The following is a 71,843-nucleotide window of genomic DNA, read 5'->3' on the forward strand; positions in this document are numbered from 1 at the left end:
TGATCAGAAAGGAGTGGCGTTGCCATGTTTGGTATGTTTAGAATAGTTGTGATAAATCCTACTTAGTGGTGTAGCTGGATTTCACATTACTATTTTAGAAGTGCCACTTTTAGAAGTGGACATTTCTCTGTGCTTATAACGCTTTTTGCTTTGCAGCCTATCTCCAATACATATCTGGGCTAGTGACAGTTACATTTTGTGCATACTCTCTAGGCAACCACAACACAGGAGGTGCTGGATGTGACAGGGGAAGGCTAGTTAAAACGGCGTCCAAAAGGGCGTGGTACTGCCCAAGAGAGGCCTTGTTGACACCCAAAGTACGTGACAAATCAGAGAGGATAGCTTGCGTCACTACTTTCTCGCCGGTGTCACACAAAATCAGGAAACCTATCCTAAAACATTGGCCCATAATTAATGCTGGCTCCATTAATCTAGAAAGTCCCCTATTTGCTTTCCGCAAGAGTAAAAATCTCAAGGACCACTTGGTGAGAGTGGCCCTACCGGCTCCCACACCCAGATTTACCAGTGAGTCCAATTGGAATTTGCCACCGCTACTGGGACATAAAAAATGCGGGGGTTGTAATGTGTGTGGGTATGCTATTGAGACACGCAATTTCAGTCACAATGATGTCACTGTTGAATTGAAATCTTTTTCCAATTGTAATACCAACAATGTTATCTACACAATATTGTGCCCTTGCCCCAAAATGTATGTAGGTCAGACGACTCAGAAAGCAAAAACAAGAATCTGCCAACATAGGAGTCGTATTAGGTGCAGGACTCCCAATGCACCATTGGTCGAACATTTCACTGAAAAGAATCACACCGAGGACGACATTTGTTGGACAATCCTAAAAGTTGTCAAATTGCCACAAAGGGGTGGTAACCTGGCCCAACTCCTGAATCGGGAGGAACTAAAAAGCATAATCCAATTTGACACCATACGGACCGGCCTGAACAGGAGTGAGGACTGTACTACCTTGCTCTAATCTGCAACCCTCAAATGAACTTGACCGCACCTGAATGAACATTTTGGGTTACCGATGTGCCCTGGCTCCACTCTCTGGGCAGACATCAGAAACTGTTCACTTATCACTGCCATAATTCTCCCAATATGTGAATGTATGATCGGCCCTCCATGTGAACCTTAAGTTGGTTATTGAAGGTCACTAATAGTTGTACTTCACCTGCGCCGTATTTTAATGCACAATTCCCGTTTTTAAGACCCAATCACCTCCATCATTTACCATTCTAAGATGGCCCCCACAGTTGCATGCTCATGCTCCACCCACTCCCGTAGACACGAGACCTTGCTTGTGGTCACATGACTGCCGCTTTCAGAGCTTATCCACAGAGCTGCGCTCCTTTCACTAGGCTCACCGGCTGGCAAGACTGCATCGTCGCCATCACGCCCCCTCACTGCTGTGTATCCTGACACTGTTCAAACACATCGGTAAGCTATACCATGTTCCGAATGTGGTTCCACGAACTTTACCTTCCATTCACCCCATTTCCTCTAACCTCCACCCCTCCTTTTTACTAGTGTATCTTCCATCATACGAAGACCGCCAACTGCCTTGAAGGATTTCGCTAACAAGCGACCTGTGTTCCTCAACTCGATGCTTACTGGGCAATTCCCTGGTAAGTCCTACGTTACCGGCGCCGTCGCGAATTAATGCACGCATTTCCCAGCAACGCTATTGAGTGATATAAATCCGATTTTTCATTCTCAGCGTAAGCCTTTAACTTCAGCCCCAGCGACCTCACTTGGTCCTGGCACTAATCTCAGTACGGCTAGCCTTCTCAATCGAGGTAAGCCTTACAATACCTGCTGGAATCCACCATACTTGCCCTTAGCTCGCACGCCCTCACATCCATGTCCTTTAATTTTGATACCGCTCACAGCTATGCATGAACAGATGCCCCATACGCACAAATGTTCTCAAGGACATAATAATTCGGTGTTAGTCCCGTTAAGCACTCACGCGGCTCACGCCCCACGGACCGAATCACGCGCAGTTCTTTACAAAACACTTCTCGCGTTTTTAACTCACCTGTGCACCTGCACCTGAAGAATTCACTGCGGTTCCGATTACTGTAAATGTGTGCATATTCTTCAAAATGCTGACTTCTCAGGATTTGATTTCTGAAAAACTTTATTGTTCTTTTTCCTCCCTGTTCCTCCCACAAACAGGCGTAATAATTTCCTCAGGCAAATCAATTGTTTTTACAGTCCTGATGATGATCCTTAACTATTTGAGCAATGGATCAAAACGCCGGCTCTTTTAAGTGGACATACATGTAACCATTGTGTATCAATTTGCATGCTCCACTCTGGAGAACACTGCTTACACTGATTTAAAAGTGTCCAGTTTGCTCTTTTTCCTTGCCTGTGAATTTTTCTGCTCTTATTCTTGCTTCTATTTTCTGTCTCTCTCACTAGTTTGGTACAGGATTGTGCCTGACTACAAGCAACTATTTTTTGTATTCCATTTATTGTTTTGATTGTAACAAAATAAAAATCCTGGTCCGGCTGGACAGGTTAAATATATAGTCCCTATTGGGTTCTATATCAAAAATTGTTTATATCTCTAATTAAGCTCAGGACCTCTGTTCACGTCAAATAAAAAAAAAAATAAAAAAAAAGGATGTGACGGGATGCATCTGCATTCATCTCCATACTGATAGATTTCCTGGGCTGGGAAAGGCAGAGGTGGTACACACTTACATTTGAATAGGTTGTTTCCTGCCCTCACACAAAGGGCTGATATACTCCCTACTGATTGCCCGGACCCATGGCTGGGCTGAAAGGGACTGTTGTGCACTTATGAGGGCTCTTTTGAAGTCACCCCCTAAATCAAAGGCATTTTTGAGTATAAGTACTGGGACTCTGACCACATCTCATTAGACACTGTGTGGGACTTGTAACCAGATGTTTCTGGCTCCACGTGTGCACATTACCAGAGGACTTTTGTGCTGCCAGGAGAAACCGGCTTATAACTGTCTGCTTCGCTGTGTTGGCCTGCTGAGTGCTGGGCTGCAGGAGGAACTACCACTTTGCAACCTGCTTTACTAAGCTAGCCTACAGCCTGATACAACTATTTGTGGCCCTAAGTGTTCTCCAAGGGCTTGTAAGGTTGCCCCTGTTTCGCAAACTCAGCTCCATCAAAGATTGCCCCTAAGCAGCTCTGCCGTGGGGCTCTATCCTCGGTGAGTCTGGCAGCAGTGTACTCTAATGAGGAGCTGTGATTGATTGTGCCTTGCTTCATGACCAGTTTGTGGTGAGTGCTTCATTGTTTACCCCAGGGACCAATGTGTGGCTTGTAATTTGAGCCGCAAAAGTAGTGTGGGACAAAGTTCCAGCATTTCCCCAGGGACCGGTGCAGCTCTTCTTCACTTGCGCTCCGGGACACACACTTCAACTCTAGGCTGCTCACCCTCTGTGAGCCTGGGTTATAGGCGCACCGCTGCTTGCTGCTGTAGAGACACGTGGCCTCAGAGGAAGCCCCCCATCCAGCATGGTCTTCCTTGCCCCCTATCCTAGGGTTGTCATAGCAACCGGAGGGTTGCCGGAGGCCAGCACGTCAGCCGAGGCCTGTGACACCTATTCAGCGCAGAGGAGTTCTCTGCGTAGCCCCCTCTGAAGTGACGCCACTGAGGACAGCCCAGTGAGGCCAACATCACCGCTCCAGCTGGAGAAAAAACTCTGTATCCTGGACCAATGGCACAAGGCCGTCATCCCGTGGTGCTGGCACTGAAAGGAACTGTGCTTCTGCAGCTGCACCGCAAACTCACAGGCAGCTGGTTTTAAGAGCCAAAAGCAAGGGACCAAGTGAGGTCTCTCACGTGTCCATCAAACATGACTTCTCCTGTGGACTGACCTTAGGGAGCATTGTTCTCTATCCTAGCCGTAAGATCCCGAAGGGACTGTGTATGCCCTACACTGGGGAAGTTGTTGCCGTTGGCATAACTTGGCAGTACCGTGTATGGTATGATAGAAGGGACACTTTGTTTGGTGCCTGAATTTATTTTTTATTTATTTATTTTGAAAGTTTTATATAGCGCAAACAAGATCTTTGCAGATATCAGAGCGCTTTACAGACGAAAGGAACAACGTGTGAGTAAATAGCAATTGGGTGGGGAAGGTACATGTGGGAGCATAGTCAGCCAGATACATCAATAATGATACAAGTACAAATAATTGATAGCGTAAACACTCAGGCAGGTCATCAACACGAGTCATACAAAATGCAAAAAAGATCAGTAAAACTGAATGGTACAACGTCTGTAAATATCACCCCCAGTAATATTTCAAGTGTATTTAGCCATGAGGATAGCTTTTACTTCTTTCTTAAAAAGTATGGTAGAGGAGATGAGCCTGATTTCAGGGGGGAGTGAGTTCCAGATCCTGGGTGCCATTCCAGAGAAGGAGCGTTTATACGTTTTTTCTTGCGGAATCTTTGGGGCTTTAGCAGGAGATTGTTTGTGCCTCTAGTGATTCTAGAGCCTCCGGAAATCGACAGCTTTTGGGCGAGGTATCCGGGTGAGCTCAGGTGGACAGCCTTGTGCGTGATGCAGGCGATTTTCAGATGAATTCTGGCTTCAAAAGGTAGCCAGTTCAGGGCTCTCAGGTCAGGGGAAATGTGTGAGTGTTTTCTTGATCCGGTGATGAGTCTCGCTGCAGCGTTTAGAGAAGCTCTTATGGGTGCCGGGGTAGTTAGGGGGAGACCGCAGAGGGCGATGCTGCCGTAATCTATTCGAGGGATGACTAGAGCTTGTACCGCAGTTTGGAAATCTTTGGCTGGAAGGAAGGGTTTGAGTTTCCTTAAGGTATTGATCTGGTAGTTCGCCCCTTTAGTTGCTTTGTTGATGTGTTCCTGCATGTTGAGGTTGGTGTCAAGTGTTATGCCTAGAGATTTTGCTGAGTCTACAATGGTGGGATGAACATTGAGTGCGGTTAAGTGTTTAAGCCAGATTTGAGTGGTAGTGATCTTCGCAGGAGGTGATATCAAGAGGAACTCTGTTTTAAGAGCATTGAGCTTGAGATGATTAGCGGCCAACCATGATTGGGTGCTTCTGATCGTTGAATTCAAGAGCATAATGTCTTTGGGTGATTGTACTTTGAGATAAAGTTGGGTGTCATCGGCATACATGTGGAATTGAACATTGGATGCTTGTAGCAAGGTGGTGAGAGGTTCCATAACTAGGTTAAACAAAGTTGGGGATAGGGAGGATCCTTGTGGGACGCCTAGCGATACCGGTATTGGAGAAGACATCAAGTTGTTACTCTTGAATTTCTGCGTTCTGTTGTGTAGAAAGGACGTGAACCACTTGAGCACAGTTCCAGATATACCCATTCTTGTGTTTAATAGATCGAGTAAGTTCTCATGTTTGACGGTGTCGAATGCAGAGGAGAGATCCAGAAGGATAAGGAGGCAGGTATCGTTTTGATCTAGGATTTGGAGGGCGTCGTCAATTATGTGTATCATAGCAGTTTCTGTACTGTGGTCCGCTCTGAAGCCTGATTGATGAGGGTTGAGTAGATCAAACTGATTAATGTGATTAGTCAATTGGGTTTGTGCGCATTTTTCCAGTAATTTGGCAAGAGTCGGAATATTGGTAATGGGACGGTAATTATTTAGATCAGAGGGGTCGGCTGTAGGTTTCTTTAGTAGAGGTGTGACTTGTCCAACTTTGAAGGAGTCGGGAATGGTCCCTTGTTGAAGAGTGCTGTTGATAATTTATGTCCAAAGTGGGAGGAGCGACGGGGTAAGGTCTTTGACAGCGTTGGCAGGAAGGGGGTCCGAGAGGTGATTGGCTGGTTTCACGGTGCTGAGCAGTCTACCAATTTCTTCTTCCGAGTAGGTGGCAAAGGATGACCATGTAGCATTGTTTTTTGGCTCAGCGGGTGCTGTGCAGAGGGGTTTGGGGTAGAGACTTACGTCAATGAGGAGATCGTTCTTTATGTTGTCTGTTTTTTGGATAAAGAAAGAAGCGAAGTCTTCACAGGAGGGTGCTTCGCCCAGAGTACTGAGTGGTTGGGGTTGTTCCTTGGATTGTGTTCTGATTAGCTCAAACAGCTTTCTCGGACGATTTTTGGCTTGGTCAAGCTGACGGCTGAAGAAATCTGATTTTGTGCGTTTTATTTTCCTGAAGTAGGCATTTCTCTTTTTCTTCAGAGTTTTTAAGTGCAGTGCGGAGGGAGCTGATCTCCAGGTGCGCTCTGCCATTCGCATGGCCCGTCTATCGTCATTGAGACTCCCGTTGTACCAAGGATTGGACATTTTTGTGGATGCTCTTTTTAGCTGCATAGGTGCAGCTTCATTAACTAAAGAGGTCATAGCGTTGAGATAGTGATCCGTCAAGGATTGGACATCCGCAACGCCAGTGGGAAGGAGTAATATATTGCAGCTGTTGGGGGGTAGAGAGTTTGGGTTGAGTTTTTTCAGGTCTCTTTTCCAGACTTTGGGCTTGAAGGATTGAACCGGGTTAAATTTGACTTTTTCGTTGATGAAGAACGTGACAATGTGATGATCTGACCAGTCACAGGGTTTGATAGATTTGAGTTGGATAGAGTCTTCTTTGGAGATGATAAGGTCGATGATAGAGCCTTTCTCGTGGGTTGGGCTGTTGCATATTTGGGTGAGGTCAAGGGCGTCGAGGAAGTTTTTAAGACTATTTACCACCGCGTCATTATGATCGTTCCAGTGGAGGTTGAAGTCACCAAGGTATATTTGTGTGAGTTGTCGCCCGGAATTGGTTGTGATCAAATCCATAATTTGTTGCGTGAAGGTAAAGTTGTCCCCTGGTGGATGGTAAATGCCGTGGAGAGAGCATATCGGTTTGCCCTCACTGATAATATCAAGGCAAATGTATTCACAGGAGGTTGGGGAGGGTAGGGAGGGAGAGGTTACTTTCATGACAGAGAGGTTACTCCTGTGTATACATGCGATTCCCCCACCTTTTTGACCAACCCTGTCTAATCTGGTGATGTGGTAGTTGGGGGGAACCAGCATGTCCAATATGGGTGTAGAAGATTCAGTTAGCCAGGTTTCAGTCATGATGATGAGGTCGATGTCCAGTGATAAGATGAGATCAGCGATTGCAGAGGAGTGCCTAGAGGCCGATCTGCAGTTGAGGAGGGTGCATTTGAGACGTGGTGTGTCGAGGGTGGAAGGGGGTTCGAGAGAGAGGGGGACTTTTCTCAGGTTACTAAGGATAGAGATTCTGTTGTTTTGCGTGGGGGGTCTAAGGGGATTTGGATGAATCGTTGGAATGGCGCGGAGGGTGGAGGGTATGTTGTTAAGGGGAGCTGGGTCGTAGGAGCGGAGGAGGGTGACTGTGTCGAGGTCCGATAGTGTGTTGCAGGTGCAATGGGGGCGGTTTTCCCGATTGCGAACAGGGATGGAGGTCCAGTGCGGGGGGCGTTGAGTGCGAGAGTCAGCCGCCCAAGTGGAGGAAGTGAATACAGTAATTTCAACAGGGTGCATAGAAAATTACAGTATAAAGTATAATAGGAGCGCAGGTGGGCTGTGCCCTATGTTTTCCTTGTAATTTATGTGATTTAACCTAACAATCTGCATTACTTGAAAATAATTTATTGATACATATCGTTTTGGTCTGCTTGTGTCATGTACAATATAGTACCTATTTTTATATAACCATGTGTGGAGTCTCTTTTTGTGATGTATTCAGTGTGTTGGTGTATGAGTGTGTTGCACACATGCTTTACACATTGCTCCTGTGGATAAACCTGCCTGCTCTGTGCCAAGCTACCAGAGGGTGAGCACATGTTATCTTGGTGCATATCTGTGAGAAGTTGGCCTGGTATTTGCTGTCCACTAATTAAAGTGGGCACCCTGTACCAGTCCAAACAACCCTTATGGTGATTTAAGAGGTCAAAGATAACCTTAGAAAGCTATCCAAGTGGTAGCTGTGGTGAGTAGCCTTCAGGCTTAGTCTTGAAGGAATGTTAAGCAGCTTGTTTTACCAGAATGCAACCTTATAGTATTGGTTAAATGAAAGGAGAACCACATAGTAGTTATAAAAATATGTATTTATTAATATAACACACTCTAAGTACGACACAGTATCTTCTGCATGAAGATACTCACAGAGCACACAATACTTTAGCACAGAAACAATAGTAAGTAGCACTACTACACAGTGGGCTCCAGGTGGAGACCAGACCATATACTAAACAGGGGTGTAAGAACCACGCCTTGAGTCAAGACTGTGTCTAGACTATGTAGAATCGCTGGGACCCCAAGGAACCATCCAAAGTGAATAAGTAGGGACCCCACGGAGGACGGGTGCAGTGTGGGAACACAACAGCGTGCGCCATACAATTCTATGGGAGAGTTGCAGTTGCAGTTTTAAGGACCCTTCGAAATGGACTGCGAAAAAACCCTGTGGAACTTAGGAGGTTGGAGAACCACCCCGCCCATGGATACTGTAGTACCAGAGTTACCTATCCCAAGGAAGATGGGTGCTTAGGTCTGAAGTGGCGTCGGAAACCGCCGTTGATCTCTATGGAGGACTTAAGAAGATGAAGTCGGGCCCAAAAGAAGTCCAGAGAAGTCCAGAGTGTCCAGACGGTCGAAGCTCAGTGGTTTCTTGTTCAGAATCTTGTCCACGTCGAATATAGGGCCCTACAGCCAGGTAAGCCCTTTTAGACCCACGGGAGAGGGTTGGACGGATCCAGGGGACCCTCCCAGGAGAGGGTCTGGACAGAGGAAAGGTTACTCCCATGTCCTTTGTCCAGTTTCGTGCCAGAGCAGAACCCAACGGCTCCCAGGACTGGTTTGAACTGGACTATGCACAGGGACACCAAATGTGCCCCTTATGCAGATTTTCAGGCGCTGGCAAGAGCACCCACCCAGCACTAATACACTAAATCCTGTCTGGGAGGTGGTAACACCTCCCTGTGACAGGATGCCTATTGTTCTGCCTTCCCCTGCTGGAGCGTGGCTCAGCAGCAGGAGGGCAGAAACGTGTCTCTGGTCGGCAGCAACCCTTTTGGGCTGCCCGGGACTTGAAGGCTAGTACCGGGAACACCAGGGACCTCACAAAGCTTGTTTCTGAGGGGTGGAATCATACCTCCCACACCGGATACTGGTGTGTAGGTATGATTCCACAATGTTTGACATCAAACACAATAGGTTTACTTTCAGCCGTTTTAGAGTTGGTCATCACACTATCGCATAATGCCACTCTATATGTCGTAAATGGCTGCAGCACTAACAACCCGGGAGAATGGATCTATAGGCTACAGAGGTGTCCTGCTCAGGCAGTGACACCCTCTCACTTAGAACTAAGCACCCTGCCTTCAGGATTGTCAAGGCCTGTCATAGGGGTGATTTACAGGTTTTAAGTGTTGTGACCCTTAGATACAGTAAACCTATATCTTAAGTAAGTGGTGCATGCACCAACTTACACAGGCTGCAATGGCAGGCCTGTAGTTCCATTTTGCATGACCTATCAAGGGTTGGCATAATACATGCTTTATCCCATGGCATGCCTCTGGGATACCTATGCCCTGGGTACATGGGTACCATATACTAGGGACTGACAAGGGTACCCCAGTATCCAATCTGGAGTGTACCTAAGTACATGACATAACAGTTTAGGGAGGAAGCAGATAGACTGAGGTCCTGATTAGCAGGATCCCAGTCAGACTAGTTAAAAACAGTATAACATGAAGCAAAAAGTGGGGGGTAACCATAAGAAGCATATCCTACTTTCCTACAATATCTGACTTATCCTGACTAGAGTAGTGAGTTCTGCCTGGCTGGGGTGCATACCTGAGCCAACCAAAAACCCCATTTCTAACATCACTCTTCTGTACTCGCCTTTATTTGGCATGCTTCATAAATGGTGGTAAGACTATACAACAAATTAAACATAGGCCCTTTGTTGAGCTGCAATGTTCTGCATTACTTCTCATTGAATTTTGTAATTGCCACACACCTTGTGATTACTCTTGTCAAATTCTTCTCCATTTTAATACGTTACTCTATTAAGTGATGTACCTCTGTTTTCTTATGACAAAGGTTAACCCTGTACCTCATTACTGTAATAGCTTAAGGATTGCTGCAGGAGCATCTTGGCACTTGTCTTGGTATATGATTTCCACTAAAAAGGTAGGCTGCGTATTAGGACAACAGGAGTTCAGAATGTAGGAACTGAATCCTTCTACAAAATCAGAAATTGTTCACCCAATTACAAGCTGGCTCACAGTGCCTCACCCGAACCCATAACCTTCCGGGGGTGACATGCGATTTTGGCAACCTGGAACAAAACACTCTAATCCCCAAAGGAATCGTGGAAACAGATCGTACCCCTTTTATTGTTTACGTATGTATGCCCATGGTGAACACAAGAAAGATATGAAATAAGTTTTCAATAAATGTATTGAAACAATCATTGTCTTGCATAGAAAGAATAAGCTGCGATTATTCGGCAGACAAAACAAAGCAATGTAACCAGCATGATGAATATGGTGAAAAGAATGAACAGTCCAAACATGGCAGTCTGATTTTGATATATTTCTGACTTTCACTACCCCTACTCTGAGTGCATAGTGGGTGTGCCCACTGCCCGAACTTCTAGGTTAGCCTGTGCCCCCATCCCTGGATAACTTGGTCAAGTCACCGGCCAGAAATGGGATTGGCAATTCCTCTCTAAAGATCAGCATCTGCAAAGCTGCATTTCGAACACAGCCTTTGTTCCAGGACAGTCGTGACCGGAGTGCTCCTCTGCCCCCTGAAGGCCAGTGTTCCGTTTATATAATAAAAACCACAGTTGCGCTGATATGTGTACATGTTAGAAGCTGTCTTTGAATGGGCAGCACAAGAATTAGGATATCTTGTTCTGTGTTCCTAGCCTTGAACGGAGTGTACTGATTACATAACAAGAAAGGCTTTCTAAAAACAAGCAACATGTATAGCATTTTCTCATAATAATATCGTGCAAGCAAAACATGTAAAAATAATGTTGCTAAAACAGTGTCTACTAAAAAATGTAAAATATCAAACTAAAATGGAGAACCAAAGTGGGCCCAAGAAGGCCTCACAACAGTCTTACATAAGACCCCCATCTTCTTTGAAAATCCAAAAGTCCATCTTTCTAAGGCCCACAAGTAAATCCAAAGTTCTACAGCAAGCGTCTTTCTAACACTCTGGAGATCAACCAATGGTTCCAGTCTCTCTTTCACACTGCAAACTGTCCAATTTCCATAGATCCACAGATTAGACCCAGCCATATGCTGATAAGTCTTGATCCTGCTTCAATAGGAAAAGTCCAGTCCAAACTGCTAAGCCAGGTCCTCTCCAAACCAGTATACAAGCAACTCAAAACCTATTTTGCCCTCATTTGGACTCCTCAATAGCTTGTTTCCAGTCGTACAGTGAGCAACTGTGGTCACATAGTGGGCTAATGAACGATGGGTTGGAATGATACCCCAAGTGATTGCCAGTGGTTAAACTTATTGCAATCATTTCTCTCATCAGCATTTGTTTTTTTTAATGTAACACCCTAAGTGACCCAGGGTATGCACAGACATGGGTCCCTTTGTCATTGTGCCACTGGATCAAGCTACACATGACTGAAGAGCCCTAATCAAGGTGAAACCAGTCGTGGGTGCTCGTGTTCTGGTTCAGGGAGGACCAGGCCTGGCAGTTCGGCCTGGACTGTTCCTATTGGAGCAGCATCAATACTGACTTGTTTATGAATGGGTTCAAACTATGGTGGCATAGTGGGTACAAGAACAATGGGTTGGATTGCAACACCGAGCCATTGCCAGTGATTTATCTCATAACCTTTTGTGTGTGTTTTGCTTCTCAATATGCACCGCGGTGACTTGCAGTTGATTGTGGGCAAAGCTCCCTTTTATTCAAGGACTACACCCAAGATGACCACAGATCTAGTGAGATCTTGCAAGATCAAAGTTTGCATCATTTCCATCAGTTCATCCTGAAACCACAATGAAGTTCAGTTTCACCAAGCCTCCTCTCCTGAAGACGGAGAGCAGAATGCCACACCTACCTCTACCGGGCCACTTCCTCAGCCTGGGAGACCCCAAGCCACCCGAAGCTGCAAAGGGCACATGGTGAGCAAGGCAATGAGGATGTAGAATCATGAGTGTGGGATTAGGGAATATATGGCCTTTGTCATTATCTTTTGTGAGGTTTTGGGGTTCTGGCATTGAGGGCTTAGGTGCACATTGTGAGGGTCAAATCATGGGCTGATTATGTGGGGTGGTGGTAAAGAGCAGAGGGCTGATAGGAGGAGACGGATACTGAAGCACAGACTTGTATGAAAGTGAAGGTGAGCATCGTAGGAGTATAGGGTTGGAGGGTAATGGAGGGGATTGTAATGTGGGGGAAATGAAGTTTCAGGGAAATGGATAGATGTGGGCATGATGGTGAGAGTTGCAAGGGTGTTGAGGTGTCAGTTGGATTGGTTGTTGTGTGCGGAAGTTGGTGCAGGAAAAGGGGCTATGGGAGTGCTTAGCAGAGGGGTGGTAGGTAAGCTAATAGTGGGGTTCAATCATTAATTGCCCTTAATTCTCCAATCTCTGCATAAACTTCTGTGTGTGCATAATTGACATTACTAGTTTTGTGATAGTTATCGCATCTAACACAAGTTCCCCAGGTAATTTCAGATTTTTCAAAGGAGAATGCCTGTCAAATACGAGTACACAAGGATTTTGTTGCGCAAAGCCCCAAAATCCAAATTTATTTATACATTATAAAGAGGAAGCTTGCAATGGTGGTATTTCCATACACACAGTAACTTCCGAACCCCAGAGTATTGGATTTTGTTAGGTGTGGAAAACATGGATTCTGAATCCAGCACACTTGTTTCTGCATTTGTGAATGGACAATGGTGTGGTACAAGGTAGACGGAGGTACTCATCTTTGGGAGGAACAACTCACTGTGGGTTGACACCTGGTGGCCCACTGAACTTGGCCCTACACCCACCCCGACCGATCACGGCCACAATCTCTGTATCATCCTGGGCAGCAAACTCTCAATACAGCGCCAGATCAACTCTGTATCCTCCTCCTGCTTCCACACCCTCCATATGCTCTGTAAGATCTTCAGATGAATCCCCATCAACACCAGGAAGACAGTGTCACATTTATTCGAATGTTCGGTCTTTTAAAACCATTACACCGTGTAATTTCATTTAAATTTCTTAAAGCATCCTATAAAAAGAGTCAGTAAAAAAAATACAAATCTTTGTTCATTGCTCTACATTTAATAAAACCAAGACCCGATATATTGTCCATAAAGTGCTGCATCCCTAACATCGTCCTCATCATAAAAACCATATTCATCATAAAACTGTATATTAGGTTATTTGATTTTCTTCTGCAACTCTTCCTAATTCCCTTAGATACAAATTTATGAATGTAACTCCCCTGCAGACCAGAGGAATCGAAGACCCACCTAACCAGGTGGTTACAGCTTCTCTGCATATTCGTGTTTTCATATTAATGAATATTTCTTTCAAAAATATCTTTCTTTCTTTTAATAACTTCAAACTTGCACGAAGAATATGTGATAGGGATTCATGTTTGTAATTGCACAATCTGCAGTCTTAATTTTGGTGCTGGTCTTTCCGGGAGGGGATGAGATCCTTTGTTTCCCACATACCAAAGCGTAAATTCATGAATTGTTTTTGAAATTGTTGATAAATGTGCTGTTAAATAATCCTGAGGTTTTCCAGGTGCCATAAGAATTATTCACTGTCCAGGCATGACGTATTGGTAATAAGCTGTTTTCATCTGTTAAGTTAGACAGGAGTTTTGTTGACAGATTTAATGCTTTATTAAGGGCCTGATTCCCCATGCCTGGGTTCCAAATTTCTTTAGCGCAAAGATCCTCAACAACCTGTGCTAGGAAAACAAGAAAACAGTTTTGAAAGCAATCGTCACCAGCTGACTGGACTAAGGAACCACACTCTATGCCCGAACCTCCATCCAACTCCTCAAACTACTACAAACCATACAGAACACAGCAGCCAGACTCATTCTCAACTTCCCAAATAGACCAGCATCAACCCCCTACCTCAGAAGCCTATCCTGGCTCCCCATCCCTAGAGATGCCAGTTCAAGATGCTAAACCGTGCCTTCAAAGCACTCTACAACCAAGTACCCGAATACCTAAACCATCGCCTGAATTTCCTCCAACCCGCAAGACAACTGCGCTTCACCTCCCTCCCGCACGTCATCCCCACCTGCAGAAGCCGCAGTGGAGATCATTACTTCTCCTACCAAGTCCTAAAACGACCTCCCCGTCTGAACCTCGCCTTCACTTTCGAACTTCAGAAAGGGACTTAAAACCTGACTCTTCCACTAAAGGCCCGTGAGACCTCAGTGCCTGGATAGCCCCCGGGGTCATTAGCCATGCTTTATAAATACAGTTTGATTGATTGAATGAGAAAAGCGGAGTCGGTGCGGTATGTGCTGTGTTTATGAGGGCGATAATCAACCCAGTTGAAGGGAGTACCAGAGTCTAGCACTCTCTTGGTAAGCAACATACAAAATCGTGTGCTGCACTTGTTGGAGACTCGTGACATGAGTCTTCTGCACAAGAAAACATCTGGGGTCATAAAGGTGAAAACATGAGGAGCAGGATGTCATATGGGCACTGGGACAGGGACTTTAGAATTTACAAAGTCCCAAGGAGACGTCTTGAAAATAGACTGCTCTAAGTTGTGAAAAACAATTAAAACCTGACTGTCTCACACGTAAGACCCTGAAGCGGCTGCTCAATTGTGGTTTCTTTTAATTTTATAGCACCCAGGTCCCAGTTTTGTACTACCATTTTGCTTAATATGGCATAATTCATGCCTATATACTAAGAAATATATGATTAAAATGTTCTAACAACTACTGGGTCATCCTGCTAATGAGTTCTGCCTTCTTTACTATCCTCGGTAATTTAAATACATGGACGTCCTAAAATATCCAGCAGATGGCGAAAGAGGCTAAGGTTTTATTAGCAGTCTCACATCTGGCAACTTCAGGCACAGTCTTCCTGATTCACCCTGACCTGGGGAATGTAGTCCTACTTCCTGATTCGGACAAGCAAAATCAAAGAGCGAAGAGAGCTACAAAGACTACAAGCCCCAGGATCCTATGCAGATCATGTGACATTAGTCAACATGGCTCCTACAGATTGTGAAGACCTGCACTAATGGTTTCAAAGTGCACGGATGCCAGGAGCATCAGGAAAATCGCACACACGGACGGAGGATTTAGTGCATTCTGAATCTTCTCAAGGGTTGGCAGTTTATTCTTGTGTGTCTGATGTACTAATTTAGGGGCCGAAGAGCTGGGAGCTTCCGGGTGTAAACTGCAACAAACCTCGACGAGGGAATAGGTAGGTAGGTTCTGGGATTTGATTGCATGATGAGTACTGTGCTTAGTTCACTTGCAATCATGTCTGACGGTACATTGATGCTCGAGTGTATATATATATATATATATATATATATATATATACACACTCACACACACACACACTCACACACGAACACCCCCCCCCCCCCACACACACACCCCAGTTGGCTATGGTTTAAGGATTTAGCTTGATTACCAGATGACTCCAGGTTAATTAGACAGGCTGAGCGTTTACTTTAACAACGTAATGCTTTCTAGGAGTTGTAGTTTTTGTTCTTTTCAGCTGGACTAATACATCTGAAAATAATGATTTGTAAAAGGAAAACCAGTACTGGAACATGGTGCACATGATGACATGGTAAGATCTCGTAATCTTGGGAACTGCTCATGAGTGCCCTTATTAAATGCAAAAAGTGTCACCTGAGAAAATCTGACACCGAGGTGTTCAGAATTTATCAGGGGACATACCTGTTGTCTAATCCGACTTTTTGGGAGGAAATGCGGATTTTGGTAATTACAGTACCTGAAGCCACGTCTTCTACTCAGCCCTGTCTTTTTTCGTATTAAATCTCAGCATATTTGAGCGGCTGAAATGTTAGAGGTTGCTAACTTTATCAGACCCGGTAATTACTGGGTGCGGTAAACATTGCCCTGCATTCAATTGCAATACCTACACAAACAAGAGTTTGCAAATGGTTTGCAATTTCATAGGCCACTTGTCATCTACACTTAGTTTGTGCTCTTGATCTGGGAATCTGAGAGACAGTTCTGCATGCTGTTGCATAAACAGATTGCGATAGCACTATACATCAATGTGCAGTTCTTCCATCATAAGAGTGGGGTACCCATTAACACTTAGTTATTTTTGGAACCTGTTCCAAATTCAGTTGCTCTGCTGCCAGAAGCAGGCTGTAAGCTGTTACTGTTGGTGGAGTTTTACAGCCTCTGCCATTTGCATGATCTTTTGAGATTTTGTGTTTTTAGAGTATGTTTTTTTGTCCAATCCCAGGCAAGTGTCTACTTATCTAACTAATGTACATCACGTAGCTTGCAAATATTATATCCTGTGACAGAGCTTGGGCAATGTTTATTGATCTGTGGCCAGACACTCATTGCTCTGCATAAGATTCTAGTGTATGTATAGATTGATGTGCTGAAGGGACTAAACCAGCTAGTGAAATATAATAGGTTTACTCAGCTACAAATGTATATTAATAAGTCACAGAGGAGGATGTATGGCTGCAAAAATAGTTTAAGTAGGTTGGAAGTAGTATGTAGAGTGAACATGCCAAATCATATTCTCAATTAGAGGTTGTTAAACATCCATGTGTATGTAAGTATATGGTATTTATACAATGCAACCCTAACCACCGGTAGTGGAACACTGGTACTGTGTCAAAGGCAATCGGAGATTGCCCGGGATTGTGAATTTACTTCGTTGTAATACTTTTTACAGAGGTGAGCATTCCACTTTTTCTGAATTGGAGCAGGATTGCGGTGGGCCTGATGGAAACATGCCTATTGCGTGGTACTTTTCTTTTTTGCACATCTTCAACTCGAAAATGACGGGGGACACTATGGAGCTGGCTTCTCCGCCAAGTAGCTCGTTTGTGAGCTACTAGTAGCTCTCCAGCTACATGTGAGCAACTCTCCTGTGTACAGCCCAGCCTACTAAATTAGAAGATGTTGCTTAGCTGCATTAATATATTGATACCAAAATTGAAAAGTGTGTATTTCAGACGAAAGGATGTGTATTTTCAGAACTCCTAAACTGAGGTTTGGAGAAACATAGTTGCATTTACAAAATATGTTTTAAACCTAATATTTCACTGTTAAATGATATGGCATTTGTGAGACTTATTAATAATTAATATCATTACAATTACCTTGGTGCTTTGAGCATTGTAACTATGGTTTACTAACCTTGCAAAGTCATACTAAAGGGACACAACTTTTTTGACATTATTACTGGTAACCCTGCCTGATGCTCGAAGGTGATCTCTGCTGGCACAATTGCATAGGATAGCCAGTAATGTAATCTTGTCAGATGTGGTCACTATTACGACACTAATAATATTAGTAGTTCGGGATGTTTTTGATTGAACATAAGTAGCTCTTATTACAGAAAAGGTTGAAGACCCCTGCCATGGAACCATGAAGTATTCAGCAGGTGATCTGGATCTTCTGCAATCTGGAGGTAAATATATGAACAAATTGGTATCAGTTAGATAAGCGGGAGGACAACTGCAGAAGGATGTTGCCAGTGAATCCCATTCCAGACTGAAGGGTGTAGACAATAGGAGAATGATCAACAGGGTCGAAGATGGCTACAAAGGGCAGCAATAGCAGGAGAAAGAGGGCATCTTTGTCTGTGGTCAGCATTACAATGTCTGATTTGTAAACTAGCTGTCTTTGTGGTGCTGAGTGATCTCAACTCAGATTGGTAATCCTGTAGGGGATGGTGGCATTGATGCAATCCTAGAGTTATGCTTGGACTGCGTTTTAGATCTTGCCTAACAGACAACTTTTAGATGTCTTGAGGCAATAGCCTCTCATGGACCATACCAAAAACTTACAGTGGGCTTACAGCACACACATTTTACATGATTGATTGGCTTTAGTGTCACATCTCTTCGTATTCATTGGCTCACTTATCCTTCCACTGCTCATATTGTGGGAACTACTTTTTGCTTTTTCAATAATCATCCCATGGGATTGCATGTTTTCATGCTCTCTCCTTTGGAATGTTTACTTCAAATACTGCGCTTGTTACAGCCCCTTCGTCCACTCCTTCATTTTCCACCTATCGTTTGCAGCATTTAATGTTGACTCTATTGTTCCCTTGTCCCGTCCACCCCCGATCTACTCCCCATTTCTTTCCCTCAACCGTCCCACATGGTCTACCCCACCTTCGCAGACCTTTTGAAATGCTGTGATTGCGAGGATGTGTAGTAAGAGATGCTGGCGCTGGGTATACAATGAGATCTTACCTGATCAGGGCTTGCTGAGGTCGTTGTGAAGCAGAGGTTCAGGTCCTGTGTTCTTCCTGGCTATCACGGGCCCAAACAGATAACACAGTTGTCTGTGTCTGACGTTTGCTGGGAACTCTTGAAAGGGGTATGGGTAAGGTGTTGAGTAGGGTAGGAGGCAAGAGGATGCAGGTGGGAAGCAGTAATATCACTTCCTGTACAGATGGAGGCTAGGAAATGCAGTGATGTTACATCTGAAGTGATGGATGATGGGCCTAAAGTAATGTTACTTTCTATAGAGAGGAATGCTGTGGAATGAGGTCCACGTGTCCGAATTCTTATTTTAATGTTAGTCTTGGAGGGAAACCAGTGATTTTCCTTCCTGAGATGGGTGCTGGGAAATGCGGAGCTATCATGTCCTGTAGGGATAAAGGATGTGGAATTGAAAGCTCTTTTTCTGAACTTGTATGACTTGAAACTTGCCCAGACGATTTCTGTTGTTAACATTGGATTTAAAACATTTGTTAGGTGGTCAATCTATGATGTCAGTCATCTATGCTGTTGAATCCTAAAGGCCTGGTTCAAAGAGATTCTGCTACAATATAAACGAACAAAAAGGAACAAAACCAGATTCTTCATCTGCACCTTGTAGTCGAACGTGATGGTGGACCTCCCTCTTGTGGAAACTCTCTTGACTCGTCCATTGGGTAGGCCAGGGTTCTGAGTTGTCTCCTGCATAAATGGCGAGACATCCCACTAATGGCACCATGTAAACTTGGCTGAGCCATTTGGCGCTCCACAAGCAGTTCCCAGGAGAGGAGACCGAAATGGCAGCATAGTCATTTTCTTTGACCTACCTGTCAGAAATGACTTGATGCAATCAAGTACCAGGCCGTGCATCTCTGAATCACTGACTCTTTATAGGGGGCTTGAGGTGTTGAAGGGCGACTTCTATGCTGCTTTCTTCACTCTCAAATCGTAACTCGTATAAAATGTCGGTGATAGCTTCTTTGCTCCTGGCTGGTTTTAAACTCTGTCTGAACGGCATCATTCAGGCTATTCCTCCAAGTAAGCTGTAACTGCTTGATACCAGCTCGTGCTAATAGCGTTGTTTGATGGAAGGTAAAAAATTGATCTACAGGTTGTTAGCTCACTTTGGTCAGCTGGAAGTTTTAAAAAAGATGAAGAATGGCCGCTTTATTTAGGGAGCTTGGAACTACTTCAGTTTCTACAAAGATATTTACGTATTTACGGATGGCTCTATGTTCAGAGGTTCTATAGTTTTGTGAACAATCCATCTTAGGAGTTTTTTTCAGTGACTCTGACAGTTAGTATCTATGTATTAGTGCAGTGAACCGTTGCTGGAAAATTGGTCTAGAGTCGGAGTAATTCAGGCCTGTAATGATTTGGAGTTTGTAGGTTTAGTCTAAATTATATCGATTTGTTTTATTTATTTTTTATTTTTATTATTTTGTGTTTCATTTAATTTACAAAGGAGTCATACAGATCTTGAGTCAAGGTTAGTTTGCTTTTGGTATAACATACATTGAAGGACAGCTAAGCTGTCCAACTAAGAGCTCACTTAGCATGTGTCTTGAATCATTATTATTCAACATTTGTTAAGCACATAGTTCCCCAGAGACATCCCAGCACTAGCAGCTTCAGACAGAGCTGCAAGCCAGATGGCGATCGGGCGCGTTCTGAAACAGCCAGGTATTCAGGAGCCTCCCGAAGGAGAGATGGTGGGTCACTGGTCAAAGATGTGGAGGAAGGATGTTCCATAGTCTGGCGGTGTTATATGAGAAGGAATAGCCTCTACATCTAGCCCATTTCATTTTAGGGACTGATGCTAAGAATAGGTTAGCTGAACGAAGGTATCTCCTAGAACGATGGAAGGTGATGAGAGAATGATTGATTGTGGGTCCTTTCTCCCAAAGGGTCTTGTGGGCTATACACAGAGATTTGAATTTTATTCTTTTGTTAATTGGCAGCCAATGTAACATCTTCAGAGCTGGCTTGAACTAACAGAGTTTTGGGAATAGTAAGCAGCAACCTGGCTGCACAGTTCTGTACGACTTGGAGTTTTCGTAAAGTAGACTTCGGGACACCGAGGTATAGGGAATTCCTGTAATCCAGGCAGGAAAGAACTAGCGCCCCATGACTCTCCTTGCTGACATGGGAAGGAGAGGTAGGATTTTCCGAAGCAGTCTGAGAATGGCATAGCAGGTCACTTTCACTGCTTGGTGGTCGAATTTGAAAGACATATCCAGCAAAACACCTAAACTTTTAATCTTGGAGTTAGGGGCCAGAGGAGGGCCGAGGCAGTTATACCAGGCCAGTCCAAGATTAGAGATAGAGGGGATGCCCATGACCATTAGCTCAGTTTCATCTCCATAGATCTTAAGACAGGATTATTCCATCCATTTGGCCTCCTTCTCTAGGCAGGATTCCAGGTGAGAAGGAAGGTTCTGGGAGTGGTTTAGGGCAATCACCAATTGCATGTTATCAGGATATGTGACGATGCTAATCCCATATGGCAGGACAATCTCAGCGAGAGGTCTCATGTATACATTAAACAATGTGGGACTTAGTGAAGAGCCTTGAGGCACTCTACAACTGAACAACAGGCTCTTGGAGGTGTTACCTCCTTCAAAAACCTGGAATGATCTGCCGTCTAAGAAGGACTGAAGCCAGGTGATGATGCCACCTGAGACTCTGAAATTTCTAAGTTTGTTAAGAAGGATGTCATAGTTGACAGTATCGGAAGCGGAGCTTAGCTCGAGGAGGATTATATCAACAGCTCCTCCCTGGTCGAGAATATTCTTGGATTCCTCTACTACTGCAAGAAGGGCAGTTTCCGGACCGTGTTGTGGTCGGAATCCAGTTTTGGAGGCGTGCAGCAGGTTGTGGGTTTCAAGATCTCGGAAAGAATCATATTGACAAATTTTTCTAAAATCTTGCTTATCCCAGGAAAAAGCGAGATAGGACGACAGTTACCTAGAACCTCAGGATTTAGGCTTGGTTTTTTAAGCAGTGCTCTCACCATAGCATGTTTCCAGGATAGAGGGACTTGGCCAGTGGAGATAGACAAATTTAACACTTCTAGTATAGCTGGGAGTATTACTTCCTCGGCCTTTCGTAGAAAGTGGAGAGGTGCCGGATCGGGAGGAGAGCCAGATCTTACCTGGGAGAAAATATCAGATAGAGTGTCCAAGTTCATGATCGGAAGTTCCTCTAGTTGGTGTTCGATGTCAGATGGGGAGTTATCTCTTGAATGAAGGTTGCTGGGGCATGGGGAGCGGGGAACTATATTGTATATGTCTTGGATTTTATTGTGGAAAAAGTCTGCAAGTTCATTGCAGCGGGCTGTGGTAGGATCAGGTAATGTCCCTGAAGGAGGAAGCTTCAGAAGATTCTTCGCAATGCAGAAGATTTCCTGGGGTTGTTGGCTGCGGAATACATTTTTGCTTCAAAGTAAAGTAAAGTATGTATAGTCTCTCGTGCATATTCCTATAGTCTAAGAAGCACAAGCCTTAATATTGTTTATCTTAAAGGGATATGTTGTGCTGCCTCGGTTAAGGGCCTACAAACTACAGGCCCTATGCTCAAAATAATGGCCTAATTTAGATCTCGGCAGGCAGGTTACTCTGTCAGAACGGTGACGCATATCCCGTCCGCTGAAATATAAATCCAGTTGTGTCCTATGGGATTTATATTTAGGCGAATGGGATATCGGTTACCTTTCTGATGGAGTAACCCTTCCGCCGAGATCTAAATCAGACCCTAAGTCTAATATCTGCGCCCCTGGTTTTCTAATCTTACAATGGTGCAGATTCCTGACTTTTTGAAATTCCCAAAAGCATTCGAGATTATACCTGGACACCAGCAACAGTGGTAGGTTTACCGGGCATACTCTTGGAAAACGCTTAGGAATCTATTCTCTCATGTGAAAAAATATGCATATATTTTCGCACTAGTACATCAGCAGTGCCAGTACAGATGCTCTGTGTAACTTGTTTTCTCAAGTGAGAAAGCCCTTTTACTATACCTCCACCAATTTGTTTTGGGGAGATAAGAGGAATTCCGTTTCTTTCCCACCCTGAAAAGGGATTTCCTCCTGCCCTTACAAAAAGTGAATGTTTTATCTTTTTTGGGAGGGATAGGAACCTAGTCTATAAATGTGTGATCTTGTGGGTGTTCACAAACTTAATGGACACTCCTGCCTTGTAACACTCATTCTTTGCCTGTCCCCCACAACTCCTTGCAGATTTTTTCACATGAAAATCTTAAGCCAAATTTGACCAAGAGTCATGCAATGCAACTTTGTATGGAAATCTGCATTTTTTTGGGCGAATGGCCAAAAATATTACAGCACGTATGATGTCATCAGCTGACTGTGCTTGCTCCTAAGTTGTCTTCTTTGCTTTATGCTAAATATGTTTTGGCATTGCACTTCGCAAAAAGGTGATGCAATTGAAGCCATGCATATTTGTTCTTGAGATGCAATTTATTTTACAAACCTGTAAACAAAGTCGATTGTGTTAATATATGTAACTTTGTAGAAAATTACATGTTTAAACCCAGAGACCATTGTCTGCAACCATTTTCATTTGGTACCAATTTTATAAGGAAATCCCCAGAGGTCACAATACTTTGCTTGAATATGCTTTGCATGAAATACGAGGTGTTTTTGCGTTGTTCCTGTTCTGCTACAATCCCTTTACATAAATGATAAGAGCTTTGGCATTACACAAAACAAGAGCATTTGGCTCTGTACTTTTGTCCACTTTTGGCAAGAAAGAACCTTTTCTCACTGCCGTTTGCTCCACGTGGGTCTTGGGACCGCCTGTGCTTTCATGTGAGCAAATACTTCTGTAAGTTAAAAACCAACATTAGAAAAGAGAACAAGAGGCTTTGCTTCATAAAAAAGCATATATGCACATGTGACTTAATGACATAGCTCTGCTTTCCAAGGTAGAAGCCTGATGTGTACCATGTGGGCCAGTTCTGCTTTTTAGGTCTCGCGCCTAGCGTTGCAGTTCATAGCACTACTCGCGCAGCGAGAGATTTATTGGTGTAGAGGGATTTTAGGAGAAGGACTTTAGCTTCTGCCCATGATTTCTATTGGGCAACGTCAATATTTATGTTAAACCCTGGCTTGTTATTGCTGTGCAGGGGTTTAAGTTACCGACCTATAGCTTTTTTGGACACGCCCTTGGGACACGGAGTCTGTGGTGACTAACTTTTCTAATCTCAGGAGGCGTGCTAAACTAAGGTTCAGGCAGAGTTCACCAAGGCATCTGCTTTCCAGGCCATCACGCGTGCGCGTCTTCTCTTTCCCTCCACCCCCACCCCACTCTCGTCCCTATTAGTGCTGTGAGTGGCCTTACTTGCTCTCTATGCTTTCCAGACCCTGCAGTGGTATCGGTGGATGCGCTGTGATTCTCTGCTGTAACTCGGTGGCCCGGCAAGACTTTGCTTGTAGCCGCTTGAGACATCGGCTGTGACTTATTTTTGGTAGGCAGCGCGGCAGCTTGCTCTATATTGCCGTTGCGCATATGTTTTTTATAGTCTGGCCGCCCGCCGCAGCCCCAGGCATCTGGGAACTCTTCGCTGCTCCTCCCTTGTGGCCCGCTCCACCGGGTCCCCGCTTCTGTTGGGAAACAGTGGTCTCACGCCGCCACAGGCCACCGAGGCGCGAAGCCCCCCGCAGCACACCCCGCTCCGTTCTCTAGGGTGGTTGCTTTTTACCTTTCAGACCCCCTCTCTCAGCCTGATCTCATCCTCGAGAGCCTGAGAGACCTCCGGTGGCACTCTTCACCCTCAATCGATGCCGCAACTGCAGGATCTCTGGCCACCCACCTCCGCTCCTTCAGTTTTTTAGGGTCCGCTGCCAGCCCTGCCGCTGCAGTCTATGCGTGGGAAGGCTTCTGCCCCATACACTCTCTTCGGGGGTACGCTTCTGAAGCACATCAAAGCACCGTCTGGAAAAACAGACAGCTGTTCCCACCACTGAGCGTATCATCTACACTGCCTTTTCATCTCTGAGCGTCTGTGGTCATTCAGGCCCCCCGAGACCGTCTCATGCTGTCCTCTACATACTGAGTAAGATGGCGCCACCGGTCTGCTGGGCCACCACTTTTCAGGAGCTTGTTTTTTTTGCATCTAGCACTCGTGTTCATCATTTACAATTTGCAGCGCTATTAGTACGTGCACTGTGCAGTATGGAAGCGTACATATAGAGTATGTCAGTGTGCATTATTCAGGCACTTTACCCATCTTGCCAGTGAAAACTGACAGAATGGGGAAACCGTGTCTCGGTGCTAAATGGAATTCCTATTATCACCCATTGAAGTTGTCTTCCTTTTATCAAGAGACCTGTGAAAGTCTGAGTCTTCAGAGCATGACCTGCAGGTTACACACAGGTCTGAGTGGGGGTGTGTTTAGGAGGAGAGGTTGGAAATTATGAATGACATTGCAACATTCACGTAAGTGCATCTGCCAACTGTAAGTTTGCGAATACCATGAATTTGGTTAATAGGAGCACCTTTTTGTTATTTAAAGCGCTGAGAAACGCCAGAAGTACGGCAAGAGGCGCCATATAAAATAATATTTATTAATATTATTGTTAGTAGGTCTACTAGTAGTAGTAGTAATAGCAACAGTAGTGTAGTAGCAGTACTAGTAGTAGGAGGAGGAGGAGTAAGCCACTGCCTCCCATGACGTGTTAATTTGCTACTCTAGCCTCATGTTCACTAGGACAGAGAGGAATGTTGTGCTTATTGCTAAAGTTAAGGTGCCTGCACACACTCTAATTGCATTAGAATGTAAATATATGATAAACGCGGCTATTAGTGCTCACACCGATCATGTGTGTCTGCAGCTTTCTGTCTTAGTCATCGGCATGAGGACCAATTAAGCCCCTATAGTAATGGGGGCATGCGCCCTTGCTAAAACACCTACACCGAAATAATAGATCTGCCTATAATAAATAAGGAAAACAAAACCCCATGCATTGCTGCGTGATGTTACCCGGCCTGTAATCGTGAAATAGAACAAAAAATGTGTCCAAAGTAGAAAATAAGACTAAATTGGACATAGCCATACACATTCGTGTAAACACACGAAAAGAGGATGCAGTGTGACTGAAATGGCAAAAACGCAAGTGTACTTTCCAAATCCGTGTCCACGCTTAAATAGTTCCCTTTTCTTTGTCCACAGGGAAATATCAAAATACGTTTCTTTTCGTACTATTAATTTATGTGCCCACTCCAATCCCTGCATGAACATTTACTAGGTATGCTGTGCAGTGTCTTGAATGATGTACAAAGCACTTGATCTTACGGCAGGCGAAGTATCCAAATTCATTGAGACAAGCATGGCGGGGTTCGGAGGCGCTTGGGTGCACACTGGGCTCTCTAAGACGCACCAGTCCACAAATATCCTGGCCGCTGTATTTATGCGATTCTGCGGCTGTGGCGTATGCCACATAATTATGGATTTGCCGCATTTGCCACTTAATCGATCATTCGATGCATACTCTGCGGATTGTAATGCAATAGGTCTCGCAGTTGTGATAGTTTGAGCTATTGGCATTGTAAATGGCAATGGCTTTTATTTACGTGTTGGTTTTTAAAACATAAATAAAAGGCATTGTTATTTACAATGCCAATAGCTTAATCTCTCGTGAATGCGAGACCTATTGCATTGCAAATGCTTGTTAAAGAGTGAGCATGTACAGCATTCCTCTTATGCTAGGGAAATGACAGGTGTTTGTAGTGGAAATCGGAGAAAAAGCTTTAAAAGGTTTTGCACTCTGGATACCAGTTTGCATTCTTTTGTTAAGAGGTTTCCTGATTACTCATGCGCCAGTGCATTTCTTACCCCTATTCTGATCAAGTTAAATCACAACCCTTCTCCTTGCTATAGTCTATGTGTTTGTGTTGGGTGATGTGAAGGTTTTTGATAGAGCCACTCTTCCCTAATTGAACTTTGCTGTTCCTTCGTAGATAATTATGAAAGGGTCATATTCCTCCTTGGTTGGACTGAAGGGGTCGGTGGCATCGGAGACCAGCTTAGGGCCACTGCGAATGCCGGGCACACGACTGGCACTGTCCCAGCTTGAGGAGGCCTCAGATCTTCTGGTGGTGCACAGGGACTTTGCATCTGCCCTGGAGGCGTGTGAGAAGGGCTGCCAGGCCATCAGCTCTGATCCAGCAGGCCAGGGAGATTACAGGTATGATGTCAATCTATGGAATTTCATACTGAAGCTGCCTTTGGCTAAATGTCTCATTTATATGAAAACACTTTTGCATCACACATCACCTTACTCACCTCTGTCTGGCAGATCAGAAAAGAAACTTAAGTGTCTATTTCCCACCTTCATTCCCCGCCATACTGTCTTTAGTAGTGAGTCGTAATTGCCATTGCTCGTCCTCCTGTCCGTCGTTCTTTCTGTTGCCCATGGCTGTCCGCATACATGACTCTCCCCCATTTGTTGACAGCACAGGAATGAGGTTCATCTGTCACCAGTGTCCAGCACGGTCTTTTGTACACGATCTTCTGTCCCATCCCACTGTTCTTGGTCATCTTACTTAATGAATGAATGCATAGTTTATAAAGTCATAAACACCAAAAGAGAGAGAGAGGTTTTTTTTAATACGGGGCTACTTCCAATTCCCCCTGGGGTATAAATTCCGAAACAAAACAAGCATTGGAAATGCAATAGGTCTCGCACCATTAGAGTTAGTGCTTTTAGAATTGTTTATGGGTTTTTTTTGTAAATGTTTAGCATTTTTGTTTCCTGTAGCCTATGCTAAAGAATTACAAATAAAAAAAGCCATAAACCTTTCTAAAAGCTCTAACTGAAATGGTCTGAGACCTATTGCACTGTGTGAGGGTGAGGGGTTGAGGGTGAGGGTGAGGGTGGGTGAGGGTGAGGGGTTGAGGGTGAGTGAGGGTGAGGGGTTGAGGGTGAGTGAGGGTGAGGGTGAGTGAGGTGTTGAGGTTGAGTGAGGGTGAGTGAGGGTGAGTGAGGGTGAGTGAGGGTGAGGGGTTGAGGGTGGTGAGGGTGAGGGTGAGGTGTTGAGGGTGAGTGAGGGTGAGGAGTTGAGGGTGAGTGAGGGGTTGAGTGAGGGTGAGGGTGAGTTAGGGTGAGGTGTTGAGGGTGAGTGAGTGTGAGGGTGAGGGGTTGAGGGTGAGTGAGGGTGAGTGAGGGTGAGTGGTTGAGGGTGAGTGAGGGTGAGTGAGGGTGAGGGTAAGTGAGGGTGCGGGGTTGAGGGTGGGTGAGGGTGAGTGAGTGTGAGGGGTTAAGGGTGAGTGAGGGTGAGGGTGAGTGAGGGTGAGACCTAAAAACGACTTGAAAAAACAAGATCACACAGAAAACCAGCTTCTACTTCAAGTTATTTGTTGGAGCCCTCACACCTCTCAGAAAGTAGGCACTCTGAACTTTTTTTTAAATGTATTTTCTTTTCTTTAATGGTACACATTCGCAACTCAAAAGTGTAAAGGAGTTGATAAACCAAAGGAACAGTGAATTATATTTAATTTCGATAATTTTATGGTGGTGCTGAGTGATACTGTGGTGATGCTGAGTGATAATGTGGTGGTGCGGAGTGATGCTGGGGTAGCGCTGAGTGATGATGTGGTGATGCTGAGTGGTGGTGTTGTGGTGCTGAGTGATGCTGGGGTGACGCTGAGTGATGCTGTGGTGGTGCTGAGTGGTGCTGTTGTGGTGCAGAGTGGTGCTCTGGTGGTGCTGAGTGATGCTGGGGTGGCGCTGAGTGATGCTGAGTGATGCTGTGGTGGTGCTGAGTGATGCTGTGGTGGTGCTGAGTGGTGCTGTGGTTGTGCTGAGTGGTGCTGTGGTGGTGCCGAGTGATGCTGTGGTGGTGCTGAGTGATGCTGTGGTGGTGCTGAGTGATAATGTGGTGGTGCAGAATGATAATATGGTGGTGCTGAGTGGTGCTGTGGTGGTGCTGAGTGGTGCTGTGGTGGTGCTGAGTGATGCTGTGGTGCTGCTGAGTGGTGCTGTGGTGGTGCTGAGTGATAATGTGGTGGGTAATTAATAAAACCACTTATGCATAGCTGGGAGCTGCTTTATTGTAAGCAACAGACATGTATTTATACATTTTCCAACCTTGCTGTGACTGTATTTAGCTTTCGCCTATAATATTGTCCCGGTGCAGTTACTACTGTAAAAAGTCATAAAAGAAACTAATACACCGATAGTTTAATGTATAGTATATTAGGCAATGGTTTGGAAATTACAACTCGAGCTCTTACCTAGTCTGTTTTCCATAAAAACGTCAAATATAGGATTGCAACAACAGCAATAAACCCGCTTGCCTCCGTGAGTAGAATTCCTGCTGAGAATACAAAAAAAAATGTCAAGAACGCCCCAGAGATTACATTTTAAAAAGGGGTAAATTGTGTTTTTTAACATTCGTGCAACGCGACTATTTATAGTTCTTAACAAGCTAAATAAGGTTTTTAAAAATATGATAATCTGCTGCTTCTTACCTACTTCGCATGGTTTCCGATCAGTCGGCTGCTGCACACTGCCTATTACAGGCAAAGCAGAGGCGCGCAGTCGGCTCAGATGGCCGGGACACACCTCCAGCATACCAACCCCCAAGGCCAAGGTCTCCCCTTCCAGCAAACCTGATGGAGGAAGTGACGTCGTTCCGAAATTGGCAGTCCGAACAACCACTCGGCAAAAAGCAGAATATGAAGGGACCCTATCGGCTTTCATCGCGTGGGTGGGGCTTTCGCAAATCATGTTTCAGAGAAAGCCGAGGTTGCTAAATAGAATAAATGTGACTGAATGCTGCGGCGCTTTTTTCGGGCTACCTTAGAAACAAACCGTTACCGTTGCGGGGCGGCATGCGGACTGAGACCAGCAGACCAATGTCCAGGGGCAACGAGTACTATAATGGGGGAGGAGGTAATGGAATGGTGCAGGTCGCGTAACGGCCCAATAATTAAAACTGAAAAGTATAAGAGTACTAGTCGGAGATCAAGGGTAAATCACCGTCATATATGGTCTCTGGAGGTATGAGCTGCATAAATTGCAAAACAGAAGGAAAAATAAAATAATGAGCGGCAGAAAGACGGGATGAGTCAGGAAAGTTGGCAACATGACAGACACGAGAGCCTACGAGAACACAGTTAAGATGCATGCTGGGAATAAAACATAATTAGCTATTCACTCGAATCAGGTAGCAAAATCAGCAAGTACCGTTAATGGTGCACAGCCATTGTATTAAAATTGAAGTACACGAAGTTAGCATGAACGTGGATCGGGGTGCCATTTAATGCTGTGGCCTCCTATGTAAGGCAACAAAAAAAATAATTGTCTCTAGGTAAAGGGAAGCCCACAAGATGTGAATTTCACCAAATTCCACCGGTGGCGTCTCAGTTTCTGCCGATCTTAATTCACAACCACTGGTCGGAAGCATAGTCGGAGTGCGTTTTTGGAAAATGCGTTAATTTTATGATAGCGCGTGAAACAATAGCACAATACAATAGGAAAATGTCATCATGAGGATGGAATCATTAAATAAGAAATGGTGATTTTAGTATGCCTACAGCCATTGTCGAGCGAGTTTTCGGGCTATCGGATAAACAAATGACTGCACGAGATGTGTTGATTTTACGATGCTTTCTAAAAATGCCCATGCATTCAAATACCGGGTTGATGTCGAGAGCCAACCATTCTTCCATGCATTGAGGATGAGGTATTGTCAATGTCATGATCAAGATGAATATCTTTAAGCTATGATGGTTTAGACTTCCACGATAGAGGAAACATTTTCTATAGAAAGTTGAGAGGGTTACATGCCAAAATCTAATGTGGAGGAATGGCGAAATCTAAACAAGCTCTCGGCATTGCGTGGCGGGAGGGGGCGGGGGGAACGTCGAGGGCAGGCAGGATGACTCAGGGGAGGGGGCGGAGCGGGGCAGAGCGGCATGTGGGTGTGAAGAAGCCGGGCCTTTGAAGTGAAGCTAAGCTTCACTTCAAAGGTGTCGGAGGAATGCGGGCGGCTGTGCACGCGCTTTTAAGCTCAATGCACATGCGCATTGAGCTTAAAAGTCACGGGCACTGCAAGGAATCGCCACGATTCCTTGCAAGTTAGATAAAGAGTCGATGAGCCCCTATAGTCTCGCTTGCTCGATGCGCATGCGCATCGACAGGCGAGACCTAAAAAGGAGTAATCTCGCTGTTCTAACATATATCTACCAGATGAGAAGGTAACTATCCAAAAAAGGAAAAGACTTCCTTTTTTAAAAAAGACCCCTCACTCACCAACCTAGTTGGTGACATGCTTAATCATTGGGGTCCCTCCTGAGTAGCTGAATGCCACTTTATAAAGTCTGCAAGTCCTTGAAAGGCCACTCAGCACCAGTCTTAGGAAGAGTCTAGAACACAATTCTTTGCAAACAATCTATTACAGATGCTGGGAGACCAGAACAGAAACCGTTTCAGTAGTCGAGCCTAGAGTTAATCATAGCCCTTATTACTAAGGCCTTTTCTTTGGTTGATAGTAACAGGGTGATAGGTTTAGGCTTTCTAAGAAGTGAAAGCAGGTGCCTACCACTCACCTATGTGTGGAGCACTGTCAATAGTAAAGCTAAACTTGTTCACCATGGAGGATGAGCTGGGCATTGTACAGTGCCCTGGAGTCAACTAAACATTTACCTCTAAAGCAAGTAATCTCTCACTCTTACTGTGATTCAAATGGACTTTCATCCGATCTATCTTTGGATCTTAGAAAAGGATTCTATAGTGGATGAAAGGTATCACAGGCTTTAGAGTCAATATACTAGTGAAACGACCGAACTGTATGCATTTGTAGTAGGACAGGAGGTCAAGGGTAAAGTAAAGTCCACATTTGTAAAGCGCACAATCACCCGTAAGGGTCTCTAGGCGCTGGGGGCCGTCGGGAAGATTAAGCGAGCTATTGCCCAGAGTCACATGGTGCTGGGCTAACCTGCCGCCGGAGCCGGGGATCGAACCGTGGTCCCCAGATTCCAGCGTCAGTCGCCCTGGCCGCGGCGCCACACCTCTCCCCTCTGGGATGCCACACTCTGGAGAATCTGGAGCAGACAGGAAGGGTTCTAATCTCCAGTGGCGGCTGTTGGAGTTTGAAAGTGATGGGTGCCTTGAAATACATGAACTCAGGATGTGCGCTATACAAAAAAAAGATTTCCTTTTGTACACCTCCAATTCTGAACTCGTATTCCAATGCACTCTCATTTGTGCTAATGACTTTATTAGCATATCTTGACATATGTGAGCTCAAGATGTGCTTTATACAAAAAAAGTTTACTTTTGTACAGTGCCCAACCTGAGCTCAAGTATTTCAAGGCGCTAAATACTTCATCATTGTTTTTCTGAAAGGCTCGTGTTTGCTTCCATCCTCAAGGCTGGAAAAGATGATGTCAGGATCCAGCCTCTAGGCTGAAAGCAAACACACAACACATGGCTGGCAGCAGGCATGACGCGAGGGCTCGGGTCGGATCCCGGTTTACCGGTATGTCCTGCACTGGCTGGTGCAAGCACGGCTGGCACACATGCAGGGCGCAAGGGTAAACCCACCCTTTCCCAAGTCATTACAGCATGGAGCAGGTTCAATGAGGATTGCTGACCCCACCCCACCCTGTGACAATTTGGAAAAAGGTGGGTTTTTCAATTAGCCTGTATGATTGACCAGTACCCCTGGGAAATATAATACTCTTGAGCATCATTAGTGGTTGGTTACTTGAGACCCCTATCCTATTGTTAATTAAGAAAACAAATATTAGGAAATCTTATGCGGTTGTGGATGGTAATTCCTCTTTTCAATTAAAATCCACATAACTTGCAAAGTCGGGTAGGTGAGCCCCGTCGCCCTCAGCTAGGAGCCGTGCCTGCTAAGCTCATCCTCTGCGTTCTTTGATATAGAAAGATCCTAAACTAGCTAATCATCTGCAGACCGGCCTATGCCACTTCTGCAGCCCTGTAGAGTAACAATTTATTGTTCATGGTGTCAAAAGCTGGAGGCAGTTCCAGCATCGCCAGTAGACATCCCCTCCTTCTTCCGCCTATCTTAAAGTATCGTCCCAAAACCTTAGCAAGACAGTCTCTGTCCGCTTCTGAGGGTGAAATCCAGATTGAATGCTAGAGAGGCAATTGATACAGCCTAGATACTCATGACGTTGCTGAACCACAGTTTTCTCCGTTTTTTTTGCCCATGACCGGAAGAGTCATAATAGGTCTAAAATTGATGAGTATAGTTAGGTCGAGTTTGAGTTTTTTCAGCATGAGGATAATAGCACCCTCTAAAATCAGCTGGCAAGAAACACTTTAGAAATGACTAACATATTAAGATCTCAGTGATCAGGGCAAAATAAGTAGTAAACCTCCTCGGGCCCTATTGGTATGGATCCATGATGGGTTTAAGAGTGCTGAGGATGTTTACTACGCCCGATAGACCAGGCGGGGAAAAGGGGGATTTGGTGTCCTCTTATGGGTTAGTCCTGAAGTGATTTTCCCTATCAGGTAAACCCTAGGTACATTTCATCACCTCCTCCAAGTGAGGGTATCTTAATTGTTCATTTGTCAATTTGGGTACTTGTCATTCTCCCATGATTGATGTATTGTCCTACTATTGGTGAGACTAAATACCTGTTACACACCTACAGGTGATGTGGTGTCATTCAACTTGTAAAGTGTTGGGTACTTGCCTTCTCCAAGTGATGTGCTGTCCTGCAGTTGTCAAAGGCTGGAGCTTCTTGGAGGCTTTGAGGGAAGGTGGCCTGTTCCGTAACACTGTCCGTCCCTGTTCCAACACAGGTTATAGAGAGGCTGCACTGTGGAAAGAGGTGCCTGACAAGACAAGGAGGAAAAAGCCAAAGCCACAAGGCTGAAGTTTTGGATCTAGGTAACACTAGGCCTGGAACAAATCTGTAGTAATACCAAGGCTGGAGCCGAGTAGCGGGTGGTTGGCCTCGAACAGAGCTGTAGTAGGACTGGGACTAAAGGAAAGCTGGAAGGCCCATTGGAGAGCTGGACTAAGACCAAGACCTGAGCAAAGCTGGAGTAAGACCAAGACCTGAGCAAAGCTGGAGTAGGACAAGGACTGGAGCAGGCACATGGAAAGCTGGTAGTCCACCTGACTTAAAATATGGTTGGTGGACTGTGGTTCTGGTGGATATGGTACTGTCTCGTTTGTGATGGAGTACTCTGTCTGCTAAACTATAAATAGGGCACAAAAAGGTGAGCCTGACCAATCTGGAGATTATCAAAATATCCCAAATCTATGCCTAAAACCAGGTCCAGCGACGGATCACTGGAATCCGCATTGTTGTCTGCAAGACTAGGATACACACTAGGTAGAAACCTAGGTCAGTGTGTTTTCATTTCCATTCGACCAGTACGAGGACTCCAGGTGTTTGTGTGAATTACGTGAGCTCCAGAATCTATTTCTTTGATTGCAGTCTTCTTACAGAGGGCACAACCTGGCAAGACCCCTGCAAGGAGAGTTGTAGACTGCCTGAAGAAGAATGATTTGCCTGCTGAAAAAAGAGGATTTCTGGACTACATCCACCAGAGGAGAAGCCTGCCTTGTACAGCCCAGCTGGCTGATGATAAAGGAGCTGGGCAAGGGCTTGTGTCCAAACCCTGCTGGAGGAGCTGCATCTACCTTGAGGGAGGAGTCTAAACATACTGTGGTTAGAGACGTTTTCAGACATGGGCAAAGTGAGCCCAGTGCCCCAGCCTTTCAGGGGGGCCCTCGATGGACCCAGCTCTGTCCTATAGAGAGTCTTGCCCTGATGACCTTGAATAATTCTTAAACAGATAATTTTAAATACTGTTTTCCTTTTATTTATTTTTAATGTAAGTGATGTATGGGAGTCTATCACTGACATTTTGTAGAGAAATGTTTGTTTTTCAAAACCATGGAACATGCACAAAAAAGCTCACTTTAGATAAAAACAGGACCTCGGATATGAGAAATAGGAGGGGTCACAAAGATTCAAATTCATATGAATAATGGATTTTTGATGAAGCCACAAAGTAGTTGAACAAGGATCATATTTTTCTTTTTTTTCCTTCTTTTTCTCTTTATTCATTTATGTTTACAAGAATGACGGTCAACACGTTTCATCCTTAGTCTAAGGACCAAACACGTTGGCCGTCTGTCTTGTAAACATCAATGAATAAAGAGAAAAAGAAGGAAAAAAAAGAAAAATGTGATCCTTGTTCAACTACTTTGTGGCTTCATCAAAAATCCACTATTCATATGAATTTGAACATTTACGTAAAGTGGTGCAGCTCTGATTGAGCTTTTTCATTGTGTTCCCCTAGCAAATAGGGGAGTGCTCTTGGACAGGGGGCACGTTTGTAGATTTGCACACAAGATTTTCTTGACTTTGATTGGTGATTGTATGTGATCGGTGCCTTCTTGGTTGTTTTTGGTCCACTGTCCAACTTGCGTGTAGGGGTCACAAAGATTATTTGCAATAATATTAGTGAGCTGCTGCTTTCACTATTCCTGAACATCAGATGTAAGAAGATTTAGAATTTGGACATATCCTTAGGTGCATAAGCAGGCTGAGAAGACATGCTCTCTGAGCGTGGATACAGTTCTTGTCCCTGGGTCTGATCACGGGTAATGTCCTTTTGATATATTGATAATCTTTCTAGCCCTGATCTGATTGCTGATTTCTGCTCCCATAGATGTGAGGATGTGAAGACTTCACTCTGCATCGTGGGAGTTCAGGCCCTGGCAGAGATGAACCGGTGGAGAGAGGTCTTCTCCTGGCTCCTCCAGTATTATGAAGTGCCTGAGAAGATTCCCATGAAACTCCTGGAAATGTGGTAAGTATGATGGGGAGTGGAGTGGGTCAGTGCTTTGTAGTCAAGACCCAAGGTTACCTCAACACATGAACACAGAAAGGCAGGATAGAAAATAATGCTTCAGGTGAGAGAGGTTTAATTTGATGTGTTTTAGAAATATGTCTATTTAGACATTCCAAATACCCCAAGGTTCAGCATGAAATTGTTACATGCAAAACCAAGGTAATAACTCCAATGTTAATGAACGCAATACAAGGAGACCTGAGAAGAGATTAGAAATGGATTTCTCTTAGGTTTTCTTGCTTTGTTATGTGGCTTTTTCTGGCTCTTCCTTCTATTTTGGACTTAGCACCAATAAGGATCTGTGGCGTCAGTGGGTGTTATATGATATCACAGCATCCCAGAACCCCACTGCATCATCTTACAATGCTAAGCTGGTGGGCATGCAGTCAGAGAAGATGTTGGTGGCTGGCTGCTGAACAGCGGGTTAATAGATTGTCCTGTGCCCCAGTGAGCCTTCCTCTTGTTTTCTACTTGTCATGCATCTTTTTTTATGCGCCGACACACCACCAATTCGGGCAAATGGTGCATTGATTAAGAATCTGATAGGACCGCTTTCTACCTTCCTGATCAAACACAAATTGTCATAGCTGGAGTCTTTAAGCATTCTAACTTGCAACATCATAATTAGGGCTCCCTGTTTTCCGTTTTTACTGATTTTTATAGATAAATACAGACAGAAACCAATTATTATATTGTCTGTATTTATTTTTAAATGTGGATAAAAACAGAAATTGGGTGTTTTTGGAGTGATTCTAAATACACTTTGCAAGGCAGGCCAATAACTGTGTGGATTGATAGGAAAGGGAGTTAAAAAAAGGCATTCTAGTAAAGAGGCTTAAACAGCTGTAGATGTGCAGAGGGCTGATTCTGAAATGTGCATATTTTCATATAAGTGCATTGATTTATCTCCTGCCGGTGTTCATATCACTGAAACCTGGCAGGCATTCAAGCATGACTGCATATTTATTGGGTAATTAAAAGTGGACATATACCAGTTTCAGATTAAATTTTTCACAAAACCCATAATAAATATGGATAAATACAGATAAATCTGACAATAAATAAATACGGATAGACACAGTCGGAAATGTCCAAAAAATAAATACCATAAAACCGGGAGCTCAAATCATAATACAACATTCCATTACATCTTCACTAGCCCCACCACAGTCAAGGACCATTTCCCTGGTAGTTCCTAGTGCTCACACTGCTACTGATACAGAGGTCTAGTTAGAGTGTTAATGCTTTTTTCACATGTGCAATTTTGAGTAACAAATAATGTGTGCAAATTAATAATTCTATGATGAATATAGTCGTAGCTGATGAATTAATGACAATGCATTTTTAACAAATTAAAAGAAATGTTTAGTGTGATTAATTTCGTAGTTTAGTTATGGCACATTTGTCATGAAGACTCCATATTATTACAAGAGATGCATGTTCTGGTGTTTTGCTGATCCTGCTCCGTTCATTCCCCCCTCCCAATTAATGTCCCCCTGCGATTATTCTCTGTCCACAGATTCCACGGAGCTCAATGCAATGTGACATAACTGATTGTTTCTTTAGAGAGCATGTATTGTGAATGAAGCTTTCCATCGTCTTCCTGATGTAACTTATTATTTTTTTTTTTTAAATAACATTTTATTGAAATGAAGAAAGCAGAATCAATCATCAATAATATTGCAATGCTTAGCAGAGTCAATACAATGGGCAATACACAATAGAAACATAGCATATCAGTGATTGTTACAATGTAGGGGTCCAGCCCTATCCATGGCCATGTCAGCTGTGGGGGAACTACAAATCTCGCCCCTATAAGTATTCCAACGTCCCCATTTCTTGTCCCATTTTTTGGGACAGCCCCAGAGTTTATACACAGTCTTCTCAGCAAGCATACATCTGTCCATTTCAGCTAACCATCCCACTAACAGTGGTCGCTGAGAAGCGCCCCAGTGCATTGCTATCGCGCCTTTTATGAGTAGGTATCCCAGAGCCACCCATCGGAGCTCGACATCAGTCAAATCTGTGGCGTCCCATATGTTTAGGATTCCCCCCTTGGGTGACAGAGGGATGAATTTTCCTAGTGCATCCTTCATTTTTCGGGTCGCCCGTTCCCACAATTGTTGGATCACAACTCAGCTCCACAAGATATGGTAAAAGGTGCCGGGTAGTTCACAACCCCGAAGACATAGGTCATCTGGACGTCTACCGATCCTGGCCAGGAGGGGGCAGACATTTATGCCCTATGTAAAACTTTCAGTTGAATCAACCGGAAACGATGATTAATCGCCGTTTCCCTAGGGGACATCAACGCTGCCTGCCATTCCTCATCCTCCAGGTGTCCCACATCCCCCTGCCACTTGTCACGCAAGGTCTGAAAGAAGTCAGGCATGTTATTACATAGTTTACGATAAGTGTATGATATGGCCTTCACCTGGCGGGGCTCAGAGAGCAGTCTGTCCTCAAGGGGCGAGGCTTCCGGGAGAGAGGAGATGTCAGACACATTTGCAAGAATAGCATGTTTGATCTGAGGGTATCGAAAGACCTCACCTTGAGTAAGGGCGTATTTCTGTTGTAGGTCGGTGAAAGTTAGCAGTTTCCCTCTATGAATCATGTCCCCCAGTGTGGATATGCCTATAGTGTCCCATTTATCAAAGCCCATTTGATAGCAGAGGGAGCCAAGCTTCTGCGAAGCCCATAACAGCGTGGCCTTGGTGAATTTGTCGGACCATCCCATACGTTTATTGGCGCGATGCCATGTAGCTATTGTCTGCGTCATGGGCCCCACATAGCGACTACGGGAAATTTTACTATACATGGCCCCCAGATAACCCTCTTGACCCGTCTGATAGCGTTCTAGGTGAAAAGCTGGGTTTGAGGGCTATCCGTGGATCCAATGGTTCGTAGCTACTAATTGAGATGCCCAATAATAGAGGCGTAAGTCCGGCAGGGCAATGCCCCCATCGTACCACCCCTTGGTAAGTTTATGAAGGGCTATGTGGGGTGCTCTACCATCCCACAATAGAAGACGCAAATCTCCCTCCAGTGTATTAAAATAAGAATCGGCGATAGGACAGGGGCAGTTCTGGAGAGCGTATAAAAACCTTGGAAGCGCAAACATTTTGAAAAGGGCTGCCCTGCCAGGGAGGGATAGGGGCAACGATCACCAGTGGGATCCATCATTATGCAGTCTTTGGAGTGGGCCTTTCAAATTACGATCATAAAAGATTTTGGAATCTCGGGTAACAAAAACACCTAAATATTTGAAGCCATCAAGGGCCAAGGCAATGGAGTATCCTTGGGGGAGAGTTGGTGGAGGACCATGTAACTAGTAATGACGTGAAACAAACTATTGATTGAGGATTTGGGAGAGGCAACGTAGACAAGAATGTCATCAGCATAGAGGGAGATTTTATCAATCGTGTCATCATTCCATTTAAGGCCTCTGATAGATGCATCCGTTCGGACCCAGTGGGCTAACGGTTCCAGGGTAAGTGCAAATAATAGTGGGGATAGGGGGCAGCCCTGTCTGGTCCCTCTATGTAAAGTGAATTGCCGGGATGTGTGATTATTGACTCGTACCTGGCCTAACAAATCCGTATATAGCAGGCGGACCCACTGGCTAAATTTAGGTCCGAATCCGAACCGTACCAATACCTCAAAGAGATAAGACCACTCTATCGAGTCGAACGCCATTGTGGCGTCGAGAGACAATATTGCGGCATCTTCCTGCAAGTAGGGCTGTCTAGCTAGGACGTTATTCACCCTGCGAAGATTCAGGGCCGTATTCCGACCTGGGAGGTATCCCGACTGGTCGTCGTGAATCAGGGAAGGGAGAACGGTAAGGAGTCTAGTTGCTAAGAGTTTCGCTAGGATCTTGACTTCGGCACTTATCAGAGAGATCGGCCTATAGGAACTGCAATCTGTGGTCGGCTTATTCGGCTTGTGGATCATAACGATGGAGGCCAGCTGTTGGTCAAGTGGCAGGATGCCCCTGTCTTGACTCTCCTCAAGCATAGTCTTCAGATGAGGAGTTACTCCATGGGCTACTCCCTTCAGAAATTCAATGGGGATGCCGTTAGGCCCCATGGCCTTGCCTGATTTTAAGGCAAAGATAGCAGTGTGAATCTCTTCCGTCGTGAGATCGGCATCTAACACGGCCCTATCCGGTTCGGAGAGAGTGGGCAGGTGCATTTCTTCTAAAGGTTGCCGAGACTCTTCCGATGTATATTGCGCCCTAGCAGAGTAGACCTGCTCCAGATGGCCCGCAAAGGCCTCTGCTACTTCTTGGGGATTGGTTAAGTGAGTGTCATCGGGGCGGACCAATAAAGGGACCCATCTGGTGCCCTGTTCACGGCGTTCCAACCACGCCAACAGTTTGCCGGCCCGGTCACCAAATTCATAGACTCGGTGGCGAGTCTGAAGGAGTGTAGCCTGTGCCTGCTCTTGGGCCAGGGCCTTGTATTCAAGCTGTTTAGTGAGGAGACGATGCGCTGAGTCGTCGGATGGTGTATCATTGTGGATCAATTCAAGGCAAAGCAGATCAGCTTCAGCCTTGAGAAGCTGTTCATTACGTTTGCGTATGTATCCGGATTTAAGAGCCAACGCTCTCCCCTTAATGATTGCTTTGTAGGCCTCCCAAATTGTAACTGCTGAGCATACTGATCCAACGTTTTCAGTGAAATAGTACTCTGTGTGTTCAATCAGGCTCTCCTTAATGTCAGGAATTTTCAAAAGCCAGGGGCTAATACTGATGTAACTTATTGAAGTTCCGATGTTGGCTAATTAGTACATTAGTGTATTGGTGTTTGTAAGAGAATCAGGGACGTAACACAGGCCTTCGCATCACCTTCTGTGCGGGGGGGTGGCTTCAGGAGCCCCTCACCACAGTACTCAGGCCTGAGCGCTTAAATCCGGAGCGGGGCCCCTCCATGTACATTGCAGGGGGCCCCTTAACCCGTTGCGTGCTCATGACGAGCGCAGCTCGTCATGACCGTTGGAACGTTCACACACGGGGATAATTTCCACGCTGTGCTGAACGTTCCAAAACGGGTGTGGTCGTGACGAGCTCAGCGCGTCATGAGTGCAGCTTGACTGTGCCTCATGACGAGCTGAGGTCGTCACAAGCACGGCGCAGCCAAGGGGTTAAACTTTCGTTACACCACTGAAGAGATTGTTTCATATTGTATTCTGCATCTCCGAATTTCATTTGCTGTGGAAGGTAACAATAGATTCTTGATTATTCTTAAAAGTGGCCCATTGTTATAGATTATATTGTGGTTATCCATTTTCTGCTTTATCTAAAAGGTGCTGTTGATGATCATGTTATGCTGAATCTGCAGTATTTCCTCATTGTTTAGGCGTAAAAAGTGTATAAGCACCTCTGGTTTTATGTGGTTGTGGTGACTTTCATTTCCGTCTGTTTGGGCGAAACTTCACTTTTTCTAACATCTCTGTGTGATTGAGTGATTTTCTTCCCCGGTTAATGTTGTTTGCAGGACCTGACAATTATAGATACTACAAATTATTTCTGACTTTATATTTTTGTATCTGTGCCTTCATGGCACGGATTTCTTTACCTTGTATGTCTATTCTATTTTTTTGTAATAAAACTATTTAACTTTTCATTGATCTAGAACTCAGTTCTGGAGTGGTCCCAGTCACCATTTTTAGGTTTCGACTGGCCGAAAGCCAAATCTTATGTCTACAGTATGTGGCTTGGGAATCCGCCCTCTGTTCCATTGGCTAGCTCCATAAATGGAGGCTAGCCATTGGAACAGAGATCTGTCCGTCAATTGCGGAGCAGATTCGGGGGCCTTCCCGAGAATTTTAGGCTTTCTGCTCACGTCATGCGGCTGTGGGCGTGTTTTTTTTTCTTTTCTTCAAAGCTTTGTTTCGCCATTTCGGAAGTGTCCTTTGCAGGGGTGGGTTGCGCGATGTCCCGCTGTCCGTTCCCGTCTCTGCCTCTCTAAACCTGTTCCACAACCTCTCTCCCTAGTTGCATATGGGGTCACACAAGGAAGAGATACGGACTGGTAGAGGTGTTGCGGAGCTATGGGCTCCATCTTTGGCATCTCCGGTTCCTTTTAGTTAATTAGTGACATTTTATATAGCGCGAACTTTGGCCGAGGGTGCCAGAGCGCTTTACATAAGAGTTTGTTACAAAACATAAGGTTTTAGGATTAGACATGTTACGTAAAGGTACACACTGCATTAGGAATTGTAAAAGAGGTGTTGCGGAGTTCTGGGCTCCATCTTCGGCATCTCCGGTTTATGTTCGTTTACTCAATGCAATTTATGTAACGCGGATTTTACCCGAAGGTGTCGGAGCGCTTTACATAAGAGACTGTTGCACAGGATTGCAGGCGTAGAAGTTGTAGAGTCGCACAAGGAGGAGATACGGGCAGAGAGAGGTGTGCGGAACTCTGGGTGTTTTCGGTCACGGTTAATGATTCGGCAGTGGTGGGAAGGCTCGCTCACAGAGTGAGTCACTGCCATTTATGTCTATCTGGCGGGCCGAATGATTATTTGTGTGTGGTTGGCTTGTGGGTTTAAAGCTGGCTTTGCATGGCCCGAAGGTTGCCAGTTCGGTTCCCCCTACGGGCATCAGAGATGTTTGAAATAGATGCGCTCATGGTGGTGGTTACAATCAGAGTTATAAATTGCAAATGTACGAGTTGTGAAGTCACACAGGGCGGAGATGCAGACAGAGAGAGGTGTTGCGGAGCTCTGGGCTCCTTCTTTGGCATCTCCGGTTCATTTTCATTTACTTGATGCAATTTTGTATAGCGCGAACTTTGCCCAAAGGTGTCGGAGCGCTTTACATGGGAGCCCTCTTGCAAAGCATAGGAACTTAGGAGTTCTGACACTGTTTACTTTGTAAATAGGCTTTTCGCCTGTCATTCTTTTACTGCATGTGTGTTAAGAGACAGGCGCAGGTCCCGGATAAAGTATCCAGGTGGGTTCGTGCACTGTAGCAATGAAGGAACGACATCAAGAGCAGCTGTGTATCTAAGGCACTAAATCAAAGGGTGAGGCGGCTGTAGCCCGATTCTGTGCTAGCCTGCATGTCACCCATTTGGTTTCGGGTGCATTACATCTGTAGGACAGTGGCAGCTGAGATGAGGTAAGGACAGGGTCATGGCAGCCTTTTGGGACATCTGTATGGTTGTAAACCCCGCTGCATTTCACACAGTGCTACTGTCTTATAATCAATGGGGAACTCGATAGTGCTGTGTGGTGTAGAGTGACAGTGAGTGCAGAGTGACAGTGAGTGCAGAGTGAGTGCAGAGTGACAGTGAGTGCAGAGTGAGTGCAGAGTGACAGTGAGTGCAGAGTGAGTGCAGAGTGACAGTGAGTGCAGAGTGACAGTGAGTGCAGAGTGACAGTGAGTGCAGAGTGACAGTGAGTGCAGAGTGACAGTGAGTGCAGAGACAGTGAGTGCAGAGTGACAGTGAGTGCAGAGTGACAGTGAGTGCAGAGTGACAGTGAGTGCAGAGTGACAGTGAGTGCAGAGTGACAGTGAGTGCAGAGTGACAGTGAGTGCAGAGTGACAGTGAGTGCAGAGTGAGTGCAGAGTGACAGTGAGTGCAGAGTGAGTGCAGACTGACAGTGAGTGCAGAGTGAGTGCAGAGACAGTGAGTGCAGAGTGAGTGCAGAGACAGTGAGTGCAGACTGAGTGCAGAGTGACAGTGAGTGCAGAGTGAGTGCAGAGTGACAGTGAGTGCAGAGTGAGTGCAGAGTGCAGAGTGACAGTGAGTGCAGAGTGAGTGCAGACTGACAGTGAGTGCAGAGTGAGTGCAGAGTGAGTGCAGAGACAGTGAGTGCAGACTGAGTGCAGAGACAGTGAGTGCAGACTGAGTGCAGAGTGACACTGAGTGCAGAGTGACTGAGTGCAGAGTGACTGAGTGCAGAGTGACTGAGTGCAGAGTGACTGAGTGCAGAGTGACTGAGTGCAGAGTGACTGAGTGCAGAGTGACAGTGAGTGCAGAGTGAGTGCAGAGTGACAGTGAGTGCAGAGTGAGTGCAGAGACAGTGAGTGCAGAGACAGTGAGTGCAGAGTGAGTGCAGACGCAGAGTGAGTGCAGAGTGAGTGCAGACGCAGAGTGAGTGCAGAGTGAGTACAGACTGACAGTGAGTGCAGAGTGAGTGCAGAGACAGTGAGTGTAGACTGAGTGCAGAGTCAGTGAGTGCAGAGTGAGTGCAGAGACAGTGAGTGCAGACTGAGTGCAGAGTGACAGTGAGTGCAGACTGAGTGCAGAGTGACAGTGAGTGCAGACTGAGTGCAGAGTGACAGTGAGTGCAGACTGAGTGCAGAGTGACAGTGAGTGCAGACTGAGTGCAGAGTAACAGTGAGTGCAGACTGAGTGCAGAGTGACAGTGAGTGCAGACTGAGTGCAGAGTGACAGTGAGTGCACTGGCCGCTTTGTAGAAGGCCGAGATAACATGGTTCTGCTGGCATAATCTGACATACTTTTGATAAACTCATGTTGCACCTGTTATGAAATTTCCGAAGTTATGCAATTACGCCACATTGCTCAATATGCCCCTTGATTTTACCTAAAATTTGTAGTAAGGGCCCTAGATGAATATTTATCCCTTGGTATAATGTATACTTTGAGTTTCTTACCCCAAACATAGGCCTTTATAGTAGAAGACATGGCATGATTTATGTGCCTTATTTATAGGTTTTGGTGCATTGATGCATTGATGTTATTGCGTTTATGTATAATGTTTAGAGTTCAGAAATCGAACTAGTGTTTTAATAATGCCAATATAGATTTTTTTTTTTTGTAAGTGTGCAGCATGATTCGGTTTTAGTTTTCCTATTATTATTTGCATGCAACAAATTATTTAGGAGTTTGTTGAGCATAATTGTGTTTTGGCCCTGCACGACGTTTACTCTTGCCTTTTTTTAAGCTTTCTGAAGCTATTGGCATTGTAAATGACAATGCCATTTATTTATTTATTTTCAAAACAAACACATAAATAAAAATGTTGTCATTTACAATGCCAATAGCTCAAACTTTTCAAAAGGCAAAAGCCATTGCATTGTAAATGCTTGTTGATTTACTCTGCTATTTGTTAGGCCTGATGTAGATGATGGTGTCTCTTATCGTTAAATTTGGGATGATCAAAATATTGGGGTTCAGGCTTCCCCAAGAGCACAGAGGCTGTCAATCTCCTACAATGTAGAGATCTAGATATAGTTTGGAAAGGTTCAAGGAGAGAGTCTAATTCAAAGAAGTTTAATATTGAAAAGAAGGGAAACAAAAACTTTCAAGTTCTGGGTGGTCATCACGAAGTGTCATTTTAGAAACATCAGAGGGACATTTCCAGCAAAAATATCTGGTGGAAAACCAATGCTTTCTTAAAAGAAGGAAGGAGTTGAGAATGAAAAATAAGGCCTAGAGATGCAGGGAATAGAGGTAAAGATGCTGCAAAGGTGACAAGTCAAATTCAAAGAATGGGGAAATAGTTATGAGGATTGAATGAAGAGCAGCACAGGGATTTGCAGGGCAGCACTGAAGGCCAAGTGAGGGATCTCAATTTCAGATGAAAAGTGCTGTGAAAAGTCTGAAAGGGATAAAAACGGTATCCTCATAAAGCCGTGGAGGCAGAAGACAGCTGATAGTAGACAATGGGCAGTGAGGATGACGACGAATGTTGATCATAGAATACAAGAACACGCACTTAGTTTATTGGCTGCAATAAATGGGTACTGGATCGACCATCACTCTCCTGTTCTTTGCAACACAACAGCAAGCCCAGATTGTGCCAGGTAGGCTAAAATTAGTGTCAGGAAAAGAACGTGCTGCCTTGGTGGGATATTACAGCCAGATTCATGAAGCAATAATCGGCTCGCAAAGGGCCAGATTCTGCGAATCTGGCCCTTTGCGAGCGCTTTTTTTGCATTTGGGATTCATCATCCCAAATGCAAAAATCGCACATTTTGAAATCGCTAAATTGCGAAGAATTGCATTTAAGGAATCTCTATTTGAGATTCCTTATATGCAATTCAGGAACCATTTTAGAATTGCGAATTCGCAATTTTGGGCCGCTATTTACCGCGAAGTCTGACATCGTAGTAAATAGCGAAAACTTAGAAAAATGCACTTTAGTGCATTTTTCTAAGTTGGATGTTACACACACACACATGTCCTTTGGATATGTGTGTGCGCAACACCAGTGTAAATCACCATTTCAGGGGTGCTACAGGGTGTCCTTTGGACACCCTGGCACCCTTGAAATCGCTTCCTCATTTGCGATTCGCTAATTGCTAATCGCAAATAAGGAATGACTCCCCATTCATTCCTATGGGCCTTTGGCCCATAGCAATGAATGGGGAGTCATTCCTTATTTGCGATTAGCAATTAGTGAATCGCAAATAAGGAAGCAGTAGAAATCGCTATAAATTTTGCGATTTCTACATGCATCCCGTTTTGCGAGTCTTTAATAGCGATTCCTTAATGATCGCTATTAAGGACTCGCAAAAGAGGAGCATGATGAATCTGGGGGTTAGTGCCCTCTTGCTTATGGGGGTATTTTTTTTCTTTTAAGGTAAGTAATAGTTTGAAGAACATATGGTATTGATGTAAGAAATGTTGTCACATGAAAGAGTTTTAGTTTTGAAAGGCTGTTTTGTGGGAACATGAGATTGTCACATTTGAAAGAAATGGTCCCGAAGCTCCACTGAAGCTGAATAGTATATATTTTTTTTTCTCCTGGGTTCTCTACAGCATCCTCTTATACAGCAAAGTGGAAGAGCCAGCGGCGATGCTGGATGTTGGAAACGCTTGGCTGAGGCATGGTGCCAATCGGAGTTTGGTAGGGTATAGTGAGGCTGTGAAACTGTTTCTGCTCCAGGTGCTGCTGCCGCTTGGCCTGTTTGAGGAGGCAGAGGAGCTGGCCCTGGATTCTGAGGTGTTTTCAGAAAAGCAGGAGGTTCTGCTGGAGGCCATCTCAGAGCGCAAACAGACATGGGGTGACCACGACCCGATGGGTAAAACAAAAGTGGCCAATGAAGACGGGCAAGTGCCTGAGAAAGAAAAACACTTTGGTAAGGTTTCTTGTTTCAGATAATGGATGAGTCTGAGTGTCTCATGTGTGCATTGGTAGATGTTCATTGTACTTGTACTAGACTGTAGTACACAGCATTAAAGGTTCTATATTAGATATGTAGCATATTGGCTTAAGAAAAAAGTGGACATCTCCTGTACATGACACCTGTTTCCAGCACAAAACTTAAAAAAACCAAAAAGAAAAAATTGATGCTTCAAGGACCTTTCTTGAGCTTTTAATGGATTCAGCAAACATGTCTTATAAAGTTACCAACCCACTTATGGGCTTTCTGTTGATTGAGATTGTTTTCTCTTGGGGAGGTAAGTCCCTTGGCAACTTATGGATGTAATGTTAAGCAGAACACAACCACCCCAAGGCAAGAACTAAAATCCCCAATAGCGGCACAGCCAGAAATCCATGAAGGCACTAAAGCATTGGATGTGTTTCTGCCCTCCAACTCCTGTTTGTTATTTGCTATGTAACTACATGCTGTGTTCCTTGCTATCTAACAAGGAGTTGTTTCTTAAAACAACAAACATAGGTATTACAAAACACCAAAGTTTTGCCATTGTTTTAATCTCTTTTTTTAAATAGTTTTTTTTATTCTTTACCTTGTTTTTTAATTTCATGTTGTGACTTCATAATCTCCTTTTTTTATCTCGTGGATCCTCTTCCTCCCTTCTCCCAGTGGACGTGCTGCACGTTTGCCATATGTCTAGCCTTAAGCTTTCCTATGACCCCTTCTCGCCTAAAACCACTTTGTACCTTCCTCGATGTAGTTCTCTAGACTTCATGGTCTTTTATATCCATCCGGTGGGTGCGTGGTGGGATTTCGATCAGCTGTTTTCTTACCTTGCATATTTTGCTTTGTCATAATTTTTTAGGCTCTGCACCCCAGAGGCTGAAAACCCTGCTTAACTTCCTCTACAGAGTTTTGGGGTCAGCTGGCTCTTGTATCCTCTCCCTCCCTCTCAAGCGGATTGTTCTGGCAGCCCTTATCCTTGGTCTCCTGATCCTGAGGGTGGACCCGGGTAAGTTTGGACATTCTTGCTTCTCCTGTCTCTCTAGTAAACCTGTCCATTAATGCACAAAGTGTCTGGAAAGTGTGCCCTTTGCAGTAGGATAGACTGGTTGATAGCTTCTGCTTCCATGTTGCATGTTTTCTAAAATGCTGATTGGGGTACACAAAGGCAGAATGAAACATACCCTATCCAGCTAGGGTTTCGATGCGTTTCACTGCTGTACAGGTTGGGACAACTTCTTTAGCCTCATTTACTACCTTCTGCACTTTAGGGTTTCCTTTACTTTCTCATCTGGCTGTTTTGATCAATGACAAACTTTAGTGTTTTGCAGCAACTTTACAGTGCTATTTCACAGGCATTGGTGGCTTTGGTGTACCCTTAAGTGATGGTGGGAGCTCTGGTGAACAAGGCTGAATCACCGAGCAAGGAGAGTGAAAGTAGCTGCCTTTTATGTTTTTTACAAACTACTTCCAGGGTACTAAATCATTAAAACAAAATTAGACCTAAATATAATGTATAAATTGTAAAAGTGGAGGTCTTCTTTCATTCTGTATTAATATAAAACAAAACACATCGGCGATTAGTATGATATTATCCAATTACTTTTGCCTTTGAATTAATGCTTTGGGTGTGTTATTGTTTCAGTTTATTTATTTTACTCTTGAAATGTAATGTCAACCATTCCAAGACCACATATATGAAGCAATAGAAGGATTGTACAGGGGGAGCTGATAGACCTTCCTTCCTCCTGGAGTACGGGTGAAAAGGCATGTGCCCTCAATCTAGAATTAGGTGCCATCAACCTTCCAGTCTCCCCATAGCGTAGTGTGAGTGGGCAGGAGCCACACGCAACTGGAGTTGTGGGCCGGGTGGAGTACTCTGGGGACTGGTGCAACATGCTCTTCATGGGACTTGTGACCAGTCGATGGGCACAAGCTCTGCTCGAGGTAGTGTTTTAGGGGCACAGTGAATAATGATTGGGTTGTGGTCCTGCTCCAGTCTATACTGTAGGGACACAGGGTATAGCAGATCTGTAAGTTATGGTTCAGGAACACTGGCTATTTGGATCTTATCGCACCGGTGTCGGAACACAATCTCTGGCAGGGTTAAAGGGACTCATGCAAGATTTTAGCTGTGATGCACAGTGGTTATGTAGAATTGGTATTTTGGAGTTATAAAATAGTTCATCCTTTGTGGCTGAGGTGATTCTCATTGCAGTATGTTTGACCTCCCCGATCGGCTCAGACGCCTATGCGAAGTACCGACGGTCAGAGCGGTGCTTCCCCTTCATCCTGAGCCATGGCCAGGTGGGGTGAAGTCTAGACATCCTCCAATTGGGCAATATCCCCATTGGAACGGTGAAACTACTGATACAGACATCTAGTGGATTCAGGTGACTCTAGTATCGAGTTTGAACTAATCATAATTCATTTATAATTTTGAGCACTTTCTGTTTTTTCGTTGAGAGCACTAATTCGTAGTAGCATGTTTGTATGATGGTCCTGATGAAAGCAATGACAACTATTGTCGCATATTGCAGAAACATGTTGACCCCAGAATACATGAAATGACCCAAGAATCATTGGATTATTCTTGTCTACTTCTTTAACATTGGCAGAGTGGGTAGCGACAGAATAAAGTTACATTCAGCACCCCCTCATCCAATTTTAATTCACACACACTTAGTTTTTCTTTACTATTTTTGCACTACGATATCAGTCCCCTCCCTTTTTTACAACATCATCTCCGTCTGAGATAAGAGACCACGTTAATCTAATTGATCATGAGAGGGTATCTTGTTACCAGACCCCTCCATGTGAAATAGAATAGATAACATCAGCAGTGGTCTCAACAGGAACCCAAATGATGAAGGGCGGTTCCGTGTGGTGACTGATGGGAATCCTCACATGATCACTGAACAGGCTCCCTGTGAGGGTGACCCTTACATCATTGGTATGTTGATGAAGGTAGTCGTGGTTAGTCCTCTCTAGATATATACATAGCGCTCCCTGTCTTGGTACTTTAGACCCTCTGATATTCTTTTCTGTTTAGTACTGTTGGGGCTGTATCAGAGTGTGGTCTTTAAAATCCCCTTTGACCCTCTCTCAATGTTTGTTGTTGTTGTGCTCACCTATAACCCAGATGAACGTGCTATTAAAGATTGAGACAATAGTGATTGGTGGAATGCTTCAGTTCATCTCAGCCACTGGTAATTACTTTGTCCACATTCTAGTCAATTGTTTTGTGCCCACTGTGCCACTCCAGACTGGGACTAGCTTTATTATATAATGAGACTTGCTCTTGCCTCTATAGTAATAGTCAAGCTTGGAGTGCTAGTCCAGGTCCCCTCTAGACAGCCTTGCTGGGCCTCAGTAGTGAGGTGCGGCTTCAGTTGAATGGCACAGTGAAATTCTGGATAAACCTGCTGCATATTGGAGGGTGTGCGCCATACTCCGCATCATCAAAAACATTTCTAAGTCACTGTTGTTCTTCCTCTGCAGCTGGTTCTTTGTCTCATCCTTTCCTGTCTAGTCTTGTGTGGATGCTTCGGCAAGTCTGGGAGACTATATCTCCTGTTAACTCCAGGCCAGGCATCTGTCGCTGAGCCTGCACGTCTTCCACTGCTTGAGAAGACCCAGATGTCATCGAAGCTGCTGCTTTCGTCAGACTTTTTCCACGTCTTGATTGAGAGTGAGGTAGATCAAATGCTTCCAAATCCATCACAACTGAAAGACACAAAACAATACTGTGTTATTGAGCTTCATGTCTGCAGACATGGCTGATCACATCCAAGTATTGACACAGTACTACTCTCAAACCTTCAGCTGTCCACAACAGACATCGCCTTTATCCTCGTGGATTTGCTGCTCTCCAGGAATACTCCAAAAAAAGATGTTTGGTGCCCATAGAGGTAAGAATCTGCTTTGCACTATCCTGAGAGGATCTCCTTCCATGCACCTTTAAAAAAGACCTGCAGTATCACCAGTAAGTATCTTTCTTACTTGAAAGCAAAGATATGCTGCAAACCTCCCATACAGATATCTGCTTTTCCAACCACCCAGGATGCGCTCTCTGCCCCCATTTCTACAGCATACTTTGTGGTGGTGCACACTCATGCAACATTCAAGGATTTTCAAAGGATTATAGATCCTAATTGAGTCAACAAAGATGCCTACTATTTAACTAAAGTCTACTGCAACTTACTAGACATGGATTTAATGTTCATATCCCATAATATTGACATGTTGTATTTCGAAATCCCTGTAAAAACAGTTGACTTGTATGCTAGGACCAGGTTGATTTACTGTTCTATCTCCACACTTAGCACATTTGTAAGTGCTTGAAGGAGCCCTTGGACTTCAGTTCTTTCCATGTTAGTGTTTTTTATGTAGATAACAAGAGCATTTTGAGATAACTGCAGCAATATATTTGGTGTTAATATTTGCACTTTATTTTTGGTTGTTAAAATTATGGCTACATAGCTTGCTGTGCCTTAAGGAATCTGCTGCACTCCTTACAAAGATTGATCCACCTCTAAACAAACGTCTACGGTCCCCATCCAGGCTTAAGTCTTCCACTTATGTCAGCAGAAGACATACAATCCACTGACAAAAGTTGCCTTTCTTTGCCATGGACCACAAATGAATGCATTGACAAATGAAAACATGTCTTTACACCCTAGCTCTACACCTCAGAGCAAGCATCTACCCAAGTTGTTCCAGCATTCAGATTCTCTAAACCACGCATTAGATCTATACATTGTGAAGGTACATATATACCTCAAAATAGAGGTACTTTATTCCAAACAGTGATATGCTGCCCATGTAAGGGACTGAAACTTTAACCAGCGACAATCTACGTAATCACACCTCCTCTCAAGAAGGATCTGACGTGCAAGCCCTCCAGGGAGGATATTGCATTCCGATGGCATCGCCCACAGAAAAGAATCCTCTGTACCACTGCTCAACAAGGTTCTACTGTCCAAGCCCTCCCTGAAGGAGATTGCATTCCACTCTACCATTGTCCTACAGACAAGAAACTTCTGTACCGCCTCTCCACAAGGATTCTTGACTCAACTCGAATGTTTTCTGCTGTACATTTATAATGTGAGACATACTAACTGGAGAACATTAAAATAAAAACAAATTTAATATGTTATTGTATTTGCATATTTTACAATTGTCTGGTTTTGTTTATGAAACTTAGTGAAGTGATACAATGAAGAACATTCTGGGAATTATTTGTATTTGCAAGAGCACAAGAAAGCGTTAACGTAAAGTGAATGGCCCATCTTCGCACCAGACCACAAGCAAGCTCATAGACAAGAGAGGCAACCGATTCAGCCCTAGTCAGCAGTCAATGAACAAAGCAAAGAAGATATATTTTTATGGGAAGCCAAAGATCACTCACAAAAAACGAAAGGCACCCGCAGTCAATAGTGACCTTTTGTCCCATACAACTTAACAATTTACAGAAAGAAGGGCATCTATTCTTGGCAGAAAGTTAATGGCAAAGTTCTGGCAAGCAGTGACAACTAGGAATTAGTAGACAGCCAGGTCGAACTTACCTGCCCATTTTTTGCCTACTCTATGCACCAAACACTCTATTGTCCTAAGCGCTCTTTAATTCACTTAGTCTTTGTGCCTCCACCACCTCCCGGGTGGTTGCATCATGTATATGTGACAATAGCCACAAAAAAAAGAGAATCCTAATGTTACCCTGTTACTTCTCACCATTCCATTAAGAAAGGACTAGTCTCTTATGCAGATCTGTTGATCTTTAGGGATCACTAACTTGTTCTTCCTTCATCTGTCCATCATGTGTCTGTTTGTGGATCATCAAGTCACTTCTCTCAGAACTTGAAAGTTAGACCAGGTAACATTTGCTTAGTCCACATGTAGCCTGTTTCTAAAATGTCTCTAATCTATGGTATCCTCTATAGTTGTGGCCCCCGGAGCTAGGCCCAGAGTTCCACAGTTCAATTCCTCTGCAATGGATATAACGGGTGTGGAGTAGAGAAGGATTTCCTCCTCAATTGTATGAAGATGTCGTATAAAACTTTGCAGTGTTCACAAATGTAACTTAGTTTGCAAAGTTTAGAAACAGAAAGAAGAAAATGCCTGCTATGAATAGATATGCACAACAACACGGCAAAAACCCACATTTAGTAGAATTATTTCACAAGAAGTTGTTTATTTCAGAAAACTTTGGCAACTTCACCTAACTTCCTAGGGAAAGTTTGTTACTTCACCTGACTCTAGAAGATGTGCAGCCATCTGGCTGATGACTCTTTGAATGTAAATTTTTGCATGCCACAAAGCCTCCCTTGTAATCTGGAAATGCAGACATTTCACTCCAAGGTTTGTATGCTCAAAACATGTCAAGATTATCTGTATTTGTTAATTTCCTGATTATGTGCACAGTTGTGTGGCAACCTTGAAGTGATGTACCAAACAGCTGTAGAATGAACATAATTAAGGGGCTGAATTTGCTGGTGGATACTTGCCGAGCACTGTTTTGGATACATGTCCTCGACCATGTGCGCAGTGGCAATTATGATGCATTCTGAGCTCTAGTATGACTGCAGTGGTTCCTCCATGATTATTTTGGTCTCCAACCTGAGAGGAGCAACTTTTAGGGGAAATCTGTGGTGGTAATTAATTGTGCCCATACCAATGTGTAGTGGTGGAATTTTGGTGACCTAATATGGGCACTGCACCTTTACTTACAGAGTGGAACTGCAATACCACTGCCCACACATCTTGACTCAGTAATGTGCCGCAGAGTGTTTTCCATCGTGTTAGCCATTTTATGAATGCCTGCCACTACTGAAGTATTTTACAGGGCTAATTACACAAACCATGCTGGCACCCCAGCCACTCTGCATCAGAGGGCTGACCCACCATCATATTTGGTGGAGATAGCATCGCGCTTGCTGGGCCTGTTGCCAGTGCCGGTGAGTCTAAGTAGAATAATGTCTGCCATTGACAGAACTTCAGATGGGTTGGTGTGACCCCTATTGTTTTAGCAGATTCTCCATTCTCTGCCTTGGAGGGTGTCCTGGTCCAGAGGTCACAATTTTTGGTTTCACTTTTTAGACACAGTTCCCTGCTGGAAGTGCACAAAACGCTGAAGCATCCCAACATTCAAAGGTATTACCTGATAATAGAAAAGTCTAGCTTTAGCAAGGACAATATGGAGCTCTTTGTATGTGCACCATGGTCTGTGGAAATATCTTTAAGTGACTGCTTTTAACTGGGAGAGGGGTTGGCCTAACGGCTAAGGCGCTCGACCTCGGACCTGGGGATCTGGGTTCGAGTCTCGGTAACGACGCCAATAACCTCCTGTGATTCTGGGCAAATCACTTAATCTCCCCGTGCCTAAAAATAATGAAAGTGTGTCCTCATGTAACGTAACTGGTGCTATGTAAAGCGCTCTGATAACTGATTCGGTTTGGTTCTAGTTCGCGCTATATAAAACTCCCAAAAAAAAACTGAAAAGCACACAGGGCGCGACCGAGTGAGTTGGCTGCTTATGTTTTACATTGTACACATTGAACACAATCATCCTAGCTCAATAATAAATTTGGAGGGGTCACAGAATCATCTGCCTAATCTGCATTCACTCCTTTATTTCCAAATCGACATAAAGTGGCCAGCTTCCTCCTGCTGCTGTGAATGTGCAAAATATTAAACAAATTCAAAATTCGAGTGCACTGTATTTCCATCTTTTAGCTAGGATAGAGTAGGGCTCTGTGTATTTACATTAGGCCTCTATGCAAGGGAGGGCCTAGAGAAGCTATATGCTCCTACACCCTAGGTGAACCACTGGCCTTCTAAAAATATTTCCCCATTTTTTAAATTAGATTTTTTGTTTTTTTTAGGTAGTGCCGTGCCAAAATGCTGGGGCGCCCATGACCTTTTCAGTAGCCTGGCGTGCCTGATGTTAATTTCACGGATATGGTACTGAGCTGTATGCCTCTTCCTAGCATTGCATAGTAACATAAACAACTTTGTATAGTGGACCTCATGTAGAAAGTCCACTGTTCATGTTCACTCATTTCAGCCTCTTCTTGACATAAAACAATCATTTTTCAGCTGTGACTGCGTCTGTAATTCTACTACACAATGAAAAGTCCATGTTAGCTCAACATTTCATAATTTATATATATATTTCATATATATATATTTGTGTACGTGAACCTTGGTGATTGCAGCACCATCCATAAGAAATGCTTTCTAAAAACTCGCAGTTGTGCACACCGCCTACCCACAAACTCACCTTGCAAAAGGTTGCCATGCTCTGGGGTGGTTCACAACTTCTATGTGTTGGGAGCAGTGATGTTTATATTCAGGTATAAAATCTGCTTAGGTCATAATTTCTGTTGGGCCAGTTTGATTTCTGGCTCCTGGGTTGAGGTTTTCGTTCCGAAACAGCTTGCTTATCTTTATATTTTATTTGTAAGCTTTGGTCCCTTCAAGATCAAAACTTCTAGATCGGAGAAGATTATGTTGGAAAGACTTATGTTACTCGGATTTGAATTTACCTTAACCCCTTCCACGCTCATGACGAGCATGAGGTACGCCTGTCGTACGCTCATGACAAGCTGAGCTCGTCATGTAACGCGGTAATTGCGGATCTTTAGCGCACAGCGGTAAAACGCTTAGCGCGGATGGGGTTAAAGAAATGAAAAGACAAGAGGCGTTTGGCAAAACAGGAACAAGTTGTTTTAATTAAATGCTGCGGCCAGGAGAGCCTCAACAGAGTGCGTCTGCTCGAAGTCTCTCGGTGTACAAAGTATGTTTTGGCCATTGTTATTTACAGTTCACGATGTACAATAAAGCAATTTCTACATACCAAAGAAGCATCTCATTTGTAAGTCAACAAGTGCAGGCATCTGATAAGGACAGAGATGGCTCTCAACCTCGGGGAGAGCTAGTGTGAGTCACTGTGTATGAGTCCAGATGTCCACCATGAGGAGCGTGTGCTCACGATGTGTAGTTTGTATGTTGTGTCCTGATTGATTGAGTGTTTCTGTCTACATGTGGTATCACGCTTTGTAGTATATTTGGATAACGTGAGCCTTTGACCAAACGGGTTTTTTGGGGGCTATTTCCTCGGACCTGTTTTTTTAAATCCATATTTTATTGCCATTTAAACATTGACAGTGCATACTTTTTTACATATCCTGGTTCAGTCTCCAGTGCGCCTTTATCTATAACCTTTCCCAACCGAACTATCCCCCCTGTCCCCCTTGAGTTGCTTGCTAAGAAGTGAGATGTGGAATAAGCGTGTGAGGAGGTTGCTGGGCTCGAGGGCCCCGGTAAGCAGCAGTTGGCCAGCTGTGTGTCTCAGGTGTGTGGGGCTGGTCGCTCCTCGTGCCTGTCCCCCTTGTCCGGTGTTGCCAACCTCGGGGTGTTCCCTTTGCTGCTAGCGTCTGCGTCTGCGTCTTCTGCCACTAGTTCGCCCTCCTGAGCCTCCCATGCCCTGGCTTTCTCTAGCGTACCTATTCTCTTGCTGGCCTCTCAAAGTAGCAGTCTTCCCTCCGCCCCTGCCCATCTTTCGATCTCTTTTCTCCAGACAGAGAGTCTCGGCCCGCCCGCCGCCTTCCAGTTCCTGGCTATCTCTCGCTTAGCCAATATACAGGCAAGGTCCTGAAACTTTCCTGTCACCCTGTTTCTAGCTGTGTGAGGGAACCACCCTAGCAGGAAGTGCTCTGGGGTCTGCGGAATTTTTGTCGATCAGGTCGTTTATGATATGTCTAAGTTCCCCCCAGAATGTTTGCAATATTGGGTAGCTCCAGAACATATGGAGTATGTGCGCCTCTCTTTCTCCACATCTGGGGCAAGCTGCTGAGTCTACGCCAAAATACCTCCTGATGCGAGCCGGTGTTAGATATGCTCTATGCAGTACGTAATTAAATTGAAGCGCGCGTTCCGAGACACTTTAGGGGTGCGTTCTAGGATTTTGTCCCAATCTTTCTCCGGTAATTGTTTACCGAGGTCCTCCTCCCATTGTATTTGCAAGCGCTTTAGCGGTTGTTGAATATCCTGCTGTATTGCTCTATAGAGGCAGGACACCATTTTGATCCTTCCTGCTGATAGCGCAACATACCTGCATCCCGCCAGTGCTCTCGGCTCTGCGTCCCCAGTCTTCCAATGCATCCTAAATCTGCGCGTTAGGGCTCTATGCTTCAGGAAGTGCCCCCCAGGTAAGTCATATGTGGTTTGCAAGTCTGCAAAGGGAAGGAGCGAAGAGTCAAGATATAATTCGCCCATCTCCTGCAGTCCTGCCTCTGCCCAGTCCTGCCCAGTGTTCCCCCTGGGGAAGATAGCGCAGCATCGTGAGTGGTATGTCAGGGGAGTATGGAGTTGTCGCGCCCACTTTCCTAAGATATCTGGTCCAGCAGCACGTTATCACCATAGCCGCCTCTGTGTCACCAACCGAAGCGCGACGCACACGGAGGAGGATTCTCGCCAGCGTGGCCGTGTCTGGCTCAACTGGATCCTGCTCCCTGTCCGGGTTTCGAATTGCCGCTAGCCACTGTATTAGCCAGTGTAGTTGTGTTGCCAGGTAGTATTCCTCGAGGTCCGGCACCGACAGTCCACCTTCTGCCGTGGGGCGTCTCAACAGTGTCAATGCCACCCTCCGTCTGCCTGCCCCTCAGATAAACGATATAATATTGGAGTCTAGCTCCCTGAACATTGCTCGCGGAATCCATACCAGCAGTGTCCCAAAATAGTATAGTAAGCGCTGCAGTGTTACCATTTTCAGGACTGCCACCCTTCCGGCCACAGATAGCGGGAGCGTTCCCCAGAAGTCCATTGCTATTTTTGCCGCCCTCATAGCCCTTCCTACGTTACCTTCCAGCAGATCTGCCGCAACGCAATATATTTTAACTCCCAGGTACTGCAAGCAGTTGGTTTCCCAGCGCAGCTGTTCTAGTGTAAGCAGTGGGGGGTATCTGGCGCCTATGGGTATAGGCTAGATTTTTGCCAATTCTGACCCTGAGACCAGACATAGTGGCGAACCGAGCAACCATACTGCGGTCGTCCTGCAACTCCTCAGCCGTGTTGCGCAAGAATATCAGGAGGTCATCCGCGTATAATGCAATATAGTGCTGCCCTATCGTATTCTCCAAGCCCCTGTAGTCCCGGCCACTCCTGGCCCTGCTCGCCAGCGGTTCCATGACCAGGGCAAATAGGAACGGGGAGAGGGAGCATCCCTGCCTCGTGCCCCTCTCCACCCTCAGTCTGGGTGAGATAATCCTCCTGGTGCGGACACGGGCCGTAGGGGACGTGTACAGGAGCTGCACCCATTGCAGGAATCCGCCACCCAGCCCCATTCTGGTTAAGACCTTGTATAAATATTGCCACTCCAGGCTATCGAATACTTTTTCGATATCTACTGCGAATACTGCCGCCTCTTATTAGTCATACCCATCCGAGGCCATTACTGCCAGGAGCCACCGGATGTTTATGGCTATGTTCCGCCCTGGTATGAACCCGGCCTGATCTGCGTGCACCAGTAGGGGCATGTGTGGCAAAAGGCGCGGTGCTAGGACTTTACTTAGGATTTTGTAATCCATATTCAGCATGGCCAGTGGCCTGTAGGCCGTGTAATCACGAGGTTGCTTTCCAGGATTAGGTATGGGGATTATAAGGGCTTTCCAGGCACTCTCAGGCAGCTCTCCCAATTCTCGGGCCCCTTGGTACATCGTAGCCAATTGGGGGGTCAGCTCGTCTGCGTGTGTTGCGTAAAATTCGGACGGTAAGCCAATTGTGCCCGGGGTTTTGTTTCTTGCCATACCCATGATAGTGACCATTATCTCCCGCTGTGTAATATCACCCCCAAATAATTCCGGCACCTCTGGTTCAAAGCTGTTCGTGGTAGGCTAGCGAGATAGTCCCCGGTGTCTGCCGGCTCGCATATGCACGTCTTCGTGTAAAGGTTAGTATAGTAACGCACAAAAATCTCATTGATCTTATCCGGCTTAAAGTGTCTGATCCCCTCTTCGTCCTCCATCTCCACTAAAGGAGTACCCCTGGCTGTCGGGTTTGTCAGCCATGCCTGGAGCGAGCCTGATCTATCCCTTTCAGCGTGCGTGCTAAGAACTTCTTGTAATCGAAGCTCCTAAGCCTCTCCGTTTGCTCCGCCACTTCCTCTTTAGCGTCTAGGAGTGCCGTTTGCAATTCCGGGTGTCCCGGCCTCCTGCGTTCTATCTCTCTTAGTGCCGTCTCCGCCTCCTCCACTTCTCGCATAATAACGCGCCTTACCCCCGTGGCCCGTGTTATGCACTGGCCTCTCAGGACCACCTTTAACACGTCCCACTCCATATTCCGCGACGCAGCCGTGCCCGCATTGGATTGAAAGTAGCGAGGTATTTCGTCTCTGATCTCCTCCCTGAAGACCTGGTCTTCCAGAGTGTCCGGGCAGAGCCGCCACGTGGGGATCACTGTTGGCGGGTGCGCCCATCTCAGAGACAAGATCAGTGGGTTGTGGTACGAAATGGTGCGTGCGAGGAATTCCGCTCCCTTAACAAGGGGTTGGACGTCTACTGAGCTAAGAAGGGCTTCTAGGTGCACATGCACTTCATGGACCGCTGAGAAGTAGGAGTAGTCCCTTCCTTGCAGGTTCAGGGTGCGCCATGTGTTGAAGAATCCCCAACTCTGTTTCCATGCGGTGAATGCTTGGGAAGCACGCGTAGCCTGGGAGTTTTGCAGTGGGGGATGGACCTGTCTAGCAATACATCATCCACACTATTAAAGTCACCCCCTGCCATAACCGTCCCTGCCAGATAGTCTGCTAGTTTGTGACTCAGTGTCGCGAAGAAAGGAGGTTGGTCCACGTTAGGGGCATAGATGCTAAGTAAGCTGATCTCTCGGCCCTCTAGTCTCCCTCGTACTGCCACATATTGCCCCTCCGGGTCCACTCCTGAGTTGAGCAGCTGGAACGGCTCCCCGCTTTGACCCATATTAACGCCCCTCTTGCGTATGCCAAATAGGTGGTGTAGTAGAGCTGCCCCCTCCATCTTTTGTGTAGTGCCTGCCCTTCCTTCTGTGTTAAGTGCGTTTTCTGCAGGAAAGCTATCCTGGCTCCCCGTCTCTTGATGTAGGAGAGTACCTTGTGGCGCTTTGACATTGTGTGCATTCCTCTAATGTTCCATGTCAAACATTTATAGTGTAGTTTATCAGCCATTGACTGCTCTCACCCTCCATTTTCCCTACCATATTATTAGTTATACAGTGCAACTCAAGGTTTCCCCCCTTTGTCAACAGTGAACATGTTCCCCCAACTCCTGCTCCCCAGGATAAGTAGGAAAACCTCTCCCATCCACACCACTGCGAAAAGTCTACAAGTGACTGCTTGCAGTCGGATCGATCAGTCTCCGGGGGTGGTCCCTCACCGGTGCTCTCCCACCAGTCTCTGCGGCCACCATACTGATTCCTCAGTGAACCGTCCCTCAGCTGTGCTTCCCCTTTTACCCCAGTACCTTAATGGTGGAGCAGAAATGTCTCATGGCAGTTTGGTTGTGGTCAGCACCGTCTTTCGCTCCCGGCCTCTAGGTGATGACGTCCGCTGTCTGCGGGGTAACGTTTGGCAGTGTTAGGCTCTGCGCGTCAGTCGCTTGACCCGTTCTCCGAGCCTGTGTCTGCCAGTTCTTCGCCGCTCTCAGGCGCACCCGGATTCTCAGTTCTGCCGCTGATCAAGGCCTCCACCTGCATCGCATTCCGCCGTTCAAGCAGTGCCTCCTCCTGCGAGGGTGCCATGGTCTCTTTCCCTTTTTTCCGGTTGCGTGGTCGAAGTCCTCGCCTCCGTGCCTTCAGCTGATTCTGAGGTTGCTCTGCTTCTCCCTGTCTGTCTATCCATTCGGACACCTCCTGTGGAGTTCTGAAAAATTCTGTGCCCTCCGTATTAACACGTAGCGTGGCCGGGTACTGTGTCATGTATTTGTAGTTAAGTTGGCGCAGCCTCTGTTTCACATCCCGGTACGATCCCCTTCGGCGCTGTACTTCGCTGGAGAAATCCGTGAAAAAGGCGTACTACCGAATTGTGCAGTTGGATGTTGCCTTTGAGCCCGCCTGAGTTAGAATGTGATCCCTGTCCTTGTAGAGGAGTAGTTTTGCTATTACCACTCGTGGGGGTGCTCCTGGTATAGGCGGTTTAGCAGGGACTCGGTGCGCTCTTTCCAGGGCGAAGACATTCGACAGGCCGGTGGGCGCCACTTCCTCTCTGAGCCAGTTCTCAAGGTAGTCCGCCATGTTGCGGCCTTCAATTTTCTCAGGCAGACCCACTATTCTGAGGTTGCTTCTGCGCGAGCGATTTTCGGTATCCTCCGCCCTGTCCTCCAGCATCCGCACTTTGGTTTCCAGTGCATCCATTCGGTGTTGCATGTCTGCGATCGCTGGGATGGCTTCGGTTAATGTGCGTTCATTTCTCGTGACCCGGTCCGTTAGCTTCTTATGGTCCTCCCAGAGCAATCCCATGTCCAGGCTGAGAGAGTCAATTTTCCCTTCCAGGCGTTGGCTGGAGGTAGTGATGGCTTGCAGTATGTCCTGTACCATAGGGTCTGCAGGGCGTTCTGTCCCTGTTGCGGAATTCGCAGCCTCGTCTAAGGGTCCACTCGCTGTGACTTTCTCCTTGTCTTTCCGTTTCAGGGGTTTCCCCAGGGCGTCCTCTCTCCCCCCGATGGTCCGGGTACTGCGTGTGCTCATGGGACAATGTCCGCCTCCCTCGCGGACCGCAATCTGGTCTCTGTCCGTGTGCGCACCCTGGGCAGCTCTCGTGGCGTGCCAACTGGTGAAATTCCCTGGGGCCTCCAGACGTCACCGCTGCGGGGGGGGGGGGGGGGCGCGGTGCGTCGTGTTGGGTCAGTTCCCCGCCCAGTGTCCTCCAGCCCCACTGCTCCCCCGCCCTGTCCTCAGTTCTGGTCCGTGCACAGGGCTCCTGGAGTCCACTCCTAGTGCGGCAGTCTCCACAAGGTTCAGATCAGTGTCCCTCGGGGTCTCCAAGCCCCTCTGCTCAGTGTGCACGTGTCTTCTGGCTTGCGTGGGATGTGGGGTCCATTCGCAGCTCAGTTTTCTTGTCTCCTCATCGTTAGGGGCGCTGCTTCCAGTATTTGCCGGACGGCCGTTGTTGCTTTGCACGGATTCCCTGAGAGGTCACCTGGCCCCGTCTGTCTCCCCTCCTGGCGGGATGTCCCTCTGTCCTCCGCCAACTCTGCCGCAGAGGCCCAATGGTCCCATGCCGGTTCATGCCCGGAGGAATGGGGGGAAGCACTACCGGTCTCAGTCCCAGCGTGCCACTATTTTGCCTAGGCCTGGCCGCCTCAGGCGGCACGTTCACTCCCCCTCCACTAGGTCTTCGGGGGTCTCGCCAATTAGTGCTTCATGCTTGTTGTGGGGGTGAAGCGGTCCTCCACTCAACAGTGCTAGGCCGCTGTTCTCCTCTCTTTTTGGGTTCCCCAGCTTCCGCTAGGTGCCTCCTTCCCTGCCTTGCCCCTGGGCGCGTTCACTGAGCCCGCCCATTAGCAGCTTTCCCCCGTCCACCTTACTTCTGGGGCTGCCAGGCCCTGTGCAGGGTAGCGCTCAGTTGGGGGGTAGGAAAGAGGCTTTACAGGGCCTCTGCTGCTCCACGGCCACTCTTCAGGCGCCTCCTTCCCGGCGCACCGCCATTTGTGCATGTTCAGGCGCCACAGGTATTGCGTGCGCTCTCCCGCTGCTCGCCCTCTCAATTGGGACCCTGTGGCTGGTGTGGGGCCAATGTGGGGACACGACAGTCCACTGCCCTGGGCATCCGCACTGTCTCTCTCCGCGCCAGCCAAGCTTGTCAGCGCTCGCTGGGCACCGCCATCTTGTGTTTATCCCAGGCGCGTCCTTCGCGCTCAATTTTGGCCGTTCCAGGTTGTGGGAAGAGGTTTGTGTTACCTCCTGTGCATCCCCTCAGTCCAGGCTATGGTGGGGTTGCTGTGTGAGGTTTGTGGCCCGTGTAGTTCGCTCTGGCTTTCTCGGCACCAGACGGGCTTGTCATCGCCCGATGGGCGCCGCCATCTTGTAATTTCCCCAAGCGCATCCTTCGCGCTCGATTTCGGCCGTTCTAGGTCACGGGGGGAGGTTTGTGTTAACTCCTGTGCATCCCTTCAGTCCATGCTAATGTGGGGTTGCTGTGCGAGGTTTCTGGCACCGTGTAGGGCTTCAGGATGATTGCCGACGGGAGCTCTGCGTTCGACCACGCCCCTCACATCCTTTCCTCAGACCTGTTTGCTGTGCAACTATCTATCTCTGGGATTGATCAGGGTTTTAACTGGGCGCGTGCTTCTATTTAGGTTAAGTGAGGCCCCTCCTGTAACCTGGTATTCGATAGGCATGGGTGTGGGCCATGATGTGAGTTCATTAGAATTCCTGAAAATAATATGGTAGTCACTGGTATCATTTTTTTTTTATATCCTTCGCATTGTGCATACATTTGTCATAGCATACATTGACATTGTTCTTGTAGTTATTGATATGGTTAAATTTGCTTAGGTCAGAACGTACATTGACGTTGTTCTTACTAATAACAGTATTGTCATTTGAGTATGAATTCTAACATACATCAATATTGTCATTGCAGGGGTTGGCTCTACTGTGTGGGTACAAGTTATGACATACATTGACATTGCATTGACGGGTGCATGGTCATGCTGGCACGTGTTATGACATACGTTGATATTGCATTTATTGGAATTGACATTGTCGGGCCTGTACATATCATGGTTTTCATTGACGTATTCACCCATTCCATCACCGTTATAAAATAAAGCAAAAATAGAGGATTCCTATAGCAAACCTAGAGCTATATATTTTTGTGTAATGTAATGAACTCTCTGAGCACTCTGGTATATACTATCTAGTTTATCTACAGCTGCACCCACATCTACCTGATTTACGCTTTTATACATTACATTAAAATTCCTTTGCAGCTACTTTTGGAGTTGGCTGATAGTCAGGGAGGGGAGAAAGAAGTGCAAGTTCAGGCTGGACAGGGCTGACGGGTGCATACCTAGGTGCAGATTGGAGTGGCTGACCTACACATTGGTCCAAATGGAACATTTTCCTCGCACAAGATCAACTTAGTTATGTAAAAAATGCCACCTGCATCTGTAATTCTTAGATTCTAATTCTCAGAATCAGATTAGAAGACATTTACGCACACAGATAAAAACCTGTAACAACAGCAGCTAACGCACAGTTGGGTGCTATATAAGCCAATTGGTCTTGCCTTTATAATGCAACTGGTAAGCTGTCCGCTTTGTCAGTGCTTGTTTGCAAAGCATTGTTTAAAAACAAAAGTACAAGAAAAACATTTGAAAATATTGGAACAAAAGCAAACACGTCTTAAGGTACCTCAAATTGAACACTCAACCACTTTGAATCTTTATAAATGGCATGATTTCTTTTTCGCATTTCAAGTAGGAAACTGAACAGAAGTTAAAACGCCTGTTGCTAGTGATCCAGCTTAAAAATAACACAGATTATTTAAAAGAACATGCTCGTTATCTGAGGAAGTGTCAGAATTTAAAGGAAAATGTATTCCATTTAATTTTCAAAACTCTGAACTGGAACAAATGCCAATTGGTCTTCGCAGCAGCCCGTGGAGCAGATCTGTGTACCACCCCGGGAGAAGAGACATCCAGTGTCCAGTATCCTAGGTAAACCTTCTGCCTCAGTTGTAGCTTGGTGAGTGCCGTAGCTCTCGCCTCCCCCAGCACCCAGTGGTGCCTTCATGGTCCCCGGGTGGCAAGACCGATGCGGGTGCACAGGGGCGCGAGGATTAAATGGTGCGCAATTTAAAAAGTATATAATTTAAAAAGAACACTTACCATGCCGCACCGGGTCTCTCGTCTCTGCTGACCTAGTCAGACAGGCACAGAAAGTACAGCCAGGCTCTCCTAACCAATCACAACGCTGCAATGCAGTATTGTGATTGGCTTTGAGCGTCCTGGTTCGACGCTCAACCAGGGAATAGAGGCCTGAGCTTGTTCCCCACGCAGGCTGTAACGCAGCCTGCGTGGAGAACGGGAAAAGTGTGCGTAGCTGTTTTGGGCGGCCCGAGAGGGCCGACCAAACAGTCACTGTGCTCTTAGAAGTAGGCAATCCACTTCTCCCCTGCCGACACCAAATGCAGAACAGCCCCGCCCAGACGCCCGCCACAAAGAGGCAGGAAACATAAAATGATAATAGCTCTTAAGTTATTATCATTTTATGTTTCTCCTTCCTCACACTGCTTAAAAGCAGTGGGGTGACACTCCTCCGCCATAGCGTAGGAACTGCCCCTGCCAGCACCATAAATTATTATTTTTTTTTTTCTGCCAAAGCCTGGGTTTTCAAGCAAAATGTAGCACCCAGAGGGTAAAATAAAGTCTGTTCTTTATTCAAACCTTGAAAAATGTAGATGTTGCTGTGCTTTACGGAGGGCTGGGGTGGAGAGTGCAAGGATTTAGGGGGAAGCATCACATTGGGGGGAGAGAGCAATGAAACACATGCACTCACGTAAACTGCTCAAAGAAAAAGAAAACGAGCATTTACCTAATGTGAAAGGATGGTAGCTTTAGTCTAGGGGAGGGAAGAGCAAGGGAAGCAATTGAAAAGGAAGCAAGCAAATGAGTGACAAGAAAGCCACTCAGTATTAAGCAATGGGCTGGCCCAACGCCGACTGCAAGTATTGCTAATTTTCACAAAATGTCTTTGACAACAGAGAGCCAAAAGGTGACTGCAGGCAAGACCTAAAAACCAATGGTCCTAAATTCAGCATGACTATTCCATACCTTGGACAGCACACCAAAATGTACAGATGCAAGTGGAGCCCTGCGTTATTCTTAGGCAGGTGGACAGGATATGGGAGTTCTGTTGGCACTGGGAAAGATCCCCTGCATGTCTCTGGGGAGTGTATGCCCCTGCCTTGCAGTCTCCTTAAAGCTGTAGCGTTTTGACTACCACCTTAGCACACATGATGATCATGCATTTGCACTGAGGCGTTTCTGTTAATGTTATGCAGATTTGTGGAGTGCACTATCACACAGGAGGGTATCTGAGCAGGTGTGAGTCTAGCCAACCTATGGCCTAGTGGGACTACTCGGAAAGCCAGGTCTTCAGCTTCTTGCCGAATTCAAGAAGTGAGCCTGAGGATCTTATGTGTAGTGGCAGGTTACTCCCTGCTTTAGGAGTGATGTAGGAGAAGGCTTGACTGCCGGATCTGTTTTTCAGTCTGTTTGAATTGTGTACAAGTAGAAGCGAGAAGGAGCATAGGTGTCTAGAAGGTTTGTGAAAGTAGATGCAAATATTCAAATAGGCTGGCCCATTGTATGTAGTGCCTTGAAAGTGTGGGTGAGAAGTTTGAATTTTGCTTGTTTCTGTCTGGGGAGTCAGTGGAGCTCCTTCAGGGTTATGATGTGAGTGTGGTGTGGTACTTTGAGAGTGATTCTGGCCACCTAGTTTTGAACGGTCTGCAGCCTCCTGGAGAGTTTTTTTAGTTGACCCTGGCATAGAGGGTGTTAGACCTGTCAGCCCTAGGGTGTTCTTTCCCTATTTTTTTTCGCCCTTGCCTCATTTTCCCCACCTTCTTTTTTTTGTTAGCCTTAGGTCTCCACACACCTTCCCATTGCTAACCAATGCTAAGGTGCAGGTGCTCTCTACTTCAAACATGGCTGCCATAGGCCCCTGCTACTGCAGCATGGTCTTTTTGTGTAGCACCCTAGTTGCCAGGAGCTGTCTGGAACCCCTAAACATTGTTGCCATTCCAGCCTGCCTTGCCTGCCCATAGTTAGAGTAGGGAAGCTCATGGAACCTTCTAGAATAGGGGCGGGGTCTGCTTTTGCCGCCTCAGAGAGTGGTCACCTGACCTGGGCATATATAAGAAAAGGAGGGAAAGTTTTCAGTCAGTTGGGGCATCACTGACCTGGGGGAACCCACGCAGGAGACTTAGGCAGTAGGGCCTAGTCAGGAACCTATGCCACTGGGGGTGACAGGGTTTAGGCGCTGCCCACCAAGCTGTGTGAGGAACACTGAACTAGCCCATTGATCTGGCCTGGCGGAGGGGAACCCAGGGACCACCTGCAGAGGAATCCAGTCAGCAGCCTTCAACTCAACCCCCCCCCCCCCTTCAAGAAACCATGCAACTATCTACTAAGGGCGCAAGATCCACCAAGCGCCGAGAAGCCCACTTTTCTGTGTCACCAGGACCACTGGGGATCAACCAGGTACCAGCGCTGTATCCACTCTGTGCTCCCCTGCTCAGCCTATTCCCCTGTGTGGCCCTGACCTGTTTTGACTGAACTGAGCTACCTTCTAAGCGCGCCCTACTTAGCGCTGGCATTCTGATCTGCCACTGTCGTGTGGCCTGTCCTGCCTCATTGCCCCTCAAGCGCTCCCTTGTGTGCCACCTGCGAAGCACTGTAATTTTGGCTCAAGCGCTCACCTGCTGGGTCCTGTGAAGCGCTGGTATTGACGAACTTGTGAGGAACTTCCAAGCGTTCCTCTTCCCCGCGAGGCTGCGAAGACCGAGCCCTGTGTGCCCTGTGGAGCCCCCCCCCCCCCCCGGCTGTCATCTGCCCCCGGCGGCCCCGACACCAGGAGAGGGCCGCCGCCGTGCTGCTGTGGGCCGCGCCCAGCCCAGGAGAAAGTTGGGGAAAGGCGCCTGGTGGAGGCCCTGTCAGCGCCGCAGCCCAGCCCGACCGTGACGAGTCCCCGCGGCGGCCCCTGAGGCCGTGAGAAGGCCGCCTATGAAATTCCAGTCAGGCCGCACTAGGCCTCGGAGGCCGGGACACTCACCCCACTTGACGGGGGCACCCGGCCGCGCCATTGGCCGCGCCCCCGCCCTCAGCCGCACAGCCATTGGCTGCAACCAACGCGCCTGCCTGGCCTGCCCTGCGATTGGCCGTGGAGGCCGCGCCCACCTCGCACCAGCCTCCTGATTGGTCCCCGGGCCTCTGAAGCCATCACAGGCCCGGGAACAGGAAGAGACACCCCCGTAGGGCTCCGAGGAGCGGAGGAGCCCTCCCCTCAACCAGCAGACCCCCGAAAGGAGCGCTAGAGCGCGCGGGCCTCCCCTGATTGGCTTGCACACCGCCCAAACTGAGAATACCGACGACGGGGCTCTGGAGTCAGCATGAGCCCCCTCCTCCCTGCCAGAGTGCTGGAACCTCCGCAAGGGCCCTGAGTGGGTCGAAGAAAAAGGTAAACCCCCCGGGGAGGCCCGAGATCGCCCCTCCCCGCGGGAGACTGTTGTTGGCCCCAGTAGGCCCATAAGAGTACTGTGAACTGGGCCAGGACATCAGATAAGCCCCGGGACCGGTGAATGGTCGAGTTAACCCCTGCCTGGGGTAAAGTTAAATGGCAGTTAATGTAGGCCCTGATGCCTGGTTTATTTCTGATTAATGAAGTGCTTTTGCCTGATGCATTGTTTATGCTCAATGAAATGCTCATTTTACCTTAGGCACTGTTTATTTTTTTGCCTTAATGAAATGCTCTGCATCTGTTCAATGAAATGTTTTATCCTTCATTAATGAAATGGTTGCTTTTGCCTGAGGAGATGTTGGTCTCTGCCTAACGCAAGGTTGAAGTTAGGCCCACAGATAACCCTTGTCATGCTCCTTTAAGAAGATAGCTATTGAAACATGCTACATGGATTAAGGAACTGCTCCCTTTGCTCCCCTGATGAGATACCTTAATGAGTTATGGTTACTGTGATTATTGATTGCTCTAAATGAATTACCAGACATGACCTTGATCTAGATCAGCGGTCTCCAACCGGTCGATCGCGAGCTACTGGTAGCTCGCCATGGCCCGTAAGTAGCTCGCGCTGGTAGCGTCACATATTAGTAGCCCATAAACATCGTTATAATATTGAGGCCTTTTTTTATAGTGACGTTGCCCGCCCTCACCCAAACCAGCTGCTTTCAAATTGAGCATTGCTGGGGAGGGGCGGGTCAAAGAGGATTACGTTGTTCCTCCAGTTGTAGACTCTGCGCCGCCGCCACCTGCCTTTCAAACCATGGCACCGCATTTTTCATCCTGCGCGTCGAGTGCCAGTGCACAGCAGCAGGCATGGCAGGGCGGAGCGGCCGGTACTGGAAATCGTGCAGGTGGCGCAAGCAGTTTTAAACTGCTACAGGGACCTGTGCTACCTGCCTTGTTCAGCCTGCCATCAGTTCGACCGGAGCAACAGGTAAGCTTTAAGGAGCCTTGTGCAGGCCTGATCAGCTCCACACCCGTAGCGAGCCCCTAACCTGGCCTGTTAGTTGTATAGGCGAGGTGGCTCATTGCAGTCCAGGGACGTTTCAATTTCTGCACGTTTTTAGAGGTTTTTGTTTTTATTTTACTTAATTTAAGCAGCATTATTTTGTTTTTCATGTAATTTTTGGCCGCTTTTGTAGGATGGTATGATTTGGGAGGAAATAGTATTTGAGAAGGGTAAAGGAGCATGCACTTATTGCTTATGTGAATTATCCGTGAAAACTGGGGATGATTACTTTTTCGTTTTTATTGAATGATTATGAAACTGTTTCCTGAAGTGTTTGCAGTGCACGTAAATGATTTTCAAAGCTGTCTCTTAAATGTTTAAACTGCTCTAGCTGATCAGGTCACGGGGTTAGAATTACACTTGTTTTTTTGGCATCTATGTGCTTTAAAATAACGCACGGCAGTGGTTTGAACAAAACGTAAAGCTGGCAGCAGGGAATGGAAGTGCACATATGATGAGGTTGCCGGTTGCGGCTTTGTAAGTGATTTATGTGTTTATGCATTTGTTCAGAGATTACGAGGCAAGAAAAGTGACTGTTGTCTGCAAAAGAGTGATTTAGTAGCTGTTTAAAGCGGGACGCAGTAATAGCTGAGAGAACAGGTGTTGGGTTTACTTTTAAGCACATGCGAGATTAACCTGGTAACACACTACTAATACAAAGGAAGGCCGGAAGAGCAACGTGTAAATGTGTCTTAATACAAATAAATGTCCATCTTCCATTTCCAGAGATGCCAGTGGACACGTCACATGCAACTCTCATCCAATCTTGGCTTTCTGCTCAATAGAACATTGCATTGTGGGCCTGGTGTATGAGCTTTTTGGATTGGAATATTGGGCTCTAAATGTCGCCATGCAAAATTTTATCTAAAAGCCTGAAGTGTCTGAAAGTGTTACAACCGATACAAAGTCACTTGGCTAGGCCGGATATTATTATTTTAATGTCAGTACAAATATAAACCTCCTGCCCTCATCAATACACAAACTACACTCAGCGGTTGCGCAGCCAACTGTAGTTCAAACACGGTAGTATCCTTACAGCTGGGCGTAGGGGGATCTCGGAAAAATGCGCGAGTTGCTGGGCCTTTAGTAGCTCGCGATGAATTTGATTGACCAGAAGTAGCTCTCACTACAGAAAAGGTTGGAGACCCCTGATCTAGATAAAATGTATTGATTTTTATGCAAACTTATTGGTGTGGTCTCAGTCATTGTGTGCGTTTCATTGTCTCAGTGGATGTGTGTGCTGTCTGGTCACTTTACACCTAAGCTTTCGGGTGCCTGCCTGCTTGAGCCAAGCTACCACCCGGGGAACTAGTGACTCCAGTTCCTACATTTGGTGGCGAGTGGTGGGATCAGGACCTGTGACTATACAGCACCCTCCAGTGAGACGGGGAGCGCCGCAATTAGACTAGACACCTATTGTGCATGCATGCCTAATCAATTGACCCCCCCACTGTCTAACCGGAATGTGTAGAGTCCTGTTTTGACCCAATCGTGTTACCTACATCCTAGTATCTTTCCCTTGATTTATCTGGGTCCCCACCTGTCAAAATGGAGTTCCAGCTAGCCGACCTGGAAGAGTACACAGTAGTGCAGCTAAGGGAATTTTGTCAGGGGATGGGGGTGCCGGTTGGGCGGAGAGCCGCGAAGGAGGAGCTCCGTACCGCTTTGAGTGCATGGGTAAGGGCCCACCCAGAGGGGAGAGGGGATGGGGAACAGGAGGGGCAGGTCACACAAGAAGAGGCGGGTGCTTCAGGAGAACTAGACCTACTCAATATTGATGTTACTGAAAATGTGTTGCCAGGAAGACGTTCCAGGGCAAGTAGTGGTGGGTCTAGAAGGAGTACGTTGTCACAGGAGTATGAGGACAGGAGGGAGGAGAGGCAAAATGAAATGGGAGCTTGCCAAGCTAGAGCACGAGAGGGAGAGAGAAAGGGAAGATAAAAAGTTCGCATTGGAAGAGAAGAAGCTGGCGCACGAGCTTCAGCTTATGGAGTTGGAGCTGCGAGCATTGCAATTAAGTGCGCCAGGAAGTCCTAATGGTGGCAGCGTACAAGGGGCTCAACATGAGCATAAGTTTTGGCTACCCAAAGAGGTGATAGCGAGTTACACTAAGGGGGATGACATCGCCAAGTGGTTGGAGGCATATGAAGTGGCCTTGACAGCCCATGGGGTGCCTGAGAGCTACTGGGGAGGTGGCCTGTACCGATACATACCCCCCAATGTCCGGGACACCCTCCTGTACCTGGAGAAGGCGGACCAGTTCAGATATCCCCCCATGAAGGAGGCACTACTCAAAAAGTTTGGCCTCAACCCCGAAAGGTATCGCCAGAAGTTCCGTGGCAGCCATAAGCTGTCCACACAGAATTGGGTAGATTTTTTTGATTATGCCCGTAAGGCTCTGGATGGTTGGGTGCATGGCAGCAAGGTGCATGATTATGAGGGCCTGTACAATTTATTTTTGAGAGAGCACATCTTGGATAAATGTTTTTCGGAGCTGCACCAACATCTGGTGGACCGCAAGCTGACTGATCCCTGTGAGCTTGCGAGGAGGCAGAAACTTGTGTTAGCACCTGGGTGTCTCACAATGGCCCCGGAGGAGATGGCCCAAAAGGCGGACAGGGTTTCCCTTAGAAGAAAGAGGGGGGAGATAAAAAGAAAGAGTTCTCACGAGGCCCACAAAACAGACAGTTTGGGAGAGGAGTAGGTACCCCACCTCAGTCCAGTTCCCCAAAGCCCACTTACCCTGACAAGAGTCAGCAGCCAAGAATTGTCCGTTGCTACGAATGCGGGGAGGTTGGACACTACAAGGGGGATCCCCATTGTCGCAAGAGACCCCCAGCCCCCACAGGAGGCAAGAGTCCCGGGGTGGCTAGTGTAGCGCTTGGGATGAAGCTGCCCCTAGATAGGGAAGGGGAGTGGACAGGCCTGACCCTGGTTTTACTCGGGGACAGAGAGATGGTCCCAGTGACGCCCTTACCATCGAACACTGCTAAGTATCAGCCGAGGGTGAAGGTTAACGGGGAGGAGGTGGAGGCTCTGAGGGACACAGGTGCCAGCATGACCACCGTAGTGAGGCGGCTGGTGTCCCCTGAGCAGGTGATCCCTAATGTGTTCCATCCGGCCGTGCTGGCTGACGGCAGTCTGAGTTACTATCCCGTGGCTCAGGTTCCCTTTGAGTGGGGAGGAGTTAAAG

At 46.2% G+C, this 71,843-nt stretch overlaps 1 protein-coding gene across 6 annotated transcripts; it reads left to right on the forward strand.

The window, feature by feature from the left end:
- The first annotated feature begins 15,151 nt into the window (after positions 1–15,151).
- PEX26 (peroxisomal biogenesis factor 26) lies at positions 15,152–51,529 on the forward strand. 6 transcript variants are annotated; one of them, XM_078673571.1, is made up of 6 exons: positions 15,152–15,393; positions 26,392–26,618; positions 35,106–35,246; positions 46,028–46,347; positions 47,234–47,380; positions 49,873–51,529. In XM_078673571.1, exons 2-6 carry the CDS (start codon positions 26,398–26,400, stop codon positions 49,974–49,976), a joined length of 933 nt encoding a protein of 310 aa, XP_078529697.1. In that variant the 5' UTR covers positions 15,152–15,393; positions 26,392–26,397; the 3' UTR covers positions 49,977–51,529. The 6 variants fall into 6 exon arrangements, with proteins under 6 accessions (XP_078529697.1, XP_078529702.1, XP_078529705.1 ...); XM_078673576.1 differs by having other exon boundaries at positions 15,152–15,294; XM_078673585.1 differs by having other exon boundaries at positions 15,210–15,393; positions 47,280–47,380.
- Positions 51,530–71,843: the final 20,314 nt, after the last annotated feature.

The sequence above is a fragment of the Lissotriton helveticus genome, chromosome 1_1, assembly GCF_964261635.1.
Source record: "Lissotriton helveticus chromosome 1_1, aLisHel1.1, whole genome shotgun sequence".
NCBI lineage: Eukaryota > Metazoa > Chordata > Amphibia > Caudata > Salamandridae > Lissotriton > Lissotriton helveticus.

Excerpts from the sequence above, each read along its gene's own strand:
- PEX26 (XM_078673571.1), top strand. The coding sequence starts at position 26,398 with ATGAAAGGGTCATATTCCTCCTTGGTTGGACTGAAGGGGTCGGTGGCA. Across the intron at positions 46,348-47,233 it reads TGAGAAAGAAAAACACTTTG|GCTCTGCACCCCAGAGGCTG; the intron begins GTAAGGTTTCTT and ends ATAATTTTTTAG. Across the intron at positions 47,381-49,872 it reads GATCCTGAGGGTGGACCCGG|CTGGTTCTTTGTCTCATCCT; the intron begins GTAAGTTTGGAC and ends CTTCCTCTGCAG.